At 36.1% G+C, this 51,038-nt stretch overlaps 3 protein-coding genes across 6 annotated transcripts; 2 read left to right on the top strand and 1 right to left on the bottom strand.

The window, feature by feature from the left end:
• The first annotated feature begins 1,449 nt into the window (after window positions 1–1,449).
• Window positions 1,450–27,782, top strand: LOC117296285 (runt-related transcription factor 1-like). Its single transcript, XM_033779131.1, has 5 exons — window positions 1,450–2,055; window positions 2,351–2,827; window positions 13,098–13,202; window positions 17,934–18,122; window positions 23,035–27,782. The coding sequence occupies exons 1-5, from the start codon at window positions 2,010–2,012 to the stop codon at window positions 23,904–23,906; spliced, it is 1,689 nt and encodes a 562-aa protein (XP_033635022.1). The 5' UTR covers window positions 1,450–2,009; the 3' UTR covers window positions 23,907–27,782.
• LOC117296286 (arginyl-tRNA--protein transferase 1-like) lies at window positions 10,965–43,391 on the bottom strand. Of its 4 annotated transcripts, XM_033779134.1 has the most exons (11): window positions 38,211–38,317; window positions 37,190–37,253; window positions 35,855–35,980; window positions 35,031–35,356; window positions 34,301–34,497; window positions 33,859–33,987; window positions 32,549–32,763; window positions 31,907–32,006; window positions 31,531–31,648; window positions 30,979–31,160; window positions 10,965–11,995 (listed from the first exon to the last, which is right to left on the bottom strand). In XM_033779134.1, the coding sequence occupies exons 1-10, from the start codon at window positions 38,296–38,298 to the stop codon at window positions 30,988–30,990; spliced, it is 1,536 nt and encodes a 511-aa protein (XP_033635025.1). In that variant the 5' UTR covers window positions 38,299–38,317; the 3' UTR covers window positions 10,965–11,995; window positions 30,979–30,987. The 4 variants fall into 4 exon arrangements, with proteins under 4 accessions (XP_033635025.1, XP_033635026.1, XP_033635024.1 ...); XM_033779135.1 differs by lacking the exons at window positions 10,965–11,995; window positions 38,211–38,317 and adding an exon at window positions 43,320–43,391 and having other exon boundaries at window positions 29,602–31,160; XM_033779133.1 differs by lacking the exons at window positions 10,965–11,995; window positions 33,859–33,987 and adding an exon at window positions 33,084–33,212 and having other exon boundaries at window positions 29,602–31,160.
• On the top strand, window positions 39,122–47,976 carry LOC117296284 (pre-mRNA-processing factor 17-like). Its single transcript, XM_033779130.1, has 12 exons — window positions 39,122–39,316; window positions 40,231–40,317; window positions 40,668–40,797; window positions 40,984–41,064; window positions 41,248–41,390; window positions 42,261–42,357; window positions 42,662–42,876; window positions 43,282–43,429; window positions 43,927–44,042; window positions 45,045–45,255; window positions 45,917–46,061; window positions 46,639–47,976. Exons 1-12 carry the CDS (start codon window positions 39,140–39,142, stop codon window positions 46,814–46,816), a joined length of 1,728 nt encoding a protein of 575 aa, XP_033635021.1. The 5' UTR covers window positions 39,122–39,139; the 3' UTR covers window positions 46,817–47,976.
• The last annotated feature ends 3,062 nt before the right edge of the window (window positions 47,977–51,038 follow it).

The raw sequence follows: 51,038 nt of genomic DNA on the forward strand, positions 1-51,038 counted from the left end.
TAAATGTTGTACATCAGATCATCAAATATTCAGGGTCGTTAACATTCGAGAAATCACCTTGGTTACTGCCAGAGGCCATTTTAAAAGAGCAAAAGCTAGCATAAAACCACTCACAAATGGTATTATATACTTGCCATTTTGGCTGGTAACCTTATTCTGGGGAAAGGAATTTGTCGTGCTTCGTTAAGCAACTCTATGCTATTGGGCCCAGATTTAACCATGCTGTATATGAATATCTGCGAGAAGTCTGGGCTTCAAACATAGCTCCATGGAACAACAAATGTCCCTTAGTGTTTTTTCAAGTAAGTAATCTCGTATTAACATGCTTTTTAATGAACATTTTATAAAAGCTCAAGGCTTTAACCGAAAAGGAATCCGTTGAAGTAAATTAATATCGCTAGGACACAATTTAATGCAAAATTACAGCACATAAAAGAACACGCTTTTTGCGATGTGCAAAGTTTATGTTTTTCACACGAAAACTTTGACAAAAACGATGAAGTAAAAAAAAACCTATGTAAATTTTAGGTTATATCTTTTAATAAACACAAAATAGGTGAAAGGGTATAAATGCAATAAGTCATATTTTGATGTCGGGAATGATTCATTTATAGGAAACAATATAGCTCTTTCTAGAAATCGCTCAAAGGGGCAGAGGAACTCAGGACCGACGCAGTGGGTGTGAGACTGGGTATAGGGTGACTGTAACACCACGGAAATACCAACGAACCCAACACCCGAAGCATATAAAGCACGGGGATGTATTCCTCCTTGTTGGGCGGGAAAGGAAGGAAGTCAACACTTGTCATAAACATGTGCGGATATAAGATGTATTGTTTCTTCTCAAACGGAATATACAACACGTACACTATAAACCTACAATTTACACCATGCGTGTTGTCATCTCCATGATAACACACCCACACACAATATTATTTTATACAAGTTTCATACCACTACACTATAGTTTCTGCTCAAACGGGTTATTAAATTGCTAATTTATTCCTCCATGCTTGAACACACTAGATATTATTTTTGGATTCTTTCTTCGATATCTTTAATGTGACAACGCCATAAAAGTAGAAGAAAAGGAAATACCAGCGCAAGTCACGATCATCCATTCGTTTATTGTATATACATCTTGTTATTTGGCAGTAGGGGTAAATTTCTCCCAATCCCCTACTTTACACAGACATTATCCAACCATCCTCGGAAAATCTCATCAAAACAATTAATTAGGAGATACATTTTATTGAAAACAGCAATTTTGTTAAATTTATGTCAACGGGGCTTATTAAGCTTGTGGCAAAAAGAAAAAACAATTGTGTCTTGTATTTTTCTTAATGTAATTTATTTATTAATATTAACTAATGAAAATGTTTCTATGAATTTCTTTGTTTTATTTATTTACTTATCTATTTCATTTCATTCTACTAATTGTTATTTTTATACAAACAAATGAGGGGTGGGTTGGGTTGGAGAAGGCGGTGTAGAACTCAAGGTGGGTGGAGAAGTGACTGTATTTCAGATCACAAATTTTCTCAGTGGGTATTGGTACTATCACTTTTGTTTATTGGAAACGAATAGATCGACTTTAATATTGGGACTTTGTCTGATCAAGCCCTGAACGATCAAACTAGGGAAACGGCACGTACACGTGTGTTTATACAGTACAGTATGTTATATACAACGTAATGTACAGTATTTACGGTATACAACAATACTGTACGGCCTACACCCTGTTCGAGGACACGCATGCCTCAGTCATTCATAAATTTTAACCGGAAGCTGGCGTTGAAGTGATCACTGCATTATTCATAATGGGCGGGTATTATGGCTTGATCGGCAGCGGATAGGAGCTTGTCTCCTCCCCGTGCCTCCAATCAGTCAATGGACAATACACAACAGAGTTCATTCACATTAGCTGTACGTGACTCATACCACACATCCCGTGAAATGCGTAGTGTAAACTGCTTCATAGTATACACGCCGAACGAATCCTTTTTCTCATGACGCAGTATACTGATGTCTTCATTTCACTGGAAACGATCACTGGTGTCTGACTGATTTTTTCTCAATCTTCTTATATAAGTGTGATATTTTGCTCCCCGACATCAAAGTCCAACTTGGTGTTTGTAAACTCAACATCGCCTTGAAAAACTTTCGAGTTGCTACCATTTTCACCGCAAGTGCATTATACTAGTGGATCACCAGTTCTCATTGGGTATTCTGAGCGGGTTGTTTCATGTGGTTTCATGTGAGGTGTGGTTTGAATATCAATTCTACCAGTCTGGCGTATAGTGAGCTTCCGCTGAGCGGTCGCCACTAATTTTTTTGTCATTCTTTTCAGCCCATATCCACAACGTGTCAAAAAACCAACTGTACCAAATGCATATCACGCAAGAGGATCGGCATCTCTCGCCGCTGAGTGGTCCACTGATCAGCAAGGACAACCATCGTAATAACCATTATTATCACCCCCACAAAATGGCCGACCCGGCCGGTGGTGGGAGAAAGCCGGTCTTGAAGGGCCCAAACGGAGAAAGATCTCTTGCCGATGCCTTAGCCGATTTCCCCGGTGAGCTGGTGAGAACGGAGAGCCCCAATTTCGTGTGTTCGGTGCTGCCATCGCACTGGCGGTGTAACAAGAGTTTACCGGTGGCTTTCAAAGTTGTGTCTCTTGGAGAAATTAAGGATGGGACAGTTGTTACCATAGCGGCCGGCAACGATGAGAACCACTGTGCCGAGCTTCGTAATGCCACAGCAGTCATGAAGAATAATGTGGCTCGTTTCAACGATCTCCGCTTCGTTGGACGATCCGGTAGAGGTAAGTTTGAACAAAACAAATATTTAACAAAAAGTTTAAAACAAAAACTAATTTAAGTAATATTTACATATTTTATCAAAAGAGTACACCAAACTCTTAATTATGAGAACTAAGCGGTTTGTTTGGAATTTCTGAGCGCGGTTTCATTCCGCGGTCTTGTGACCAACCATCCACGTGGTTAATTTTGTAGAGCAGGTGTAAATTTAACAATGGAACACGTGCGCACACTTAAGGATTTTGTATTGATCCAAATAGGTGCGAATGAATGTAGGGTTTCCAAGTGTATCTTAAGTAATTGATGGAATGTCCTGGACCCCTACAGATTTGAAATTAAATATTTGTGATCAAACTGATAAACAAAATGTGCACTTACTTCGTACTCAATTATCATGGAGTACCAACCATCATACTTAGTAATTTAACAAAAGTATTTGCACTGTAATAATGTAAGCTCTAATCTTTTATGTTGAAACAGTGAATCAGCTTTTAGTGAACCCGTGATTCATCGGAATGAGATTCGTGGCTTGTGAAAGCTACAACGGCGCCATACCATGATTTACTTGAAAGGATTTCCACGATAAGAAATCACCCACATTCCAAATAAAACACAAAACAATTGGCACCAATGGAGAAGTATTTTACCCTGTTGTGTGATGATCTGAATAGTCTATACTAGGGAGGCCGGCACTTTTCATGTTTTTTTTTACGAACCCCACAAGTTTGGTACCATTGTAAAGAGAATTTAAAGAGAAATTCAATGGTGTAAAAATCAGCTTCATAGCTGAAAGTATAGAGAAGTTATGGTAATTTAAAGTTCAAAAATAGGCGTTTTCTGTCTGTAAGTAGGGAGGCCGGAACTTTTCATGTTTTTTTTTAAAGGAACCCCACAAGTTTAGTACCATTGAAAAGAGAATTTAAAGAGAAATGCAATGGTGTAAAAATCAGCTTCATAGCTGAAAGTATAGAGAAGTTATGGTAATTTAAAGTTCAAAAATAGGCGTTTTCTGTCTGTAAGTAGGGAGGCCGGCACTTTTCATGTTTTTTTTTAAAGGAACCCCACAAGTTTAGTACCATTGAAAAGAGAATTTAAAGAGAAATGCAATGGTGTATAAATCAGCTTCATAGCTGAAAGTATAGAGAAGTTATGGTAATTTAAAGTTCAAAAATAGGCGTTTTCTGTCTGTAAGATTTTACTGACGCAAATCCAAAATCACAAAATTGTATGTTGGGTGGCCATAACAAAAATAACTTCAAATTCATCATACATGAACTAAATTACCTTAAAAAATAATTTGGAGGTCTCCTTTTCTGTAATCTTCCATTAATTGGTATGTGTACAGCTGCTCATCTTCGTCATATTTGATGTTGAACCAAGATGGATATCCAGGGACCTATTAACAAAATTGTTATTTTAACAATTTTGTTAAACAAGAATGTGTGCTTACATTGTACCAGCCTTTATTTTCGTCAATATATGCTAGCCACATGGAGTCTTGCTCCTCATCTGATATATCTGACTCCGAAATATCTGTATATCTGCATATTAATTGTACAAAAAAGGTAATTATTAATTGTACTTGATTTGTCAGGGCCCTTGAAAAAGTTCATCATAAACCATAGATGGGAAGCAAATTCATCCTCTTCTAGTCTAGAGAAAATAAATAAAACAAATTATAAATAAGAAAAATTTAAGTTTGTTTTATTTATTATTGAATTAAATTTAAATGTTTATCATCAACAATGTCATTAAATGGTAAAGAAATTGTGGTATAAACAATGTAAACAAAAAGTATAGGCCTTACAACACATGCACTGTGTTGACTGTTGTCAACAAAGCCTGAATAAAATTCCACTCACAACTGCAACGATGTTTTTGGCGTTTGCCATTAAGGCCGAGTTATAGTCGGTCGCGCGATGGTCGGGCGTCGGAAATTTGGACGCGCGATCATAAAAAGACACGGTTTTTAGGCCTCAGTCTTAGGATTGCGCGCAAGATTTCCGTCGCGCGACCATCGCGCGACCGACTATAAACCGGCCTTTAGACCTCCCCATTAAAATCGCCCATGCGCCCATTTTGCGCCTTCGTTAAAAAAAATAAAAAAATGTATCCTTTATTGGTGAATGTATAAGTGTTCAGAAAAACATAGTTTCATATAAGTTTCATCGACTCCTGATGTGTGTATATTGGAGTTTTTTAAGTAAAAAACATGGTAGAAAACTGTACCTTTTTTGGCCTCTTGCAAACAGTCTTGTTAAGGAGTCACCACATTCGCGAAAGTTGGCATGTCACACATCAAACGAAAGAGCTTGCTTTCTTCTACAAAATGATGACATCATCTATGCAAACCCCCCTAAATCTCGCGAGATCTAGCCTAAAACGCGAGTTGGCATTCGGACCAGAAATCAAGATGGCCGCGCCCAAGAGTTGACGCGTCGGTAAGTCAGCGCTGATTAAGCGGGATTTTCTTGAAATAATTCATCTCATAAACCATACCCATTGGGACAAAAAATAAGACAAATGAAAAGATCAATCTTTCATCTACTGAAATATTGTTTAAATTCCTACTTTTGATGAATGAAAAGGTCAACAAACGCTGATTATAAATTTTGTTTTTTACACGCTTACAGATATAAATCTGAAAACAGTCGTTTCACTGGCCTCCCTATCGGTATGTGTGTCAACGAAGGTGCGTCCCCCTGAACTGTGTCGCCCACTCGCGGCAATGTCATCCGCATTATAGCAGGATTTCTTGGAATAGTAGAAGCGCTGTGTGAGCGACCGTTCATGGCGGGTTGCGTGTAGTTCCGGTCGGTGTATACAGCGGAAGTTGCTGGTGCGTGCCACTGTTGCGAAGAGACGGTACCAATATTATGTGTCTGCATCGGTAGTAACGACCCAGCTTACCGACCCCGACAAAATGTCACGATCTCACAAGCAGCTAAAAACTAAAATTTGTTTATCTGTTTATTTCGAAATCATCAGCTTTGTGTTGATTATTCTATACGGCGTTATGACAATTCACTTTGATATGTGCATATTGGACAGGGATAGCGTTGATATGCGATTTGTCATTTCTCCGTTTTGTTCGAGTGATTTTCATTCATGATTTCATTCATGATTTCATTCATGACGACTACGTGATTCATTCATAAAAATTGGCGCACAGCTGGTTCTGCGAACTACACACCGGAGTACTACAAACAGCTCGCTAAAAGCGTAGGACGAATGGGCTTGGGTTTGCTGTTGAGACCAATATTGATAAAATAACACGCGACTACGAGTCGGATGGAAGTCAAGTCCTATATAGTTTCGCCCACGCAATGTGTAAACCACATGCAAAATTTACTACTTAATGGTTTACTTTTAACTCTTTATCAAAAACAAAAAATACTACTCAAGTTAATAACACAAGCTGATGTATATGACTAAATAATCACTAGTTTCACCATAGAGGTTTCACAATCCTACATCCATGGTTTAAAACTCACTTTTATCAGTAACTGTTGTATGTTCCAGACTTTTTTAATGTATTATCCAAAAGCTTTTCTAAAAAGTTTGTGGGTGTTTAAAATCACTAAAGAAGGCATTCTTTAAAAAGTTTACAGACAAAACAATTGTAAGCAGAAAAAGAGGCCAGTAGACCTTGGGAATGAGTTAGTAACACGCTGAGCCATTGAATTTTATGAAGACGACAATACAGGTTGGATAAAAAGCGGATTTCGTTTGCACGTAGGTACCCTGTCCTTGACTCAAGGTCTTACCTGAGTACGTTTTCCAGAAAATTGCCTTTGTTAGGGATTTTAATACTATTTGCAACCCCTTTGATCTGTTGGCTGTAGGTTTTTTTTCACGCACAAAATGTTTTAAAACTTCGATCAGCGGGGCACAAAGAAACGAATGTTTGTAAAAAACGAGCGTTTTAGTTTCAAGCCATTAGACACTTTCTGAACAGAACAAAAATTAAAAGTTCACAGATTTACAAATAACTTACAGTGTTAACAGAAGGTAATGGTGAAAGACTTCCCTTTGAATATTATTCAAAGAAATGCTTTACTTTTTTGAGAATACATTAAAACAATTATCGAATCTCGATATCGAGAATATAACGGATTTATTTTAAACACATGCCATGACACGGCGAAACGTGCGGAAACAAGGGTGGGTTTTCACGTTTGTTTTCTCCCGACTCCGATGAGTGATTGTGCCTAAATTTTCACAGGTTTGTCATTTTATAAATAAATTGTGAAACAAGAAGTGTGGGCCTTTTGAAAATACTGTTTACCGATGTTGTGCGATTGCTTTAAGTTGCAATAATTTGAGCAACTCCGTGCAGCGTCTTTTAATTTGCAAAATATTTTTGAACTCGAGAGCTAAAATGAAACAAGGAATAAAACAACACAGACTGAGTTTGAATTATTATTATTCAAAGGAAAGGTACACACTGGAAAATCCCTCTAATATATCTTGTTTCACTCAGTAGGAATTTGTCGGTGTATCACGGTCTCCTTTTTATTTTAGTTTTCTTCAATTCCGAGTTCTACGAAATGGGACGCGAAAGGGAGATCAGAAAGTTGTCATATGTGAAGGAAAAAGTCTAAATGAAAGTGCGCGATATACACCAGAAAAACAAAAGAGTCTATTTATCTTGAAAGTTTCAGGCAATGCGTAATATTTTGAAATGAAAGTGCTTAATTCTGCGAGCTGTGGGGTGAGACTTGGAACCATCTTGCCGGGTGGTCCTGTCGCAATCCCCCCACGACACTCGTCCTCACGACTCATGAGTCCTTCCTTTGGATAAGGTATGACCATGGCACGGCTAAGGTTGCTATTTTTAGTTTGAAAGTTGCGTTGTTGGATTGAGATAAAAGCAGTTTCATTATCACGATTACGTGATGCAGTTTTGGTCTCGAGTGTTATGTATATTTTTGGGTTTACAGTGTACCAATAATTTCTGATAAAATAAATTTTGTGTGTAGGTTCGGGACGGAAAAAAATGTACGAACTCGGAGTGCTTTTGATCAACTTCTTGAAGGGTTGCATTATACACAACTTCTTGAAGGGTTGCATTATACACAACTTCTTGAAGGGTTGCATTATACACAATCTGGTTTTGTAGTCGAAGTGTTCTTTTGTTGGTACATGTAGATGTTTTGGTCAACTTAAACACAAATCGTGCGCTCGCGTGCCGACTTCATTAAGTCAAAAACCCAAAATGTGTTGCGGTCAATTAATATTAGCTCCTTGCTCAAAATTAATCCCCGAAACAGCGTGATTACCATAACACAATCCCTATCAGTCAATTTTATTCTTACAACTTGTGACTTTTGTTACAAGAACAAAGTAAATCCGGCAGGTGAAAGCTATATGAAAACTGTTGTAGGTAGGCCGTGCGGTACGTGCGGTCACTGGCTCTCGCAAGCCCCTCATATTGGCCGATCAAACCGTCTGTCACCTAGGCCAAGGTCCTCGCCAGCGACCCGCTCGCATTCAACGCATTCATCTTACAGTTTTATCTTAACAATGATAACATTGAAAGATTGCTTTAAGAAGAAAACAAAAAAACAAAGTCTGACTGAGGAAACCCATTTACAAATAGCTGTAAGATTGGTACACTTACGGTTATCCTTGGTACGAAGGTCCGGGTCGATGAAGGCGAACATTGGTGACACCCCGATGGGGCCGGCCGCTCCTTTGTCAGGTTACTCCCTTTGGTGCCGTGGTGTGTTGTCACGGGCGTGTGTTTTCACACGTTCTTAATTGGAACTGTTTCAACCTTGAACTGGGCCTGATTGTTTATTTGTTATAATAATACTTTTGATCGTCACCCTCAAGTAAAACGAGTACTCTTTTAAGCAGACATTTTACATACTCCCGTCCCCCCATCAGCCGGTTTTGTAACAGCCATTTTTATTTCACATCATCTATAAACTGACCTACCATTGAGCGTGAACGCTGGTTCTTTTGGGTTATGTTTCTCATAAAAACTCAAATACAAACACTATTGAGGTATTTATTACTACTTCTTCTGTACCTTCTTCCTGCGCATAATTTGGTGCTTTTCATGGCTTGGTATACACTGTAATTTTGTCTAGACTCCATTTCAGGTTTCCACTCCCACAAATTTTCTAAGAAACCTGTCTACCAACACCCAGGATCTTTCTCATTTACACAAACCAAAGACCTCCACCCAGGATGTTGTTAAATTAATAGCAGCTTTATAATGTTGTAGTTGTAAAGGGGGACATGCTCTGTTAATTTGTATTCAATACAGAACGTGACAGTATTGTGAGGTTTTTATGAACTAGGTTTATTCCTACTAAAATGTTGGCTTCTTTTCATAGAAGCAAAAACAGTACGTGGATAATTTGAATTGGTTTTTTTTTGTACTGACACAAATTAACACACCTGTTCCAATTTTTGAATGAACTTGGAAAAATAGTTTCCACCCCTTTCAAAACTCTTTTGTGTTTGCCAAATAATATTCAGCTGCTTTCCACAGTCTGCCTGTCTGCAGACTGAATGCGATGCAATAAAACACCACCACTAATGTATTTTCATATTCTTGCTTATTATATCTGTACAAAATGACCTAAAAATCATTGTTTTTGTTGATATCTGTTGGTATGTTTTATTTCCAAACATCTTCCTGTAACTTACCACAAGCCTGCTGATAAGTGAGATTCTTAAGCCTATGGCAAGTTGCCATATAGCTTAGCCTTGCTAGAAGTCAACACAACCTTTGGACTTGGCAAAGTATTTATCAGGGTACCAAGAGTAGGTCATTATTCAAACAGTCTGCCTCATTAGAAATAATCACAACTTGTTGCTTAAAAGTTTGAAGTCCTTTGTGGGCAGTGTTTGTTTACAAACAATGCCTCTAAAAGGACAATCTAAAGCAAACATTAAGAGGTATTAGATCCCTGCAACTTGGGTTTAGAAAACGGTATTCTCAAATCTGAAAGATGGGTGTCAGTAAAACCACTCAAAGAAAAAAAAATAGTTTGTAATGGGTAAAATCACTCGAACTCACCTGTGAATAATTATTCTATTGGGGACGTAGAGCAGTTTTGTTTTCACTGACCAATAAAATCATAAGGGATTTCATAAATGGATCAATAAACAAGCTTCCCTCATAATATTATTTTCATTTTGGTAGATGGCCAAGTTTGCTTGCGATCCTGTATTTCCCTCTCTTACCTTTATCTGTTTGTAAATATCACAAGTTGATTCCGTTCAGGTTATCACAAAGAATCTGTGATTGCAGCAATACGCAGGTTATTTAAAGCTGCCCATGTCAATTTGAAGCATAGTTAATGTGTTGAGATACCTTTTCTGTTTTGTTTGCATATTCTTTCATTATTGCCCCTTTTTGGGGTGGGGTCTGGGTAACTATTGTTTTGTTATGGGTTTTTTAAAAACATTTTTGTAGTACAGATTTTGGTTGGTTTTATTTGTATATTTACTTTAGGTACAATTTCACAATTTCACATTCATCTTCTTGTGATATTTTTTTAACTTCAGTTTTTAAACTCATTTATTTCTTTGTTTATTTTGTGAGTGTTTTAATGTTGGGGGGGGGGGGTGGGGGAGAAACAGACTTTGCTTAGACTTAGTGTAGCTTTGTAATTCAATAATTGACCTCAAGACCATCTGACCAATTAACACCCGCAACATCGTGTACATAAGGCTTGTTACCATGTGAACTTGACATCTGACCAGCTCTATTGACCTTATGTATTTGGACAACACTGTGGCCAGCGGGTTGACCACACCAACCACAACTATGAAGAACTTGGCTAATCAAGTGTTACTGGAACATCTAAGGACAGCAATAATTAAATGGACTGCATACAATTTTACTATAGAGTAAACCCATAAGATTTTGTAGCCTAGTTCAAATTTGAAGACAGTGTCTTTGTTTTTCAATTAAAAGTAAACTCTCCTTCCTAAAAACTTGTAAATTTGTTTAAAATATATGGACATTCTGTACACTATTTTCTACACTTTTAAAAAATGATATAACACCAAGGTTTAATGTTTGTGAAGGGAGTTTAAAAGCCAGGGGTTAAGACACACCTCAAGACCTATCCTAGCTCCCAAAAACTCGCCATAAATGACAAACATAACCCTAACAACTTTGATGAATTCAATTTTTAATTTGTTTCTAAGTGAACAACTGATCTGACTCTGTCTACTTGTTCAGTTTGAAGAGTTATCATTCTCAAAATGTTCCAACTTAAAACATCATTCTACAAATAATTGTGTTTAATCACTAGCTTGTGCAAGAGAAAGGCTTGCAGATGTGATTAAATAACCACACATTCTTTGCATTTAACTGTTTTTTATTAGGAAAAAAAAGAAAACAAATTATAATTCTATAACTACCCTTAATATTAGCAGGCCGTAAAACACTAGATTCACAAAAATAAAAAAATCCCTTGATATTGTACTGCTCTCGATATCCTGATCCGGAATTTTCTTTCTTGCGATTTTACTCGGAAGCAGACAAGGAACTAAACATGTTGCAAACCACAAAGTAAGCCAATAGTAAATGGGGAATTATAAACTTGTGATTATGAGTGGGATTTAGGAGGGGATCCCCCTTTACTCTTATTAACTAGGTATTCTAATTGGAAGGTCATGGGCTTCAATGTAGTTCCCATTCCTTCAATTTTTATTTATCCCTTTTTTTTGAGGATGATACAACGAGACACTACATACAACAGCTTTTGTGTGAGAATTATAATAATATCAATCTTTTTATAATAAACTCACAAAACAAGCCTTTAGACAATTTTTCATCCCCCTTTACCTTGTTAGAATATTTGATTAAAGTACAGAACTAAAAGGATTGTTTTTCTTCTGAAAAGCTCATTGCAAGTCTCTGCAAAAAGGCACAAACCCGCCTGCCATTCTACCCCTGTAGTCCTTAACCTACTCTCGAGCCACAAGAAAGCTCCACTATTATTGGTCCTACCGAAAAATGCGGGTCACAAGCTGAGCCTAGATTCGGAGAAAAATAACCAAAATATGCCTAGAATTTTCTTACTTTATTGAACACCAATAGGGCTATCTCACCCCTGGGGCTTGTTGCAGAGGCTGCACTGCATTGCGGTTGAAAGTCTCTTTCTTGGGGGCGGAAGTGCAAGGTTAGCTGCATAATGGATCTGAAAATAGAGTCAAATATGGGGGTTGGGAATGCAAAGCTCATAAACTTCAGCTATTTACCTATTTTTGGTAAATGTTTGCAAAGCAAAACTGAGATGTTAAAATATTAATTTGTGATGCAGCTTTTCATTCAACAGCCAGATTTGAATACAAGGATCTCTTAATCTTCTCAGAACAGTCCAACATTGCCGAAACAACAAAAAATACAAAAATTGTGAAGTGTCTGGGGGAAAAAAACGTTAAGAAAATGACAAGAAATTACATAAACTGGATACTAAATATATTTTAGGGGACTTAACATTATGTATTTATTTCAACAGTTTATTGATCCAAGACCCCCTCCCCATATAGCTAAACCTTTTACTGTACATTGAGCGACCCTCAGACTAACTGAGTGATCCTGAGATCATTGGAGTCCAACCACAAACTTGTTTGGAATGTATTCTTGCACCCCACCCACAGCAAGACAGTCTATCAAACAGCATAAACAAGACAGGTTTTAATGCAGAACATTTTAAAAGACATTGGACCCATTCGGTACACATAAAATAAAAAAAGTTCACAGATTTACAAATAACTTACAGGGCTTATAGAAGGTAGTGGTGAAAGACTTCTCTTGAAATATTATTCAATGAAATGCTTTACTTTTTGAGAAAACAGTAAAACAATATCAATTCTCGATAGCGAGAATTACGGATTTATTTTAAACACATGTCATGACACGGCGAAACGCGCGGATACAAGGGTGGGTTTTCCTGTTATTATCTCCCGACTCCGATGACCGATTGAGCCTAAATTTTCACAAGTTTGTTATTTGATATAGAAGTTGTGATACACGACGTGTGGGCCTTGGACAATACTGTTTACCAAAAGGGTCCAATGGCTTTAAGGATGAATGAAAGTAATTTACGAATTTTTAATGTTTCTTATCATTTGAACTATTTAACACCTCCTAAATGGCTAGTTTTCACACAAACAACAACAGCATGATTTTTCAAAAGCTTTAAAACTTAAGTTTCAATTTATTTGAAGTGCTGTGCTGCATTTTATGTACAGTACAATTACAAGATATTTATTCTTATTTTTGTTGTTATTTAACAGGGAAAAGTTTGACGTTGTCCATTATTATTGGAACCAGCCCACCCCAGATTGCCACCTACAATCGTGCAATAAAAGTAACTGTTGATGGACCTCGGGAACCAAGAAGTAAGTGTTATACATACTTAAGTAGTTGTATAATTTCAGTCACTTTCAAAGTCATGTTTTGCTTTAATAGTTTTTAGTGGTCCATTCTTGAAAGATGGAGACAGACTATTGTAAACAAAGAAATGATCCAAACAGACACTCTGAAGAATCTTCCAATGCAGCAAACCATTACATTCTAGACCATTACACATTTGATGTTCAGTTTGCGCAATCTTTGAGAAAAAAAAACCCCATATTTGTCAAATACACACAGTCACATCGGACACTAAACTGGAGTGGTAATCAACTGGTGGTACTGTTTGGTAAATCATTTGAAGTATGTAAATACCGGAGAGGAAACCACAAGCTTTTGTGCCCAGCTTTTAGTTTATATACTAGTGATTGCAAGAAGTAAAAACCGCTACACAAGAAAAAAAAACAAAAAAAAAAAAACATGCAGTTACTATTACAGACAGCTTGGTGCCCCCCCCCCCTCCTTCAGTTATTCAAACTTTCACTTTCATTCATTAGCTAAAAATGGACCCCAGGCATAACTGAATTCTCTTCACTGCTCAAACCCAGTATGTCCCAAGACAAAGAAGGAAATCCTGGGCAAATCTTTGCAGGCGTAAGGGATTTCCATATTGATTTCTGACAGCTTCGGTAATCATTTCAGCAAGATTGCTCAAGTTTCAAGGGAGGAACTGTATGAACTTTGAAGCAAACCTTGTGACACAATTAATACATTATTTAGTCTTTTGTAGATCACACACACAGAACTAAGATTTTCTTTTACGAAGTATATAAAACTGTATGTGTGTTATACAATCCACGTCAATATAAACTCTGTGTGTTCATCGATTGAATATACTATTATAATAAGGGCATTTGACTCCAAAATTGTTTTGGTTGAATCAAGTTCACAAGTTGTAAAAAACATCAAGAATTTCTAAAACATCAGATGTTTGAAAGAAATATGCTGAAATAAAGTTATATGTCCATTCATGGCACCATCTTTTTACATTACCGAAGCAAAAGAGTCCCAGTGTATAAGAACCTTCCCACATAAACCACAAGTATTACTGAAGGACAAAGTGTCTTCTATTGGACAAAAAGGTGACTGGCCGCTTTTCCCGCCATTTTCTTGGTGATTCATTTTGTGGTGAATATTTAACATCTTTATCACCTGGTGTGGATTGCAACATATTAGGCTGCCCTGCAATTTGATCCATCAACCTTAAAATGTTATTAGTAATAGTCATCTAATTATCAGTAATTGTTATGAAAACATTTAGAATTCATTAGTAATTATACAAATAATTTGGATAGCTTTTGAAACTGTGCCCTCTCATATTCTTGAGTTCTTGTTATTAATTACATTTACTGTGACTATAGTTATGTGCTGATCAGTGAAGGGGGCATATGCTCCTCTTGCATTGACCCTTGAGTCATCTTCCAACAGCTATCTTCTAAGAAGTGATCATACACCATAGAACCATCTAAGATACTCATGTTGTCATCATTAAGCATTGATTTATCCTATAGTAACTGGCATAGTTCTCTCTACATGACAAATCATGATTCACACAAACAGAAGCTAGTGGTTAGTCAAGGGTTTTATTTTCAGTAACAAGATGTTTAAATATACACTAGCCTGATGCCGTTTATAACACAGTGCATAGACTGATGATACTAAACACAAGGTCTGTGACTCAGTGTGTGCATGGTCCTTGCTCTATGGTGTGTGAATGTTACTCACATTAATGTTCCCCCTTTAAGGCTGTGTACACAATGTGAACCTTATATCCAAAGGTTCATATACCAGTTTTGATTCTAAAAGTGCCAGTTGTACCTGCTAGACAAACACAAGTCCTGTCATAAATATTTGTTTCATTTGTTCAAACAAAACAGCATTGTAGCATTGATGGTAGAACTAAGATATGGACCTTAAAGCTATAAAAGCACTTTAACCATTAGGCAGGCATTGTTAATGCATCCGGTTGATATGAAGTGTTAATAAACAATTATCATTCAAGTAGATTAAAGTCAAACACTAATAATACTTTGTTCAGCAGTAGCATTGTGGGAATGTTTTAGCCTCATTGCAGTAGTAATGAGTTAGACCTTATTATACAGGTTTAGCTTGACAAGCAAGGTTAAAGGCCGCACATTGATATTTTTATGACATTGATTATACACCTTTTAATCACACGCTCAATCAAAATAGAGAGGAGTGGCTTGAGTGGCTCTTAACTAATCAGAATACAGCATCTAGCTCAGAATACTCTACAGTACAACCAAAAAGAAAATGCATTGGTGCCCTTGCCCTTCTGAAAAGCATACAGGCCTGTACTCCACAACTGGTGCAACTTTCAATCCACATAAGTTCACAGTACACACCTAGTGGGTGTGTAGAGAAAGTTTGTCAACCCTGAGTTCTAGCCTCTCTCTGATTTTGACTGCTTTTATTTTTGGAGTCACTTTTTTAAAGATTCTGCTTGAGTTGTATACGTAAAACATTATCCTTTGATTCTCACAATAACTGTGTGATCTCATCATTAGAATCAAGTGTTTAATGAAATAGCTATTGTCAGGAAGATTTTTTCTAAATATTCTTCTCAAAGTTCATTTTTCCTAAAGTAGAACAACTTGGTTCCTCTATGATTCTCTTTTGATTAATTTTCCACATTTCAAATACTACACAAACAAATTTTCTGCCAAGGTCAAATTGATAGAAAATTTGGAGGGAAAAAGTACAAGCGAAAAGGCAATTTTATCTGCCCGTAACAAGACATCTTGGAAAATGGACTTCTGTATAAATATAAGAGAATAAACTACCGCTGTTACTTCCTGTGACTCATACCCATTATCTTGCTACTAACAAGTGTACAAATAAATTAAAGGTTCATTCCTGGTCAATTTATGTAATGCCCTTTGCCTTGTTATATCAATGAACAACTTCATTGTCCAATCGGATGACAAATTAGATCACCTCTGACCAATCATCTTTTGCTTGACATCCTAGGTAAACATTATGGCCAATCAAAACAAGGGATCAGTATTGTTTGGCCAATGGGATGACAGGTATTGTGTGGGTTGGGTTACTCATTTGCATAGTGTGACCTCCTTTTGTGGCCAGGATTTCTGAGAAGTGATCAATGACATAGGAACTTGGCCACCTACATGTGGATCTTGTTTAAGGGTCTGTGCTTTAACATAATGTACTTTTAAGAAATTATTTTAGTTATATATTGCGAGTGTATTTCCTTGTGAATCACAAAATCACCAAGGTTTGGAGTTGGACTGACGTGACAGTAAAATTATTAAATAAGAAAGAAAGGAATTGGAAAAGGAAAAACAAATTAATTTACAATTAACAGTTTGAAGAAAAGGAAGTGCAAAGGAAGGGTGGAGGCAAGGAGGAAGACAAAATTTTGAAAGAATTTTAGATAATTTATTCCAGTTGCACGGATATGTGATGGTAAAAGACAAGTAAAGACCATGGTACACACATATGACTATCTATATCATTTAAAAGAGGCGTATATAAACTGCAGTGTCTTGAGTTTCCAGTTGAAATGCTAATAAAGAGGTCAAAGAAACAGCAATTAATTATTAACCATCTTCCAAGAAAATCCAGTAGCCAGGTACATTGACCCAAAAAGAGCGGAGGACTGAACTGATCAATGGATAGTGCTCGTCACACTTTACACGAGAAGTTTGTTTCACAAATATCCAAACTTTTTTTGAACCTACATCTTTTGTAAACGAATACAATATACAGTACTAACAAAGATTGCCTTTGTTGGTACTGTGGTTAACTATTTTTTTCTAAACATAGCTCAATATACATTGCTACCAGAACAGTGAGTAAGTCTCTAAACTATTCAATGAGTACAATGTTTGCAATTGGAATGTGCCTTTAAACCACACATGATGTAATCAAGGTATTTCAAGACAACACTTCAGTGACTTTACCTTTATGGTAATGATAAATACCTGTATACAACAGGAAGTTGTGGTTGTGGACTGAACAATTATAATAATCCCCAAAGTAGTAATCTATTCCTTGGACAAGCAATGGCTGTTAAGCAATCAGGATTAAAGTCTCTGACATTGGGTTGAGATTGTGACAAAAGATAAATTGGTTGTGATACAATCAGTAATCAAATTTAAGTGGATGGGTTGGGGGTTGAGTTTCTTGGAATTGATGGGGATTTTATTTCAACACAATCAATGAAACCAAACAGTGCCCTCAAGGTAGCATCCAACCAGAGGTACTTTAGAAAAAGTCTTATCTAGTCAGACAGTCGAATAGCACACAATTTTGTTGAATGATGTGCTTTTTAAACATCCACTAATAATACGGAAATGTTTTGTTTGCTCTTATCATAAAGGAATAAAGACATGCCAAACACCAATTCAAAGAAATCAAGTACAAGGCTGAACATACTTGTGAAAGTGAATGTGATATATTAGTATTGATTAAAATATTATTGCCTAGTATTATAGTATCTGAATTTGGGGGATAAATTGGACAGACATACCTGACGCTAGAAACTGTTTTACATAAAATAAAAAACCATCATGCCATTGTAATAATGTTAATAATTTGAAATTTGTTTTTAAAGATCCTGCTAAAGCTTAGATTCACCACTGGTCTTTTTTTGTTTGACTGGACAGCAGTTTGCTACCACCAACACTTAATCTTGTATTATTTTGTCTCTTTCCCCCCTCTCTACCAATCTACAGGACACAGACCCAAGCTAGAGGAACCTCGTATGCCCCAGCCAATCCACAACCCTAGCCTGCCCTTCCCTAATCGTATCGGTGAGCTTCAAGGGTTCTCTCCAGCTAAAGTGCAACCAATGCAGCAATGCCCAACCCGTAGTATCCGCCCTCAAGTCCTCAACACCACCAATAACTACTTGGTTACACAAGGTACGTGCTAAAGTAATCTGGGTTTTTTGTCTTACTGAGAAAGGAGGTTATTAATAACTTAGGAAGTGAAACACCTTATTCTTGGCTATTGAAACTGATTTTTTTCCAATCTCTTTTGTAGACTTTAAATTTCCCAACCTCAACACTTCAACTCTTCTGTTTTAAAAGGTTTGTTAAACTACTTTTAAAGTTTACAGCTAAACGAAATGAGTGCTTCACCAATTTAAAAATCCTTCAAATACCCTTTTTTCCCTGATGATTTCTTTTACATAGGCGTTTGTATTTATACTTGTTCCCCAGTATTAGTGTCTCGGGTTCAAGTTAACATTTTGAAAGTGTGGTTTAACTTTCATACCACCAACTCTGACACTGGGTGTAATTAAAGTGTGATTATTTATTTTTGTTTTGAATTTGTAATTGCTGGTATTCATGAGATTTTTAGAGAGCTGCACTTATACAATGTAATTCATCAGCAACTTGCAAGCCAAAGTCACGTGAAAAATAGCCTGTTTTTTATTTATTTATGCATTAGAGTAGCTTTAGGACCCTCCAACTCAACAGATTTGTGGGTTTAAAAACCAAGATGGCTGCCTCTTCTTTTCAATGAAAAAAATAATTTTAACCACTCAAGCCTAAGCTTCTTTTTGAATAATTAACATTGAAAATAAATTGTTCATACTGTTTCATCATCCTCATCTTTAATTTATTCACAAATAAATTTGGTTACCATGGCTAATGCTAGGTACAAACTGGAACAACAATGATTTATCCTCAGTGTGCAGGCCTTGATAGTTCTTGTAAACAAGGACGTAGGATATCCTATTTGACTTTTCCTGTACAACATACGTGTGCTGTTGCCTTCCTGAACTATCAGAGTCAAATTGTTGCCAACACACAACTATTCCTAGAACAAACCTTTTTTCCTGATTGCAAAATCTGAAAGATGATTACATGTATATGGGAATGATTGTGACATCAGTCAGGGAGTTAATTAGGCAAGGGTGTATACTTGTATCCTTGACTTGACTTTATTGAATTGTTGGGCTTTCTAAGCTGACACATCATGATATTGCAAATGGATAACTACTAAAATGATTGCTGATTTGAGGTTTCATTATCTCTCCAGAAAAACAGTTGTTTTGTAGACACTATTTATTGCTTCTGGTAGTTTTGTGGTTTCCTCTGTAGTTTATACAAGCCACCAGGATTCTACAACAGCTACAGTCAGAAAATTACATGAGGCAATCTCTCTAGGAAATGAATTTGTTAATGACAACTTGCTGGGGAAAAAACATCCTCTATTACATGAACATTGTGTTCAACCATGAGCAAAATGCAAATGTGCGTCATTCACCTTTTTAAAAGAAAAGAACAACAAACAACTAAAAGAGAGATTTGAATTAATTAATAAAGACTTTTGGGCAATGAAAGAAGCAGGATCTGAAGTGGGGTGATGAGGTTTATGACCTATTTATGTCTAGCTTTCTGATGTGTTTTCCTGTTTATCAAACTTTGTAAATAATTTGAGGAAATGTTCTAAAAAAAAATATTGACGACAGTCAAACTATGTTTTTCAAAAATAGATTCACGGATGATTCACTGAGTGATGGTTCACTGATGGTTCAAGCACATAAAAAGTGCAGTCAACTTTGTTTTCGGGAAAAAATTCCCTTGTGTGACTTTTTTTCCACATAAACCAATTTTAAATATTGAGTTTTTCCTTCAATAGCCTAATAGTATTATACTTAAAAATGGTATACTAACTGAAGTGGAAATACACAGCGATTAATTTAAGGGAATACAGTTATGCTTGGAGCTCACTGACAGTTTAGCTTGGATTAAATTAATCAACTCGCTTTCAAAAGGAAAAGTGTTCATCGTGTTAAGGGAAATAAGGCAAGACAAAATGTCTACTTTATATTCACCCTCCCCCCCCTCTACTCTGCTGAATAACTAGCTGCTTTTTATGACAATGTGGTCTCCCCTTGACTAATTACTATTCTGTCCTCACATGCTTTCAAGTCCGTATTGTTTCCAGATATGGAAATCTTGTTACACTAAATTAATTTCCCTTTCTCTAGGGAGTTCTTTCCTATTCTCCAGTTTCCTGTGTATTATAATAAGAAAAATAACTCTGGCCTGAAGCAGTTTTATAATTGGCAGGTCGAACCTTTATTAAATAAAGAGTAGGCTAGAGGCTCCTCTAGCACATTCAAGGTCAGGTCAACTCTAGATGACCCAATTCAGGCCATTAGCTAGAGAATCTGCTGAACTCCTGACCCTGGAAATGACCATAGAATATTAATGACCAATTGTCTTGTGTTGACCAGTTGTCGTTACTGCTATGAAAACAGCTGACAATGTACATGGACAATGCCACGGCAATATGAAATTTATGTATGCCCAAAAACAAAGAAGTTAGTATGAGGACAGGATGAAACCCTAAATCTAGGCCAGATGTTAGCATTGATTATCCAGTTTGCACTCTATAATCTGACCTCATTTAAAACTAAATATAAAACCTTTCAAAAATTTGTTTTTAATATTAGAGAAGGACTTTAAAAAGAATAACCTGAATTAAAAAACAAAACCTAATTGATGTCAAATTGTGAATATTACCAAAGATGTTATTTTGCCAATAGTTATAGTTGTTGTTTCAAAGATTTGAATTTGATTTAGTTTCAGGTTGAACAAAGGATTATTGTTTGTGTTACAACCCTTATGGTTTGTTACTTGATTTTTTTTTTTTGGCATCACAAAAGCAAAGTCAAAACATTTTTAACAAAATTAACTTCGGGATAAAACAATCTTCTTGCATCAAAATATTAAAAATGCTCAGGTGGGGGCAAAGGGCCAGAAGTTTAAAGAAGAATACTGTCTGCTTGATGTCATATTTAAAGTCTGTTGTGTTGTGTTGTAAGATGCTGATGACATTGTATGTCCATGGTGGGTGTGTGTGATATGTTTACCCAATTGGTTACGTTTTAGGGAAGGGTCCAATTCACAAGAGAGATTTGGGTTTTGACAGTGGATCACTCAATTAGAACAATGAGGTCCTCCCTTTGAACCATACACAAAGATAGTTGGTGTGTTTGGGGTGGTTCTCTTTACATTGTCTGCTTTTCTAAAGTACATGTACATTACTGGTGTTGACACTACCCCTTAGGCCACTAAAATTCCAAAGGGGATGCGGAGGTCAAGGTAAAGCCCACAACAACAGACTAAGCTTGCAACTATTTACAAAAATTACAATCCCCTCACTATATTAATCAAGATATTCATTTAATTTATAAAAAAAAACATGTTTTTTACCATGATTCTGTTGGATTGATTGTTATGTTACTTATAAAACTTTGTACTGAAATAGAAACGATCAAAATTGTATTTATACCTAATAATTCAAGGGTGTGAAGAAAATGCATGACGTGTATGCATTACTTTCATTTCCTTAAAACAAATGAATGAAGAAACAACAGAATTTCAAAAAAAGTCCAACATGTTTTTAAGTAGTTGTTTTCAAATTAATCAAATTTTAATTTAAAAGAGGGAGGGGTTCGCAGGTCAAAACTAAGTGTTTGGAAATTATTTGTCTTAAACCCACATGAATAATCACTCTCAAAGCTAGCTTGCATTTTGTATAGAGTACTTGTAATGCAAGTACAGACCAAACAATTCTCATAATCCAATATTTTATGTACAATTTAATAATTTCAATAAATATCTTTTTTTCAAATTACATCATGTGCCATGTCAGTTTAGCTTCAAATTTGATGGCAAATCCTTTCCTTTTTTCTAGAATTGTCTGAACAATGGGCTATTGTTCAGTAAATGGAGGATGTTGCAATAGTTGGCTACTGTCCAATCATGCTTATGTGACTCACTGATTGAACGTCTGGTGTCAGATGTATACACGCGCTATGATCAGTGTACCATACTGATGATATTCATATCATAATTTCAGTCGGAGTTCTCTCAAGGTCTTGTTGGTGATATTTGTCATAACTAAACCTCTAAACTTTGTGCATGGTGGAGAAAACATCTAGCCAATATATAATTGCCAATTGACCATAATTACTTAATATTTTTGAAATTATAAGGCTATCATTTATTGCAATTGAACACTAGTGTATGGTGGGCTAAAAAATTACTCAAACATTGAAGGGGAAAGTCATACCTAAGAAAAGCTTGTGTTTGTTTATGAACCATAATGTTTTCCTTTGAATAGGACAATAACGTTACCACTACTTTATGCCAAAAAGTCTTGCACTTATTGTGATTTCAGCTGCCTGGGCCAGAAGAGTTTTCAAAATTCTTAGAGAGGACAGATCAAAGTTGACAAAGGGGAATATAACTTTTATTTACTTGTAGTTAAGCATTGTATGCAAAATTACAAATATTGAAGAAAAGCATTCTTTACTTTAATACACTTTGTAAGCTTTAGTCACTTATGTGGAATGTAATATTCTGACAAACAACTTACAGCTAGTGTAGTAAAGTTTTTTTTAAAGTCAACAAACTTGTCAAGTCTTCTTTGTTACAGTTGATTCAGCACCTTATTAGGGAAATTGTAAAGGGCGCTGTTGTGATTGTTGTTCAGAGTTTTTTGGCACAATGGTAAAAAGGTCAGGGTTCACAATGAAATGGCAATGGCTTTGACCTCATTCTGCTTTTTGGTGTCAACTGTTTCGGTTTCTCTGGGTGTTGTGTTATGTTTACAGGTGTAACAGGAGACAGAGTGTCTTGGCTGTTTTTCAGAGTGTATTAAAATGTGTTGCAACAGCTCCATGACATTGCATAAGATGTTCAACATTTGACAGAGCTTAGGCCTTTGTTTGGCTGAAGTAAAATTTTACAAAAGATAACAAGACAAATTGTTTAATAATGCGTCAATTTTACACTTTTATTGTTACAGAAGAGAACCAACAGCAGCCGCCGCCGATGATCAATCGCCAATCAACGACTTCATGGCCATACTCCTACCAAACAACAGAGTTCTTCAATCCTCAGCCCCAAGCAACGACTGCCAACCCGGTCCGAACAACAGCCGCAGATCTCAACAGTATCAAGATGGACGTCACTGAAAGTATGTCTCAACTGACACAGTTGACGACGGTAACAGCGACTGACAACTCTCTGACACACATTCTGTCAGCACCAGATCCACGGTTCCCTAACCCCAGGGCAACTGATCCAAGATTTATTTATCCCAATGTTACATCAGGGTTGAATTTTCCCTCATCCTCTTCAATGTCGGTGCTTTCACCAAGTATTGACACATCACGTTTTCTTCCCATGACACCCAGTGCTTTTCCTGATATATTTGGAGGTGCTCCCTCTACCCCAGTCACACTGACATCCCCACCATATTTACCCAGTTCCCCACCCTACCAGTTATACCCCCATCTGTATATGACCTCGCCCACATCGCACCAGCAACAGAACTTCTTTGAAAGCACCCCACATGTGCTCCCACCTTGCACCACCAGATCTGAGACAAAACCCAAGGAAGACATCAAACCAAGAGATATGCCTTCCCAAACGATAGCTCATCACCCTGTAACACAAGAAATGTCCACCCTCATGACCTATGACCCCACACGGACTCCTAATCTCACCACAATGTCCATGCATCACAGCTCCATTGGTGCCCCTAGTAGTATCAATGCACTTGATACACCAACTGCAATGGCCATCCCAATGGCACTTCACCATGCTCAAGTAGCATCCAGTATGCCTCTTCAAGGAGATGAGGACAGAAAAGAAGATGTTTGGAGACCCTATTGAGGAACAACTAGTGTTACCAGCCAAATAGCATATTTAGTTATTGGTAACATCTATTTATACAGTTTTTATGCAAGCATAATAATAATTAATATGAACAAATCAAATATATAATTGAAGTAGCCTGTGTTAAAATGGTACTTAACACATCAAAAACAAAACAAGTGTCAATCTCATTTTTGTTTGTAATAGATTTGCTTATGAGTTGTGATGAAAATTGAGCAGGTAACAGCAAGCAAACAACATGTTATCTGAACATATGAAACATGAAATGAAAGTTGGGAACATTCCAGAAGGCTGTAGGCATGGTCCAAAATAATCCTAGTGTAAAAGTTTGGTGTCAGTTTTCTTTTGCTAACCTAGAAGGAATGTCACAACAGTGAACATCCCAGGGTTTTTTTCAATTTCTAAAAAAAGGATTGCTACTTAGTTATTATGGCTTTATTGTTAGATTCGCATCAAGCGAGGCAGGGTCCGGGATTGGGCAATTTTAATGGATTATGTGTGGTTTATCCCTATGTTCTATGTTTATGGAAGTGGACTTTCAAAGAGAATCAAAAGAGAGATTCTAGAAATTGGATAAGGTTTTTGGGGTATATATTATAATATCTCAACACATAACATGTAGTGGACATAATAAGTAGTTTTTACATGCCTTGCCCATGATTTTGTTACTGTAATTAACAAAAGTACAGCTGTAAAATGTAGTTAAGCATAAGCTGCACAAAGTAGATGTAGATTAGAATCAGGCAGTAGAGCAAAAATAATATATACACTATTTATTAATATTTAATGGAAACATCATTTTGTATGGAATTTTAAGAAGACATTCCGAAGAATTCAAAGCGACCACTAAGTGACTTTCAAAATGAGTAGAGTAGTCCCTTAATTTTTCCCTTGGCTTAAAAGGTTGGTGAGGATGACTTGTCTTTTTTCAAGATATGACAGACATTGGAGAGTGCATTCAAAATGGATAACTTGTATGTAAATACACAATAATTCACCCATCGTGCCTGTCACTTCTCAGAAGGTTTCTTGCTACGTCTCAGTCTCTCTTAAATATTTTGCTCAAACATTTGTCACTTTTTGTTACAGTAATCAGTCATTTTCCAACAGTACTGCGCGTTGTTGTTGTTGCTGTTGTTGATCTATTTGTTAAAATGCTATCTTGGGGCCAATTTCTGCCATCCTTCTAAAGTAAAAATTTGATGTTTATTTATGTTGTATTTATTATAGCATGCTGAAGCCCCGCCCTAATACTGATTCTTATGCTGGTTTCACATTCTATTTGAACCGTGCCAAAAAGTCTAAATAAACTTACCAATAAAACCAAATACAAACATTGATATTAAGAAATTTGGCCCTGATGTGCTCTTTCTGGTTCCATTTCAATAAAATCTACAACAAAATATGAGAAAATTTGTTGATGTGTCTGTTGGGGAGAAGTTGGTGATTTAACACAAAAAGTGACATTTGGAACAAATACATTCAAGAGATTGCAAAGAAGTTAATGTGCCATATTTAATGTCACTGTTATGAATGTACAATACCTGTATGTAATTGTTTTACTCTCTGAGGGAGTGCTGTATATGTTTACTTAATTTAAAAATACAACTATTTTTTAAATCCAATTGTAACTGCTACAAGGCAAGTTATAAAAGGATCACGATGGAAAATTATCATTTAAGGCTGATGTGTATGCATAGCAAATAACATAAATAACTCAAAATATCAAATGTTTTCAAAATTATGTAACTTGTTTCAAATAATGTCAAATGATAGCAATGATAATTTATCTTGACATCTTGCAAGTCTACTAATGATTCGTTCAATTTGTTTTACCGAAAAAGCTTGATGTAATTTGTGATTTTGCCAGAAACAAGTAATCTTGACTTTTCAATTAAACTGAAACAGAATATCATTTGTTAATTAAAAAAAAACAAAGTTATAAGTTTGGATGCAAAGTGTGGCATACTCCTGTATAAATACCCAAGTTTCTGAGAAACTAAATAAGAGGTAGGAATAGATTTAAGAAAAGTGTTTTTGGAACTTGTTGCCTTGTATTGTACAGCAGTTGTACATATAAACGGTTATTTAATGGATACATGATTCAGAAATGAAATATTGATTTAAAAAGAATGCAAATGCAAGACAAATGTAATTTTTTTTACTTAACCAAGATATCGTAATTACGTCCGCATATTTATATTAATAATAAGCAGTGTGAGAGTGGAGTTTGTGATGTCAAAGGTTTTGAGGAAAGAGAACTAAAGGATAATATTGAATGCACACGTTGTTACATAATTTAAGTTTAATTAGCTATTCTTAAACTGTTTAGTGTTTTGTGTTATTCCATTACATTGTTTTTTAAATAAATGTTTGAGCTGTTATTTCTTTGTAATCCAGAGTGAAGTTTTTTCATCTTCGGTAATCTTGAAAGGAGCTTTGAGAATTATTGAGTTGTGTGTTAACATAGTCCTAAAAGTGTGGAATTATCAGTTCAGTGGAAAGTAACATTTCACAAAATATTATAAACTACTGATTCCGTCTGGCAAAATGTTAAGTAGAAAATAACTTTGACATTTTGTGTACAAACACAGAACTGATTTTTCTGACCACTGCGAAAAGCTATAAAGGATTGGACTTGAAAAATAGGTATGAGTGGAGTTTAGCTTTCCTTGGCCTGAAACTTGGTAGTTGAATAATCTTGGAACTAACTATGTAAAATGTATAGTCTATTTAAAGGGAAACTGAAAACTTCTCTAGAATTGCAATGCAATGCAAATCAATGCCTTTTTCTTGGATGAATGTCATTTTAGTATGTTCTTGAAAGTGCTGTTATTTATAAAATCAACAAAGCAATCAGGCGATAGTATAAAACTCTCCACGCGTTAAGTGGTGAGCATTAACATTTGTTAGAATTGTTGAAACTTTAAGAAAATATCATGTGGTATCAATAATACGCCTTTGTGGGCATTCTTACTTGATGTTATATTATGAAAAAACACTCCCTCAAGCCTCATTACCTAAAATTATGTTCATCAAATGTTTAATTATTATGATAGAAATATTTTAATTAATATTTAGCGTGTGTACATAAACCAGTTAATTTCAGACACAAGACTTTAAACTAAGAGAAGTAAGTCTTAAGTTGTACATGTATATACGTTGTAGTTATCTAACTTTCTAAAACATGGGCCAGTATTGCTCTTGGCAAAGTTGTCTCAATTTTAACCAACTAGTCATCTTCTGGAATCTAATGCATTCAAACAACGCTAACTGCAGTTATCATAAATATTCCAATAGGCCTAAAACAAACTATCTTACTGAGCAGTCTCCTGAATATAGCTTGCTCTCTTCCAAAAAATGGTTACACATTTTCTTGTTTTCCTTTTGCTTTTTGCTGAAAGGGATCATCAGTTGGTGAATCATTACAGCTTTGTAGGTTTCATGATTTTGTGAGAATGACCTGTCACTGTCAGGAAGATCAACTTGTCAGGAAGTTTGGTACTATTACCATCTTTTATCCAATGCGATTTTGAAATAATAGTTTGAAAATTGTCCTATGGGTAATAATCAATGGTGAACACACCCTTTAATTTGATGAAGAGAGTTCAACATATGAGAGAAGTACAGTGCTAGTGTAAAAGTTGGTCTTTATATTCAGATAGTTTTTGTTTTTGGTTAGTCTTATGTGTCTTTTGCCAAAGATGAGAGAGCTTCCTTTATGTATAAATGTCCCTCCAATATAGTATTTGTGTGAAAGGTTTGATGCAGAAAGAGAATGTTGGGCCTGTTTATAATTATGACTGTCAAACAGTCTTTTGAGTGTTGGTTTGTCTGTTTGCTTGGATATAAGAAATAAACAATTTAAAACAATTACTGTCTAATTTGAGCATTTTGTAGTGTTTGCTGATTGTCACAGTTTTCCCTTTTAGTTTAGAAGGTGAACATTTACAAGAGCTTTCTACCTCCATGGTGTACTGTTGGTCTGTAAAAAAAAAACTGTCAGTTTTTAGTAATTAATAATTGCTCTCTACGGACGGTTTGTGCACTAAACCAATGTAGTTAAACAAGATAATCACCACATGATATCACATTGCACAGTTGCAAGAGTCATGACCTCAACCAAACAATCATTAAATTTCCCATAAACAATGTTTCTTGAACCAATTAACCAAATTTCTCAACATCACAGAAATGAACATGAAACACCCTTAGGCCATGGAAACTTAATTTCTTGCCCGAAATTTGTCCACCAATGTTCTGTTGACCCCCTTCCTCTCCTAATAAAAAGGTTCTTATCATGGATCTCAATTGATTATTATTCCTTCCTTATGTCTATTTAGATTTACGTTTTAACTTTGCAAGAACATTTGGAGGAAACACCAATAAAAAATGTTGAAAGAGTTTAGTTGAAGTATTGGACTCGACTTACTTGGTAATTTGAAATGTGCAACAACAAATGTCCATTTGATTATCTCTAAAAAAGAAAGCATTAGACATAAGTACACCAAATAAAAAAAAAAATTAAAAAAAAATCCATTACCCCCATAGCTTTCAAGATAATATTGATGTTTAAAGGTAACTAGAAACAGTGGGCAATATGAAAAACAACCCACTTTAAAATAAAAAAATAGTTTTTTGTGTGTGTGCAAGTCACACTCACTCATTTTTGGGGTAGTTTAATTTGTTTGTTTAATTAACTGTTGAAGTTTATGTATGGGTAATCTATCTAGACTATTCCGCAGCTGAAGCTACAACTACTAACAATGAGTGCAAAAACATTCAAAAGTCAAAAAAGTGATTTTGCAATAATTGCTCTCAAAGTGAAACTAAACACAGAATGTGGACAATTATCCAACGTTGTCCATATAAGCAGACAAAGAAATGCCATCAGATGCCAACAAAGGAAAGCTGGTATACACAGTGATTCATTAATAAAACAAGAATGTAATTATTTCAAATCAACCATGTCAACCAATATTATTGCACCTGTCTTACAAATGGATATCAGCAATTGGTCCATAAACAGTTTAGGCCACTACAAAGAGATTCCCAAACCTTCAATCAGAATTTAGACAATGCAAAGCTCACATCATTTTTTTTCATAAGACACTCTTCTGCTCTAGGCACAGACTTGAGGGCGCCATGTATGCAGATCAACAGCTGTACATTAAAGCATGAACATGTAAATACAATACCCCACCTCAAGAAGAGAAAGCCCACCCTAAAACTTCTGTAAGGATCAATTTTACATAGAAAACCTTTAAAAAACTAAAATTTACTGGAGACATGAATGGTATTGGTAGCAGAGCTCAAACAGTAGCGTGGATAATGATCATCCCTGAACTCATTGTGCAGGTTCTACATCTACAAATAAAAGAGTAAATCACTAGAGGGCGCCATTGCACCATGGAATAAACAAGTCTGTCAAAGGCCCTTTCTCTATGGTCAAACAGTCTTATCGCCTAACAAAAATTAACCATTACTATTAGTGTGGATTTATTACAAAGATCAAAGACAGAATATTTGTTTAGGCATAATCCCTTTCTTCTGCAAACTTGTTCACATGGCAATACCAGACTAGATACTACCTTGGAATCAAACATAAGTTGCTGTCTCAAGTTATGTGATTAAACATTGATGTGTCAGCAGAAATAAAGAAAAACAAAAATGACACAAATAAAACAAAATATAAAGTAAAAAATGCACAAACTCTCATGTTTAATGAAACTTAAGACATCACAAAACACAAAAATAAACAGACAATTTTTTTCTGTACAGCAGTATTGACCAACAACTCAAGTAGATCTTAAAACTATGTTACCTACATGTATTAATTTTAAAAACTAGCATCGAAACTTCAAGTAAAACAAGATTTAACTTATTTTTCACTACAAGTTCCTTTCAGAATCATCAAACTGTTCACCACAAATTGAAATTTATAGGGATGTAAATCGTTTCTTTTAAAACAGCTGGACATCAACGTTTCTTGATAATGATAGCTGTGTCAACAGAGGGTGCTATTTCATTTCAATGGACTATGAAATAGCTATTCATTCTAAAATCTTGCACAACTGTTAATGATGAAGTAATTTTTCGATGAAGATTCATTACAATTTACTACTGACATCCACATTACTTGTCTTGATGTCCTTGGTATGCAATCATCCTGAACAAACCAGAGGTTTGATGATATCAAAGCCAAACACATTTAGGAAGGGAAGTCTAATATCAAACTAACCCCAGTAGTCAAAGTCATACTAGTGTACAGGAACACGTTCCCATTAGAGGCAGAGTGCTTTCTTGCAGGTACTTGGGTTTTTTTCCATAGCCAAGTTGTGGCAAATATTTCCATGTAGTTTGTATAAGACATTCAACAGCTGTGCGTTATTGTTGATGTCCAGATAATAAGACTAGTCACATGCTCTAAGACTAGTACGTTTTACTTTAATTTGTTTCTTCAAACCAATCCTAATCCATGTGCACTGCAGTACATCTTTACTTTTTGTTCCTGCGCACCACACACACAATTCTTGGTCGATTACTCCTACATAACATCTCAAGCAATTTCTCTTCAAGAAATTCTCTCTAAACTGTTGTATCATTCCTCTCCAAATTGGATATGTATTCTAATGACATACCTACTCCTGAATATCTCACACACTGAACTCATTACTTTGTATGCCTTTTCCTTTGTCTCATTGTATCTTCATTGCTAGTTGATCTACGTCAATATTACCTTTAGAGATTTCTGAAGCGCTAATAATAAGCCGCTCTGTTAAACCAGCTCCATCAATTTATGTTGATTACTGTGGATTAGTTGAGCAACATGTTCGCCCAGGATGATGTTGTGTTGTTGTGTTGTTGTGTTGATTTGAGGTGAACTCTCCAATCACTTTTGGTAATTCACAATAAAGAGTGCTGCCAAGTTTTTGTGGATCTAGTTGTGAAATCCAACAATTTCCAATTGACTGCCATTTTTTTAAATGGACTCTTTGGCTGCTACACTGCTATTGCAAATCCCCAAATGACTATTGGTATTAAGAACAGTTATTCATTTAAAACCTGCCTTGAATTGTCATTGTCTGTACAGCAGCATTCTTCCAGCACAGGTTTTGCCAACATATTGAGCATATTCTTTGACCTCCTGTTCATCATCAGCATGAGGGACAAATGTTCGGTAGTCAGGATATTGCATGGCTGTCTGCATATGAAGGATCCTCACATGTTCAAGCTGAACAGGTGTGTCAACTGTAGTTTAAGGGAAACAAATCAAAGTTTGTATAACAACAGCTAAACATTTAACAAACAAGTATGCACTTTAAGTAAAAATGTTTTTAAATACAAGGCAAAGATAAATGTAGAAACAAATGGAAGTCACGTTACTAAAAAACATTTTGTTAAAGTTAGTGCAGACCTGCTTACAGACGTTGGAATGTACTTTGTATGCAAAAAAAAGATTCAGAATTAAGTATGTTTTACCTAAAAGGCCAAGAAATAGTATACAATTCAATTCAATTGATTTGAATTGTGTATTATTCAATTGAATTGAATTGTATATTATTATTACAGCATAATAACACATTCAGCTTTTAATTTGTTTTCTGGGATGCAGACCTACCTGCATCAGTTTCATCTAGTCGAGCATACTTGCTGGCTTCTAACTTAGGAAAACATCGCTCAATAGGATGCCAGTTGTACGCTTCAGGACATAGCAGAAATGATGGCTTATAACGACCCTGATAACAAACACAAATAAAACCATGACATTTTAAAGCTTTTAAAAGAGTTATATCCCAAGTTTGGCTCCTCATTCAGAGTTTCAACAGTCTACACTTAAAAGTTTAGAAGTATGTGGCTGTGAGAAATGTGTCCTCATACATGACTAGAGTCTGGATCGTGTTATGACACAGAAAATAAAACAGTAAGTTGTAGGATATGGTTCGACTGGACAAAAGGCAATTTATTTAAATGGACTAAATGATAACTGTCTATACCTTGTATCTCATTTTGATGCACGAGTGAATGTAGAAACCCATGTAGTAGTGGACTATCTTTGGTGCTTGCAGATGTAGTAATCTGGTAAACTCAAGTTCCCTATAATAAAAAAGAAGTATTATCAGTTTTAAAGGCACTGGACACCACTTGTAATTGTCAAAGACCAGTCCTTGCACTTTGTGTATCTCAACATATGCATAAAATAACAAACCTGTGAAAATTTGAACTCAGATGGTTGGCAAAGTTGCGAGTTGATAATGGAAGAAAAAACACCCGTCACACAAGCTGTATGCTTTCAGATGCTTGATTTCGAGACCCCAGCTGAAGTCTTGAGTTCAACTCAGATATTTTAGTGAGAAATAACTTCTTTCTCAACAGCTCTCCATTGCTTGTTTCAAACAAAGCAAGATATTTATCTCTCTCTACACATGAATGGTTATAGATCAACCTTGGGGTGCATTTCGGCAGTCATAACCAATAACTGTTGTGGTTGAGTTTGCCACTGGTAATTCATAGGCCATTGAGTGAAACAGTTTTTGGTTACAACCGCCAAAATGCACTCATGGTTGCACTAAAATAAGTCCTTTTATTATCTTGTCATCAAGTTTGTGTAGTTTGCCTTGGATGTTGAGTGAGCTTACCGGAGTGCCGAGTAGGTTCCAAGTGATAGGAAACTGTAGTCAGGATCATAGAAGAAGTACACTGATGACACACAGCTGGGAAGAATATCAATGACTCCAACTGCAATGATTTTACCATCAAGGATGAAATGTTCATGGAAAGAACCATATCCACATTCCGGAGCCCCAGGCGAATGTTCCTCTCTCAGTGGAGAATCAACTAGGAATCTTTTGAACTGAGGGGATAAAGAAAACATTAATAGAACTCAGCGGTGAACTCATCGTTATTTACAATGGGATGGGCCAATATAGAATTAGTAGACTTGTGTTCAGTTCTGTTAGTTCTTTTATACCCAAGCACAGACTTATTATGTGTAACACATGCATGGTATGTCCAATTTCACTTTGAGCATGTTATATGAATACTTAATTTTGCAAGATATCCTTTTAATGTGTATCGTCTTCTCTTGCTATGAAGACATGAATTGTTCCTTTTAGTTATTGAATAACTTAACTTCTCATGTTGATAGTTTGAGGATTCTGAAGTGCAACTTACATCTGTTTCCCCGCATTCATCATCAGGTTCTTTATGAATAGTTCTTTGATACTTGGCAAAAATGAGGTGTGATTCCTTGAAGGTTTCCTGAAATTCCCTGCTGGCTGGATGCGATCGCACTAGTTTGAACTGTTCTTGGTAGTTTTGTCAATGAGATGGGGGGTAATAAACATTGACACACAAAGACAGACGTGGGTGGTCAAGCCATTACAGTACACAGACAGGATGGTCAGACATACAGACATAGTGATACAGAAGTGATTAAAGTGTCAGGGTTACATAAATAGAGGTGAGAATAAACGGAGGAAAAACAAAAGCAAAGGTCAGTACAGGTAAATACTTTTTTCATAATTGATTGGTTCTGTCCAAAAAGGTACTATAATGTGCAGGGTGGCTGGATATCGATAAAAACTGATTCACATAAAAAAAAACCCAGATATTTGAAAACAAACGTCGCTTCTAATAAAAACCAAAGGATTTCAGTCCTAAATGCTTTTCATTCTAGTAAATTTAATGAGGGAGGCCTCATGTAATAAAAGCCAGGTTCGTATGGAATGGTTAAAACAAATTATGACAGATATCTATAATTCAAAATCTTTGTAAAATTTGTGGCATGAGACTAACATCGCTCATGTCATTGACAACATCTTTTAGATTTTAGATACGGTATGACCTTTGATTTTTGTTTTTACTCCTACAGACAAAGAAAGGGATCAACATTGAGAAGAGACATAGTGTACAACTGTTCTAACCACCCTTAAGCACATTATAATACCTGTTTCTCAGACGGCTTGCTGGGAGGGTCTTTATGTATTATGGTTTGGTACTTGTGGTAGATACTGTAACTCTCTTTGAAAGTTTGCTCAAACTTAGAACTCATGGGGCTGGACCGCACATACCTTACCTGTTGTTTAAAATAGAGACGTGTCATCACAAAGCATGGAAACAAAATTCCACTTTACTTATTTAAAAAATACAATAAAAATAGTCCACACAAAATTGAGATAAATACAGTCTTAACCTTGGAGAAAACTTTGCTAGGGTAGAAACGCCAGGCCATTAACTACTTTTCGCATAAATAAATAAACTAAATAATTTGTTTATCAAAAAATACATTGTGAAATTATTGATGAGAAGTGCACCACCAAAATATGGTTTGTGGGTGCTTGACAGGACAGAAGTGGTCATACAATATTAAGGTTTGTCCATCATCATACCTCAAGTTTGTGCTTATGACCATGTGAAGCTTTTTCAGCTTCCTCGATAAGCTCCTCCAATGATTTTGGCTCATTCGGTTGCTTCTTGTCAACAGGTTCTGCATCAGTACCAGCTTGAGACAAACGCTCCATTCTCTTCTGACGTCTGAGTTCCTTAGCCTTTTTGCACTGGGGCTTTGACTGGTCTGCACCAACACCTGTATATGTGATCATGTCAAAATTTAAACATCAAACCATAGTCAATGCTTTAAGTAGTATGCAGTAAAAAAATAGTATCTAATTTTACATAGTTGTGTCTGAATGGCCAATGTTGGAAGTAAAAAATTAACTGTTTTATTGGGGTAGGGTAGAGGCAAAAACAATATTTTATTGACCAGTCAAACATTATTTGGGATTCAACAAATTAAATTGACTAGAGTGGAAACTGAACCAATGTCATCCGGATTAACTTGCAGGCGCCCTACCAACTGAGCTACCTAGCCCTATGTTGGCGGTGTCCCTATTTTGTCAGTATCATTGATCGGGAGGGCCAGTCAGAAGCCATACAACCATCAAACAAAAATTAAACTTTGCACAATGGAGTAACAATACAAGTGTTTTAGGCACCAGGTCAACAACGGATCTACTATACAGAAGATTTGTTTTACCTCCATGCCTACACCAACAACCCTTTGACTTTGTTTGATCTTTGAAAGGAACATTGGTAGAGTAATTTGCAGAGTAATCTCACCTGGTCTTGGTTCTCTTTTCACTGATAAACCACCTCGCTCTTTCTCCTTAACATTAGACTTTCGGTTTTGAACTACTTTGTGGTCTGCCATGTTCTGTCCTTCTGTCCTTTCAGTCCTTTCAGTACTTTTAGACTTGAATGATGTTTCAGCTGCTGAAGCTACTGATGTTGAAGCCATTTTTGCTGCTGCAGATGTCATCTTTCGTAGTTCCTTCTCCTGTGCAGGATGTTCAGATGTTCCAGCTGATATTTCCTCATCTTCAACTTTAGTGGGGTCTTCAGAAAGTGGTTTGTTGCAGTCTGGTTTTTCTCCAGACACAAGGTACCTAGCCAAACAAAAACCAAATAAGTTATATTATGTTCTCACGGTATGTGATGTCCTTTATGAAAAACAGGTAGCCAAGAATGTTTTTGGTAATTTTCAAAGACCAGTGTTCTCACTTGGTGTATCCAAACATAAGCATAAAATACTAAACCTGTGAAAATTTGCGCTCAATTGGTCATCAAAGTTGCAAGAAAATAATGAAAGAAAAAACACCCCTGTAGCGCAAAACATTTGTGTGCTTTCAGACGCCTAATAAAGACTTTTGGTTAAGTATTTTATTATTTGAGTGAGAAACAACCTCTTTCTAAAGAACAACGTTACTTCAGAAGAAGCCGTCTCTCACAATTTGTTATACTACCAGATCAGCAGCTCTCCATTGCTCGTTAGTACCAATAAGTTTTTATGCTTAAAATTGTTTTGAGTAATCGCCTGTTAATAGAGTCCAGTGCCTTTAAGACAATAAATTCATAAAGCAATCAATGATAACAAGTTTAAAGACCTTATAGTTTTCTTTATGACTTTCTTCTGAGATTTACTAGGTTTAAACTCCAATGCGGCACATCTGATGGTAAAGCATGGGCAACACATCTTATCCATCAAAGGCTTGTAGAGGTAACTTCCACTCCTGAGAAAAGATAGACAGAGGTTGAACAATTTATGTTTTGGAAACTCAATTGTTTAAACAAAATTTGATTGCTTATAACCCATTGTTTAAACCATTCATAAATACCCAAGACAGTTTCTCTATTGGTGGAAAGCGCGTCACGTGGGGGTGTTTAAACGGTTGATAATGACCAGTGTTTATAACCGGCTGGCTTCCGAGTGTCAGGCGCAAGATTATCACGCGGGACGCAATTCATAGCTATTAGTAACAGCGTGTAATCTACTTCTAAACGTGCGCGCGTAATCTATTTCTAAACGCGCGTGCGTACACACAACCCACGCGCACAAAGACTCTTCACAAGTTTTTGAAAAAAACATTTCAAACCTCAAATTTTCAACTGTCAAAGTGTCTGTAATTGTATTTTTTCAACGTTTGTTTTTACTGAAAGCGCATTTATGAATGGGAATAATAGAGTAGTGACTCGTTCTTAAAGGGTCTATGTAACTTTTGTAGGACCAAAAACATAATGTCCACAGATTTACACTAAACTTACAGTTTGAAGATAATGATAGTAGAAAGCTTCCCTGAAAATACTACGTGCTGAGGTGCTGTAGTTTTGGGGAAATGAGTAAAACAATGTCATTAAAATAATTTCCGTCTCATGAGACGAAAATTATTTTAATCATTTACAAACGTTTTTTCATGACATTTATTTACTCATTTCTCAAAAACTACAGCACCTCAGTAAGTAATATTTGAAGGGAAGCTTTCCACTATCATTATCTTCAAACCCTGTAAGTTTAATGTAAATCTATGGACATTTTGAAAAAATACCCAGATCCTTTAACAGCCGTTTGAAACCTTGCAGGGTCGTTGCTGTGCGCTAAAGGCCCTCGCTCGGGCCTTTATCACACGGCAAATCGACCCTGCCGGCTTTAAACGGCCGTGTAAGAACTCGTCGCTACCCTTCCCTTAGTAATAATATATCAATTGATTTATGGTTTCACAAAAAAATGTAAATTTAACAACACTTGCATTGCAATTTCACCACTGATTTAAAAACACTGGTTTTTTTTTTAACAGAACCTTGGAAAATCATACTGTCTGGGATTATTCATTGTAAAATATAATTAATAATAATATCCAGTTCATACCATAGCACATCACATAATAGTTTTTTAAAGTTACACATGAAAAATGTCAGCAAACAAGATAAGCGTTAAGGTGTACCTTCTCCATCCTCGGTCAATAAGGTCTTGGTAGTCCTGACAACTTAACGCATGTGCCCACATCCCTAAAGAAAAAAAACCAAAATTGATAATAAATATAACAAATTTAATTTTTGAAGTGAATTTTTGAATAAATCAAAAGAACAAACAAATTGAAGACCTACTTCCTAGCCCCATAAATAAATAGTGCCGATAGGCTCGAATCCCTCTTCTTCTTGGCCATACCCACAAAACATCAGCATGTGTGATGCATTAGAAAGTGTTTTCGAATAGAAATAATTTAAAAAATTTCAAGTTTTTCCCCCAGTTGTCACCCACCACTGTCCAACTAATTGTGGACAGTGCTTTAAACTGATTATGTGCAAGCAATTGTGTAAGTGTACATTCCTGTTCTTTTATATTTTTCATTGATCTCATTCATGCGCATATAAAATTATAAGTAAACATTAAGCTCAAGTGGCTTTTACCACAGCCTGAAGAAACATATGCAGTGGAAAATAGTTTAGCAAATTGTTGAGTTTCTATTTGACAATGCATTACACTTCCTGCCTGGTGCTATGTGGGATGGGCAAGAGGACCAATTACATTACTTAGTCGATCTACCTACTAATCAAAATAATCATTCATTAGACTTGTTGACACTATTTTATTTTTTAGTTTAATTTAAATATTATTATGGGGCTATATTTCTGCCTCACAATATATTGACTTTATTTATTGCCCACAGAGTATCGTGAAGGCAGCTGTATTACCCAAAAGTGTAAACTGCCAGAATATGGGAAGACCGATTAGAGGCGGCAGAAAACTGCGAGTTGCCTGCCCGGCGAGCGGCGGCCTCCGCGGCCGGCCGGCCGGCCGGGCAGCCAGCCAGAGCAGCACCACCGTGGTCCAACCATGGCCCAATGTGCTGTCATTCAATTGTCACTTTCTATTTCCACAAAATAATGAGAAACTGCAATGTCACTGAAAAACATATCCATACAACGTTTCTCCACTAAATCAACAATCTTCATGACACTAACCATGGGAGAAATTCGAGTCGGGGTTGCCACAATATCCGCATCTGTATCCTCCATGTTCGTGCATATATTCCACAATTGTGTTCGCCATCTTGTCTGCTATACTGTAATGTGACCGATCCAGCCAACTATTGTTTAAAGGGCACCGCCCTGTGATGTCATGGGTTTTCCCCCAGTAATTCAAATTCGGCTTTTTCCTATATTAAAGATAACATTTCTACTTTTTTTGTGTATCACTTTCAAACTATCATCAAATCCTCGATATATAACAAAAATAGTGATGAAAATAAGTACATGTATTGTGGAAATTCGGATATTGATTGATAGAATATAACATACATAGTTTTTTTTTCTTTACTTAAAAAAAACCCGTGCAGGTCTTATTTTTGCCTATTTATTTATTTAATTATTTATTATTTCAGGCTTTAAAACATCAAAAACACACAGCAACAATAACAAAAAATGTAGAAATTTAAAAATTAAGAAAACAGTGAGAGTCTCTCATTGTTTTCTTAATGTTTTTAAATCCTACATTTTATGTGCGAGAGACATAAAATAAAAAAAGCCTAAAGATTGCCCAAAAGGGAACCAAATCACTATCCAAAAGGGCAATCCCTTTAGGTATATAAATGCAACATAAAATAAGCAATCGACAATGAGAACATTTTAGAAATGTACCATTAAAAACTTTGGCAAATAGGGGGCATTTAAACAATTTAAAAATTACAGAGGAACACATCAAGAAAGATGAACACTTATGAATGTTTATGGAGGGCTATGATTGGGATCTCACCCCGTCGAATAAAAACAACCCTTTAAATATGTTCGTATCTTACGGGATAGGTTATAGGGTTCAAATCATACGTGACCTGCGCGTGTGACGACTCGTACTCCATCCGTTTTAATAGACACCAAGCTCATACGAGATCAACATGGCGGCAATCAGCGCATTGCAAGCTTATGGAAGTGATGAAAGTGATAATGGTAGCGAATCGGACGAAGTTTGTGAGGATGCTACAGCTCATCTGAAACCTCTAAACACAGGAAACAATGTCTTAAAACTTCAGTCTCGATTGCAACTCAATGCAGCTCCTGCAGTCGAAAATAAGGTTCGTTGTATTACATGATCAGATGACGATGTATCCCGTCTGACCGTCGCGTAAATATCGCATCGATGATCAATTTCATTGTGACCATGGTACAATCATATCACTCGACATGTTCAACACTCTGTTCAGGTTCATTCAGTAGTGCACTGCTGAGTGGCAAGTGTAGTCACAATAAAATGTACCCCATGCAGGTACACTTCTGTCCCTGCTGAACGCAAGTGAACATCATATTCCTATTTTATATACTATATTATTTCATATCGAATGAAAAAGTGGTGGTGCTGTACGGAAACTTTTCCATAGGAAGACCGATGAGATGCGGCAGAAAACTGCGAGTTGCCTGCCCGGCGAGCGGCGGCCTCCGAATAACCGAACTTCGATTCGAAGTAACTCCACTAAACTAAATGCCTAATAATAATATGCTAAATATTTATTAAACCTTGGGGGGGGGGTATGGAGGTAGGAATTTCTACCTCCACGATTAAACTAGATTACCTAGTTGTTATTGCGATTATGTAACCCGCCTCAGAATCAGAGTGTGGGGTGGATGAGGGATGAGTTTCTGTGTCAATTGTATATTTTTTGTGTTTACTGTTAACCATTTTCAAATGACAATGCTTTCCTTTGTATGCGACTATATAAAAACTTGATACATATATTAAATGCATTTCATTTGTTCATTGTCAATGTCATGCTCACTCGGTGAAATCTAGCTTTTCCATTTTTAAATCAGCTGTGCTCGTGAAATTAAATAGGCAAGATTTCACCGTGATTAAGTTCTGAATTCTAAAATATTAGGGCCCACCCAAAAATTAAACAGCCTACAGAAAACTCTGAACTATTAATCTAAAAATAAAAGTAAGTTACCAGTTGTTTGATTCTATTTTTCCTGTTTTATTACATTGTAATGTTAGGAAGATGTTGGAACGATACAACCTCTTGATCCTTCAACAAAGCAGTTAAGTTTCAACCCACAGTATGATCAACTGTTTGCACCACAGGTATATTACAACCTTGTCTTCTTTTTCTTGTCTGAGAAATTAATGTATTTGCTAAATTTGTTTATAGTTTGGTCATTCCTTGTCACTGTCAAGTCAACCAATATTCTGAAAACTGTTACACTGTAGTTACTATAGGGGCCTATAGTTCGGAAATGACTTGAAGATGGAATTTTTGTGTGTGCATTTCCACATTTAAATCTGAGAGGTGCCATGTGTGTCTCCATTTGTTGATTTGACACTGAATGTCACAATCATCTGTTTAAAAAGGATGATAAGATGAGTTTTTGAATAAGGAAAACAGAATTATATGTGTGCTTTATAAACTGATACAAATTTGATTAATTTGCCAGGTTGGTCCAGCTAACCCCTTCAAGACACAACAACAAGCTGCTAAAAAAAATATGTTAGCTGGCTTCACTGAGGATGCACACTTTAACCACTTCCAGTTTGAAAACCAGAGAAGGACATTTACGAGTTATGGTAAGAACAAATATTTTCTAACTGGACCGAACCAGGGTACATTTATTTGTCGATTCTTTGTCTCAGTTGATTAAAGTGCAGTCCTGTTGTGTTAGATTTCTGTTTGGCCTTTTGTTTTGTTCAATACAAATATCACACAAAACTCATTTTACTTGTTAACAATTTGCTAACGATTTGTCATTAAAGGTTTTGCTGTTGACCCAAGCAGTATGGACACTGGGGAGACCAAATATGTTGGGACACCTGATACAGAGAATGCTGCTGAAGGTAATTATTAATAATAATACATGTACTGTCTGGCAAGCTTTGGGTGGCAGTTTCTATGCAACTATTAAAAAAAGTCGCAATGCAGTCCTAATCCTTCTTCTTTTATGATATTTAATCATATTTTTTAATAGAGTAAATTGTTTATTACTTCCATTACTACTAATTTATTTCCTTTGTTCTCAGCCAAGACAGTATTTGAAAAGAAACAAGCCCGGCCAGGAGACAAGAGGAAAAGAGTTCAAAAAAATGATGCATCAGAGATTGATAACTTTGAAGGACCTTGGGGGAAATATGTTGATGAAGAGACAGTAGCAAAACCATCAGAGGTACAATTATTTTGAAAATGTGACTATACTGAAATTTGTATAGGCCTAGGTACACAGAATTACTTTATAGTATGATGACTCTTAAAGGCAGTGGCCTCATTGGTAATTGTCAAAGACCAGTCTTCTCACTTGGTGTATCTCAACATATGCATAAAATAACAAACCTGTGAAAACTCGAGCTCAATTGGTCGTGGGAGTTGCGAGGTAACTATGAAAAAAAAAAACACCCTTTGAATGCTTGATTTTGAGACCTTAAAATTCTAAACATCAGGTCTCGAAATCAAATTTGTGGAAAATTACTTCTTTCTTCGAAAACTACGTCACTTTAGAGGGAGCCGTTTCTCACAATGTTTTGTATTATAACACCCCTTGCAAGTATTCTGCCTGCTCATTGGTTTAGAGCGCGTCACATGACATGTCTTAGTTTTGCTAGACGACGGCCGTGTGATAGTGCGTCGGTTTGCCATGCGCTAGTCCGAAGACTAGCACAGGGCGCTGTGCGCTAGTCCGACAGACTAGCACACGGCGTGCAGTACCCAGACGTCCGTTGCGTGTACGAGGATGATAAATTAATAGTCTGTAACCATTTCGGACTGCACTACACTACATTGAACACAGTAAGTAAAAGTGTTTGCAATCTGTATTCGCGTCGTCCGTGGATTGTAGCATTCAGGTCTGTAACTTAATAATAATAGTACAGTATTTAGAAATGTTTGGGGTGTTATAAAACAAATATTGACTGCTTTTACTCGTGCAATGGTTAATTACCAGTAGTGTCCACTGCCTTTAACACTGTTAGTAAAACCGCCTTATTGTGCCAACGACTATAGCACAAGATACTTAATTCTGTGAAATATATTTAATTTTCAGGAAGAACAAGTAGAATTGGATGAAATTTTATCAAAAAGGAACAAAAAGGGCAAGAAGGTTGATGAAAAACCAGCAGAAGAGAAGACTACATTACACAGTAAGTTATGATTAACTTTACTTTATCAATTATTAATTGCAAAATGAATTTCAAGAATTTAAATCAACTGCGACTCGGGTCATCATTATGGCCACAATAAGAACTCTATGCTGTTCCTGTGGTATTCGTTTTTACTTTTCAAAAATTGCTATTTCCAGAATAAAATGAGACGTTTTATCTGTATAATTTTCTTTCATTTGATCTAGTAATGTTAATATTTTTGTGATGGGAAATTCTCAACAAAATTGTGTTTTGCTTGACAGTGAACTAACTTTTTATTCCAATGTTTCTCTTTTTCTCAAAGTTAAAGACATGTACGATTACCAAGGCCGTTCATATCTACATATCCCTCAAGACATTGATGTTGACCTGAGAACAACCGATCCACCTGATAAGTGCTACCTTCCTAAAAAACACATTCACACATGGGCGGGGCACACAAAGGGTGTGGCAGCCATCAGGTTGTTCCCCCAGTCTGGCCACTTGTTATTGTCATGTGGGATGGATAGCAAAATCAAGGTATGTTAAATGTTAATTATTTTAAAATAATAACAAAGATATTGACAAAATAGGGACGCCGCCAACATAGGGCTAGATAGCTCAGTTGGTAGAGTGCCGGCATGTAATCCGGAGGTCGTTGGTTCAAATCCCACTCTAGTCAATTCTTTGTTCAACCCCAAAAATCAGTTAATTATTTTACTTCACTTTAAGATGGTATCATTTAGAAACAAAGTTTGTAATGATACTATTCCTCAGTATTTTATTTCTTTCCTGTAACTTTCTGTTTTCAGAAGCAGACACTTTCTTTAAAGGATTTAGTGTATATTTCTAAAACAAGAATGTACTTGTATTTATAGATTTTGTAAAGGTTTTCCTTGTACTTCCGGATTGATTTGTTTGATTCCTTCAATGTATTAAATGCAGTTATGGGACGTCTACCATGAGAGAAAGTTAATACGTACCTTCAATGGACACAAACAAGCCGTCCGGGATGCATGCTTCAGTAATGATGGGTCAAAGTTTATAAGTGCCTCGTATGATCGCTACCTGAAAGTTTGGGACACAGAAACAGGTAAAGTTTAGTTATTATAAGTCAAAATATTTGGCCTGTATTTGTAAATGTGTTTAGATTTTATTTTTACTTGTGAGGTTAGCAAAATGAGAGATAAATTTTGTTACAATCAGGTAAGATGGTCTGTTAGTATCTGTAGCGCTAAACGTGCCTTTGGAGCTGGACACAACTCATCACAATACGCATTCATCTGATTTTCCTTTTTTTGTGCCATAACAAACTGGAAAACACTGTACAATGTTTGGTGTGCTTGGCTTGGCAGGTTCCTCTTTTTTCAAAAACATAGTTGCATGGCTGACGTTAGTCACAGTTCAAAGGATGTGTTAAAGAATTGTTTACATTCATCAAACTCATTCATCACAATGATTGTTTATATTTAGTTGCTGTTTGCTACATTTTCAAGTCTTGTTACATTTCTACATTTTCAAGTCTTGTTATATTTCAGGTGACATTTTCTTGCAATCTATTTAGTTCGTCTTTACATTGTTATTATGCAGGTCAATGTTTGGGTCGATACACAAATCGCAAAGTGCCATATTGCGTCAAGTATCATCCAGAAGAAGATAAACAACATCTCTTCCTTGCTGGAATGTCAGACAAAAAAATAGTACAAGTAAGCATTTAAAACTATCTATTTGGTTTAATACATTTTGTGTAGCGTAATTTTATCATTAGGTTTATATCTTTATGGAGTCTCCTTTGAGAAATGAATTGTGTATTATCGACTTAATTTCTCCTTAATAAAGACACTGGACACCTTTGGTAATTGTCAAAGACCAGTCTGCTCACTTGGTGTATCTCAACATATGCATTAAATAACAAACCTGTGAAAATTTAAACTCAATTGGTCATCGAGGTTGCGAGATAATAATGGAAGAAGAAAAAACTGTCACACAATTTTTTTTTTTAAATGCTTTATTTCGAGACCTCAAAATCTAATTTTGAGGTCTCAAAATCAAATTAAAATATTTAAGTGGAAAATTACTTCTTTCTCGAAAACTACGTTACTTCGGAGGGGGCCGTTTCTCACAATGTTTTATACTATCAACAGCTCTCCATTGACCATTAACAAGTAAATTTTTAGGCTAACAATTATTGTGAGTAATTACCAATAGTGTCTTGTGCCGTTAATGCTCCTACTCTTTGTAAATTGAGTCGACCAGCAATTTGAAAGCATTCAACTGCACAGGTTGTGTATTACATGTTTTTGCTGTTCAGCTAGATGATTTCAAAACATGGTATGTTATTGTAGGGTGACATAGTTCATTCACAGTGGATGTTAGTGAATGGTCCGACAGTAGGAGGGTTAAAGAATATCTAAATAAGTTATGATTTGCCCACCATACAATATGCAACCACATTATGTTTTGCACAAGTAAAACCGTCACATCTTTCAAAGCTGATGTGACATGCATTGAAAGACCTTATAATGTAAAACAACTTTGATAGCATATACAGGGCAGGATGTGCTCTTAGTATTTTTCAGTCTGGTGTTAGGATGCCCATCATGTATACCTTTGGATCTCTCTCTTTGGTACAACTTTTCTTTCAGTAAAGTGTCTGAGATTGAAGTATGATTTATATGAACAATTTGTTTTCTTTTTAATTCAAACAGTGGGATATGCGTGAAAATGAAATAGTGCAAGAGTATGACCGACATCTTGGTGCAGTCAACACCATTACATTTGTGGATCAGAGTCGGCGATTTGTGTCAACTTCAGATGATAAGAGTATGAGGGTCTGGGAATGGGATATCCCTGTGGATTACAAATACATTGCAGACCCCAGTATGCATTCAATGCCAAGTGTTACGTTGAGTCAAAATGGTAAGTGATTACAGAGTAAACGCTAGCCCATTGAGCTGGCTGTTTTGATTTTAATGATTTAACATTCATGATAGAATTGTACACACATAGATTTGTTAATGCCGTTACAAAAACTTATGCCATACAAGGCACAGCACAAGTTTATCTTCAGGAACTAGTTCACAAATAAACTCCTTCGAGAATTATTACGTTCCAAATCAAAGTTCCTTGTCGGCACTTCCACCCAGTCACAGTTTGGCAATTAAAAAATCACCTTAAATCTCATCTATTCACCATTTATTACTAGTTAAGCCCGGTTCATACTTCCTGCGAATGCGAATGCGAAGCGCATTTGACGTGAATTTGACATCACACCCTCCTTTCGCAGTGATTATTCGCAAGGGAGTAGAGCAGAGTTCAACTTCTGCGAAATGTTCATAGCGAATTTGTGACGTCAAGATTCGCTTCGCATTCGCATTCGCAGGAAGTATGAACCGGGCTTTAATCTTTCGTCGGTATTTCTTTACCTGTTGTTTTCTTTTTTCCTATCCAGCACAAAGGGACTATAAAGTGATATGTGCTATACAAATGTGGTTTCTTATTATTATCAATAATGAAATGAAATGAAAAATCAAATGCGAAGTAAGGATACTAATACAAATATTTGTGTATTGTTTGGTAGGAAAATGGCTTGGTTGCCAGTCCATGGACAACCAGATCCTCATCTATGGTGCTCATAATCGCTTCCGGCTCAATAAGAAGAAACTATTCAAGGGACATATGGTAGCTGGATATGCTTGCCAGATGGACTTTTCACCTGATATGAGGTATGTAGTTATTTCAGTGTGTCATTGTAGGGTGGCAGTAGTCACCAGTATTTGTAAAAGGGGAACAGTGGGAAAATAAAGAATGGCGTGTTGGAGTAAAGCGGTCAAGAGCACCGGATTTAAGCTCTGGTGATTCTGATCAGCAGAGTGTGGGTTTGTGTCCCCAGTCTTAGCCATTATTGCTTCGTCCTTCAGACTAAAGCCATAGACCCTGTGTGTTGTGTAATGCACATAAAAGAACCCAGTTACACTAAATCTCTAAGAGAAGGGGTTTGCCCCAGTGGTTCTGAATGTGCAGCAGCAGCACATTAAATCCTTACAAGGTGCTTCATATGTTGGTCTTGTGATTTAACAAAAATTGTTTGTCTGTGCTTCTTTAGTACCTTTTTGTCTACACAGTCGCTATGATATAAAACTACATATAGGTTTAACATCTTTGACGTTTGAGATAACACATCAACAAGTGAAAAATTGTATTTTGTATTTTTTAGCTTCATTTGAGTTTCCATAGAGATTTGTCCATTGCCAATCATCTCTATACATGTCTAATATTTTATTGTTACATTTGTTCTTCTAGTTATGTCGTGTCGGGAGATGCAGATGGGAAACTGAATATCTGGGATTGGAAATCAACCAAACTGTACAGCCGCATCAAGGCCCATGACTCTGTATGCATAGGATGTATCTGGCATCCGCATGAAACCTCAAAAGTCATCACTTGTGGATGGGACGGACAAATCAAATTGTGGGACTGATTTATTGGGACTAGAAATTCATATCGGTACTTGTACAAAAACTTTTTATTGAAGATACATTTGTACATAAAGAAGGAAAATCTGTAATGATAAATATCTTTGTCATCACAAGAACATGTAAAAATCAGAATGTGATTGGACCAAGGTTGTTGGTGTCTTCTCTCCTTGCTCCAACCCCTTTGTTGGACTCTAAGCCTCAGACGCTTACACTCGTCTATTTTGCCCTTGTGTGGACAAATGAAGGCTTCAAAGTTGCCTTAATCTTCCCAAACAGTTGCTAAGAATGACCTCCGGTCCTTGTTAGAAGTTGTAAATAACTTCAATGGCTTGTTGCATACATTTAAAAGTAAATTGTGCTGTACAGATTTTCTTAGGGCAATTTATTGCTTAGTAAGTTTATTTGGCATTAAAGTGCCCATACATGTACTTAAAGGGATTGGGTCCTTTTTGCACGACACAAAACACAAATTCTGCAGATTTACATTAAACTTACACCATTACACGGTTCAAAGATAATCATGGTAGAAAGCTTCCCTTAAAATAATACTTGCAGAGGTTCTGCAGTTTTTTAGAAATGAGTAGAACAATTTCCTTAAAGTTATTTTAGCCCGTACAACGGATTTATGCGACTCTCCTGAACCCATTGCTATGTGATTTTCACTTTTTGATGAAGCTAAAACTTTTACAGGTAAAAAAAATTACATACATTTTCATTCAGTGAGTAAGGATTTATGTCGTGGCCAAAAACTTGGATCTACAAATGTTTATGATAGACTTTATAAAAAACAACAACTTAATTTCAAATAATAACAATACTTTTACGAACTCCTACTTCAAGCCATTTCCTGTTATCGGTTTAATGATTATTAGTGGTGTTGAAGCAAGATAAAATTAAATTCATGAAAAACTGAGTGGGGCAAACACATCATTTGTTTTCCACTTTTAGAACTGGCATACAATCAAATTGTGATTTAGGTTATTGTGTTTTCAGAAAAACATCATCAAGACAAAGATTTCCTAAAACTGCCTCCTTGTGTACAAAGAAGTCAATATGGTAAGATTTTAAACCAATGTGACTAAATAGTCTGCACTCCAGATATGTACAGTGTTTATTTTTTACTTTTCATTGATTAAAACATGTCGAGTTTGCATTCTGATCATTTACGCCTTCATTATTCATTTTGTCCTTGAAATATTGTTTAGTTACTGTACGAAATCTTTTCAACACACTCTCATTTGAAATTTCTGAATAATTACAAAACAATTACACACTTGTAGAACAAATTTTTTGAAAAGATGGGTCATTGTACACTTTACTTTGACGGGTACCTCATCTGACAGTGGGCAAGCTCCATATGACCTGAAAGTATTTTCACATTTGCTTTCATACGAAGCCTACTGGACACGTATGCATTCATTGAGTATGCATACTAAGCAAGCTGATTTGTAATTGATGTATGAAGAAGATTATTCAGCAGTAAGGCAAAAGGTCAAATTGATATAAATAATGCTTTTGTACAACAATTATGCTGCAACTCGCAAATTTATGCACTCGTCAAGTCTTGCACAGGTTGAAAGTCTTGGGTAAAAGTTGACTGAATTTGAGCACGCTCTAACACTGTTTTTGACCACCTTCATTAAAAACTAAACTGTGTACCAATTCTAGGGCCTACGCACAGCAAGGCTTGTACTTGTTGTGTACGAGGGGCACGGGGTGGGGGAATAATGCAGAATAAATTAATTGGAAAATATTTGTCAAGATACACAAGATATTTGTTTTTACTTCTTCATGTCAGAACGATCTACGGAGTAGTTAAATGAAATAAATGACTGAAATAAATTTTAAGAAAAATGCAAATAGAAACTATAGACTATAGTTTCATTTTGCCAGAATTGCCTTTTAAAATAAATGGGGCGTACCCCCTTCTTCCCCCCTAAAAAAATGTTACCCTTGTTTCGTCACTGCTTTGTTGCTCTAAACTTAATTGAACTCAGGCGCAATTACGCATTGCATCTTTCAACATGTTCAATGCATGTGAGGTTCCACTCTTAAGGAATGTTACAACATGTCAAACATTTTTAAGTTTACAAGCTTTACAAAAATTAATTATAGGCTTAGTTAGAAATGGTAGACCTTGTTTTTTGGTGTTTTTGTTTTCTTTCTCAGCAGCATTTTGGGCATGTTGGCATTGAAATTGGCTAATATTGCCTAGTTGCGATACAACGCAACCATCGGGAGGAGGGTTAGGCCCTACGTTATTGCAACTAATTGTTGCCCTGCCATACCCATGCCTGCAGAAAAATGCAACAATGCCATCACCATGGATGTTTAAAATATCATTGAAAAACACAATTGTTAAAGATAATTTTTGAATGAACGAATTTACACTGTCTAGTTATAAAACATGACAACCGATAAGACTCAATTTTAAACTTACATCGTTCATACACTTTTGTATCCAATTCTGTCAAAATATGTCAATAATGCGTATCGTCTGCTCGCGTGCTGGCACAATATTGTCACGACGGTGCCGAGCCTCCTGGAGTCCTGCTTAGGCGTTTGCTCATGGCAATACCTTCTCTTCTGTTTTCGTGAGTTGTGGTAACAATAATACATTGAACATTTTAAAACGTTGCAGAATCTTCGTATTCAACTATTGTGCTTAAATCGAAGTGTTTTGTTGGCTCGTCCGGCTAGCTCTCGCAACTTGTTCAAATTGCATTGTCGTCTGCTAATTTCCAAAGTTCTAACACCCACGTGACCCTCCTTAACAGTCACGATAAGTAGCGCCCTCTATATTTACAACCTTGTTCAGGTAAGAACACATAGGGGAACGATGTAGTGCATCCCAAAACATCGAGGTTAAAACGTGTCATTTTGACGGTGACAGTATATAGCGCCCTCTGTTGTTTTAATTGTTGGTAGATTATAGACCTTATCGCAAATACCAATGCGCAAGCGCAGACTGTTGACTGAGATGCATTGTGGGATAGATATGGATCAAATTTGGATACCAGCAAGACCACAATGCACCTTATTCCAAGCTTTACGCGCGCGCCCCGGTATTTGCGAAAAGGTCTATGGTCAAATAAAAGGGCGCCCTCGGTTATTTTTTACATAATGTTGCCACTTTATTATTGTGGTGAAATAATAGGCTAACTGGCAAGTTTTAATTGTTATTTGTGTACAGATTTTGGGGGATTGTTTTTTATATTTTGTAGGTAAGAAGTGGGACATGTGTGATAGATTTTGCTTATGATTATGACCTCCAGCCTTCCTATCTTGTGTGATGTTCTAGTCGCTTCTGTGAGTGATCCTAGCCATCTGGTAGATAATAGACCAAACATCCATTACACAGTCTCACAAATTATTGGCTGGGGTCTATCACCACATTTGTACTGTGAGGGAAATATTACGAAGTTTTCGGAGTCTTTAAAAAGTCTTTTTCCTTGTTGTTATGGGAAAACATTTACTACTAAAAATTTAGGGTTGGGTTTTTTCTCTGGTTATCAAACAAAATGTTAAGCTTTTTCTTCATTTGCCTTTTGTCTGCGGGGTTGGTGGCATTTTATTCGAAAGCATAGAAGCTGCTAGTGTATAAATTGAGTTTGAGTAGGCCTATTATTAATTTATCAAGTGGTACCTCCCCTTAGCCTAATTCGGTATTAATCACAGCTAAATCAATGCGAATGTTGTGTACCTATGCTGTACATTAGCACACAGCCAAAAAGCTAATTACACATGACGTCGTCTCGAGAACAAATTAATGCAACATTAGCAAAATCGACCGCGCCATTATTGATTTGGTAAATTTTTAATTAGTCGATTTTTTGATAATAAGAAAAAAAGTGTCCGTCATAATATAGTGTAACAATTCAGACCCTGTATAAAACATACGGACGGTGATGAAACATAAAGTCAGTTGTCGTTGTCCTCAAAAATCATTTTTATTAAAAAACTGAAAGTCCTGTTTTTTTGATGACTCGTTGATTCTACAAAATAAAAATGCATATACATGTAATACTTGGTCATTAGTTCAGTTCAAGCTCAGTGCATCACTAACAACGCGACATTACGGATGTTTGATTATTAAAACCTTTGTTGTTACCTTTTATTTTTTAATATAATAATATAAAGTATAAAAATAAATAAATAAAAACCCGTTGCAGATTTTAATTTTGGTTTTGCCCACAGGTTGAAGATGTAACAAATAATAATTGT

Source organism: Asterias rubens, chromosome 11, assembly GCF_902459465.1.
Source record: "Asterias rubens chromosome 11, eAstRub1.3, whole genome shotgun sequence".
In the NCBI taxonomy this organism is placed as follows: domain Eukaryota; kingdom Metazoa; phylum Echinodermata; class Asteroidea; order Forcipulatida; family Asteriidae; genus Asterias; species Asterias rubens.

Excerpts from the sequence above, each read along its gene's own strand:
- LOC117296285 (XM_033779131.1), top strand. The coding sequence starts at position 2,010 with ATGACGCAGTATACTGATGTCTTCATTTCACTGGAAACGATCACTG. Across the intron at positions 2,056-2,350 it reads TTCACTGGAAACGATCACTG|CCCATATCCACAACGTGTCA; the intron begins GTGTCTGACTGA and ends CATTCTTTTCAG. Across the intron at positions 2,828-13,097 it reads CGTTGGACGATCCGGTAGAG|GGAAAAGTTTGACGTTGTCC; the intron begins GTAAGTTTGAAC and ends GTTATTTAACAG.
- LOC117296286 (XM_033779134.1), bottom strand. The coding sequence starts at position 38,298 with ATGGCGAACACAATTGTGGAATATATGCACGAACATGGAGGATACAGA. Across the intron at positions 34,498-35,030 it reads GAAAAGAGAACCAAGACCAG|GTGTTGGTGCAGACCAGTCA; the intron begins GTGAGATTACTC and ends TCACATATACAG. Across the intron at positions 32,007-32,548 it reads GGAACCTACTCGGCACTCCG|GGAACTTGAGTTTACCAGAT; the intron begins GTAAGCTCACTC and ends TTTTTATTATAG.
- LOC117296284 (XM_033779130.1), top strand. The coding sequence starts at position 39,140 with ATGGCGGCAATCAGCGCATTGCAAGCTTATGGAAGTGATGAAAGTGAT. Across the intron at positions 40,318-40,667 it reads ATCAACTGTTTGCACCACAG|GTTGGTCCAGCTAACCCCTT; the intron begins GTATATTACAAC and ends TTAATTTGCCAG. Across the intron at positions 40,798-40,983 it reads AAGGACATTTACGAGTTATG|GTTTTGCTGTTGACCCAAGC; the intron begins GTAAGAACAAAT and ends TTGTCATTAAAG.